The 72,089-nt window shown below is 34.9% G+C and overlaps 1 protein-coding gene across 2 annotated transcripts; it reads left to right on the top strand.

Moving 5' to 3' along the window:
- Nucleotides 1-22,626: 22,626 nt before the first annotated feature.
- Nucleotides 22,627-45,623, top strand: LOC131030040 (plant cysteine oxidase 4). 2 transcript variants are annotated; one of them, XM_057960730.2, is made up of 5 exons: nt 22,627-22,822; nt 44,424-44,623; nt 44,732-44,894; nt 45,016-45,207; nt 45,312-45,623. In XM_057960730.2, exons 1-5 carry the CDS (start codon nt 22,705-22,707, stop codon nt 45,407-45,409), a joined length of 771 nt encoding a protein of 256 aa, XP_057816713.2. In that variant the 5' UTR covers nt 22,627-22,704; the 3' UTR covers nt 45,410-45,623. The 2 variants fall into 2 exon arrangements, with proteins under 2 accessions (XP_057816713.2, XP_057816707.2); XM_057960724.2 differs by lacking the exon at nt 22,627-22,822 and adding an exon at nt 43,064-43,296.
- Nucleotides 45,624-72,089: the final 26,466 nt, after the last annotated feature.

Raw genomic sequence — 72,089 nt, 5'->3', positions numbered from 1 at the left:
TGTCCTGACTTCTTGCAATATCCACAAAAAAGATTATCCTTATATCATTTCCTCTTAGGTGAGAATGGTGTATCACCTTGTTGTGGAGAGGAATATTGTGCTCCATCTTGTTGTAGTTTTGACTTAGGTTGCTTTTGATTCTTGCATTTTCCTTGATTACTTTGATTCCCTTTATTAGCCACCAAAGCTTGCAACTTTGAAGATTTGAGAATCCCCATCGTGGTCAACTTAGATTGCTCAAGTATCAACATCTCCGTGAATGAATCAAATGAGGGAGAAGTGTATGAGGAACCTTGAGCTAACCTATGGGTGTGAAAGCTAGATACAAAGGCTGCATACTCTGAAGGAAGCTTGTCCAACAAGTTATAAACCAATTAAACATCCTTTTTGTCAATTCCACAATCCTTTAGCTTTGCTCTTAGCTCATTTTCTTTTGTGACATAATCTTGGATTGTATCAAAATCCTTGGGATCCAAAGTTGTGAGTTCACTATCAAGCTTGTAGCCCTTAATCTCATCAACTTGACCATACAATTTCTTAAAAATATCCCAAGCCTCTTTAATTGTTGTACACTTATCAATGTGAAAAATGAGGTCATCTGATACATACTTTCTAAGAGTTCCAAGTGCCATAGAATTCTTAGTAAACCATTCAATTTGAGCATTAGGATCAGCCTTAGGATCAGTTGGTGCTGTAATAGTTTCATTTACATAATGAAAGAGTCCTTTTTCCATTAGTTTACTCCATGCCTTAATCTTCCATGATGCATAATTATGAGGAGTTAAAAGTGGAAATTTAGGAGAACCCATAGCACCAAAATGAAAAAACACAAGATAGAGAGAGGCACAATCACACAAGACACCCCCCCCCCCTCAAAATGGTGATTTGACACTTTATACTTAGTGCATATATAATGGGCCACTTGCAAAACAAGGCAAAGTGGACTTCTGATTTCAATTTACAACTTCTCAAAATGAGATCTAAGAGACTTAAACAAATACTGCTAGTGATCTAAACTGAGATCCAAGCAAAATTCAAGTACCAAATATGCCAAAAATGGCCAAATACTGAAAGTACAATTTCTACTTAAAATCACTGCAAACAAATGGCAGATTATGAAAGTAGATGAAAAAATATGCACTTTCAAAAAAAATGGCACCTGAAAAGGAGTCCATATGAGCCCAAATGAAGCCTCCAAAGTTGTAAAAATCAGGATTTCATGATTTCTGAAAAACCTGTATCCAAAAATTAGAAAACTCCTATACCACTATACAGATCATGAAATTATACTCCAAAACAAAAAACATTGCTTGAAAAAATGAGTCCGGATGAGTGAGATATCGCTATTTGAAAATTGCTCGCAAAATTATAATTTCTGGAACATTTTCGCCGCAGCGTCAAACTTCAAATGCCTCTAGATTTGGCCTTTGAAGTCCAATTTGGATGAAACAAAAGGCAAAACTAACTTTCTTGGACCTCCTCAATCCAATGGTGACCTCATATTTGACCCATCAAGCTTCAATAATAACCTACAATAGAAAGCTCCAAAATGCAAACCCCAAATAACATCAAATTTCTCTCAATTAGCAAACCAATGACACTCTAATGGCTCTGATACCATGTGAGACATGGACTAGTTCTGATACCATGTGAGATTTTTCTAAGATCAAGAGGTAATGGAAAGCACAAATAAGAGAGACAAAATATATGATAGGAATAAACTATATTCTATCAAGATGAAAATACTGATCAACTGGATCATCAATCAATACATACAATGAATATGAGCTTGCTTATATAGGCAAGGCTATATGGATATGGGAGCACACAAACATGACATGTGGCTCAATAAGAAACAAGGGTAGGTAGGAAATAGGTGTGGGTAGGTAGGAGAAACAATATAATAGTCCACATGAGGTGGATCACCCATTGAATGTGGAGTGTAACAACAAGATCAACACCATAAAAGGTGGAAATTCTCCTACACACACTATCCCAATGTGGCACAAACACCCAAGTGTCTCATACCCAAACTACTATGAAATGCATGTACCTAAGTAAACTTAAGTAAGGTGTAATAATATCCAAGATGAATAATTATTTACACCAACAAAACTCCCTGTTCATCACAAAGTGCCTCGATCTATCCTATCCTAGGGCCTTTGCTTGAGTATATCCTCTTGAGTAGTTTCTTGATTGGCAACATATGTTCTATCATAGAATTGTCAATCCTAGCCCTATTTGTTATCCTAGTCTTCCCTAGAGGTCGTGCTTGAGTGTATCCTTTCAGCAGCTTATCCTATCGACAACGTATGTTTATCAGAGAACTGCCGATTTGACCTTGAAGACATAAATGTGCATTCATGACACAAACGCGCTTGCATACTTCACAAACATGCCTGCTCTGAATAGACACGCCCGAATCATACAGACATACCTCTGCTCTGCACAAATGCACTTGTCCTACATAAATGTGCCTGCACTTCGTAGGTGTGCTCACATTGAACACAGACACTATTGAAACCATAGACGGGCCTGACACCAACACAAACGTGCCTAGCCTACCCAAACGTGCTTGGCACCAATGTAGACACACCTTCCTATCTTTTGGCTCGGTTGACATTTTTTTGCAACCTACCTAATATGCATTTATTTCCCTACCTAAGATGCATTTATGACAACAATTAATGCAACAAAGTACAAGGAGGTTTTGTGGTACTTACTGGCTCTCCTGCATCTGCTGACCTCTGATATCGGCGAATGCGATCGAGTCTATGAACCAATGTCATCACTACTGACTGCTCTCTTCTCTCTCTGCACTCTGATCTCTTAGATGTGTGGATGACAATGAGGATGTTTTCCCTCATGGTCTATCTTATAGACTACCCTAGCCCTCGTCTCCCGAGTTAGTCTCCTTTATCCCGTGACTTTGTCACTTTATCCTATTTGGTCAGTCCTTTCTAGCCTTTCTTTCTCATTGAGAGATTGTTTGCGATCTTTTCAAACATTTTCATCCAATCTCTCGAGGGGGCATATAATTCCCATCTTGGGGCAACTTTGTATTAGTTCATCTTATCTTCTTTGAAACAATACGACAAGCTACATTGTCTCAAAGAGGGGCAAAATGTAGACACCTAAAAGTGTCCCATCTAATTAAATAAATATTTTTATTTATTTAATTATTTTATCCTAAGTCTTCTATTAATTAAATAAATCTTATTTATTTAATTAATTCATTTATTCTCTTCTGGCCTTATTTCTCATTTAAATAAATACTTTTATTTATTTAAATTATCCTTTTCCTAAATTAAATAAATATTTTATTTATTTAATTAATCCTATTTCTTCTATTAATTAAATAAACCTTTATTTATTTAATTAATTCATTAGCCTTTTCTACCTATGATACATGTCATTCATCTCTTAATTCCTACACTACCTACCCTTTTATTATTTTCTTATTTCTTCTACCTACCCTCTAATCCTAGTCGACCATCTATCTTTTACACCTCTCAATCTTATCCTCCATTTCTTACAGTGTCTTCTATATAAGAAGATGCTTCTTTAATTATCAATCCCTCCTAAGCATCAGACTCCCAAGCATTCTAGCATTCAAATTTTCATATGCGATCAAACTTACTTGCAACCATATTTCCGTTCTTTTTTGAGCTCTTGTGCACACATAAAATCTGAGAGAAAATATATCAAGCAAGATCAATGGAGATAGGAAGAATGAAGATTCAAACCCTACTAGGCATGTGATGGTATAATCTTTGTGATTTCATTGATTTTCATTATCTTAGGTAATTTTCATATGTTATGGTGAATCTTTGTTGTTTTTGGGCTAGGGTTTCGTGGTTGAATATATTTAGTCTTTCAATATTGTTTTTTCATTATCCACTTTCACCATAAACAAATGCCATAATTTCATTTTCATCTTTGTACAACCAACTAAGAATGTCCTTGTCTTCAGTTTTCTTTGAAAGTGTTCTAGCTCTAACAAATGCTCCATCAAATATTTCAACTAAAATCTGTGGGATCTGTGGTTGAGCATTTGTAGGTTTTCCATATGATTTAGGTGAAATTGGTAAAGAGTACTTCCCCATTCCTTCATCATTTAATTTGATCTTTTTCTCAAATTTTTCCCATAATTTTTCTTGAGTTTCCTTTGTGGGATAGACTGCTTCTCTATTATGTGGAACTCTTGCATCTTGTGTTGGTTTTAAGATTATTTCAATATTGGTTGGAGTTTGCTGCTATAGTAATTTCTTGTACATTATGAGGAAACTTAACACATTGATGGTGTGTAGAAGGAACTACTTGCATGCCATGAATCCATGATTTCCCAGAACTTGGCACAATGTATCTCTTTTTACTAGTCTTATTTTGTTTGGCAACACCACCGTCCCTTTAGAATAACGCTCTTCTTCATCATAAGCCTTGATGGTTATTTTCTTCTTTGGATTCACTACATTCTTTGAATATCCCAAAGCCTTTATTAAACTTAATGCACAAATGTTCAAGCCAGCTTCACCATCTATGAGTACGCATTTGACACGGGTTGTATGAATGGTGACTTTGATATGTAGGGGAGCATTGTGAGGGTGTTGTAAGGATGCATCATCATTTTCAGAAAAAAAGGATAAGCAATGAGGGGCTATGAGGTGTCCCACCATGTTTTGGAATTGATCTACATCCAAGTCTTTTGAGACCATTGTTTCTACTAGAGCTCTTTCCAATATTTCCTTATGCACGGGTGAAACTTTTAGGAGCTCCAAAATTGACATTTGGGTGGGTATCTTTTGTAATTGTTCCACTAAGTTGTATTGTCTCAAAGTGGATGTTGATTCATTTGTTATACCCAGAAATGTAACCTTTGTTTTGCTTCTAGTGATAGCGTTGACCGGTTCTGAAGGTGTTTTGTCTTTGACAACAATGACATTTACCAAATCATCATATGTGTAAGTATAGTTTACCTTGGATTTTCCCTTGTCATCCTTTGAGTTGGATTGTTCACCTTTTTCATAATTTGGGAGTGGATTTTTGAATGCTAGATGCAATTCATTCATTTTATGAACATCAACTATGACAGTTCCATTATCAATTAAGTCTTGAACAAGGTGCTTCAATCTCTGACAATCATTGGTTTGGTGTCCTTTGTTTCGATGATAGTTACAAAAATGATTGTCAATCCACCAATTCGGTTTAACATGAGGCTCATAATTTATTGCTTCTGGTAAGGTAATCAATTTATTCACAAGAAGAGTCTTCAAAGCTGATTCCAATGGCTCCCCAATGTTTGTCTATTTCCTGCGGGGATTAGAGAAGAAAGACTTGGGTTTTATGTTCTCTTGATTGTTGTTGTTTGGTATTTGACTTGATAAGTTAAAGATTGGTTGTTCTATGGTAGCATTGTTATCATCATTTCCTCCATTGGTAACGTTTCTATTCTTTGACCAAAATTTAGGTTTGTCGTTATTGTTACCATTGTTGTTGTTGTTGTGATTGTTATTGTAGGAACTATTGTAGAGTTTTAACTCTCCTATCTTTACCATTGCATCCTCTATATTTAGACCATTCTCAATCATTTTAACAAAAGTAGGAGGACATTACAATTTGAGATGATAACTCATTTTACTGGTAAGGTTGTCAATGAATATGTCCATTTTCTCTTGATCTGGTACATCTCTTGGATATCTATTAAATAGTCTTCTCCATCATTGTAAAAAGACCATGAAAGGTTCACCATTCCTTTGTTTGATATTACATAGGTCTAGCATTGTTTTCATTTCTTATGTTGTAGGAATATTGTGAGATTATCTTGAGAACCATTCCATTCATTGTCCACTTAAACTTCTAGGAAATATACGCATCAGGTAAGTTTCATTGTGTACAAACTCCATACTCATAGTGCATAATTCCCTAATGTGATCTTCAAGATCAGATTTCTCATCATATATATCGTATTTAGGGATTTCACAATGTTGTGGGAATGGTATCATGTTTGAGTTCTTGTCAAAAGGATATGGACATATATCCTCCAATGAATATTTCTTGGAAAATGTTCCATTCTTCATATCCTGTATTTGTTGTTGCAAAGTTTGCATTTGTTGAATGAGAGTTAATAGAGGATTATCAACACAAGTTGTCCTTCATCCTCATAAGTTCTTCTATCACTTCATTCTCTTCTTGTTTCATCTTGGTTTCTTGTATCATCATGGTCTCTTCTTGTTCCATCTCCTCTTGTTTCCTCATGATTTACTCAATTTACATCATAATCATTGGGATCATTAGTGTTTTGATTATGACTTGTTCCCGCATATTGTTTCAAACTTTCTACACTAAAATCTTGTGCCAATTTTTCTCTTGAATTTTCCAACATTAGAATTTACTTTTTCTTTTGTTGTTCCAATAATTTTTCCATTAGTTTGCCAAATCTAGAATCTTGTTCAAGGCCTCCAATGGTGCTATTGATCGCTTCTTCATCAACATATGTGTACCCAAATGCTTGAAATATTGAATCGTCGTCTTCCATTTGTTTTTGTCTTCTCAATTGCTTGTGTTGAGCTCTAGTCCAAACTGGCATGTGATTGACTTGGAAACTTCCAAAGTTTTGATTTTCTAAATGCAACTCAATAGGTGATCACTGGTTTAGGAAGATAAGCCAAGTTGATTTTACCACCCCTATTAGTGTGTTGTGATAAGGCATCTTGTTGTTGAAAATCACGTGCTTGTAAAGTTTCTTTGTCAAACTCTGTTCCATAACCATGTAAATAGTTACAAAAATGGTGTAGGAATGTTCTATGTTTTAGCAAAATTTTGCGATTGATGTATAAGAATCTCCTCTTCTTCAAGATAGCCTTCCAACTTGGTTTTCTCTTCTTGAGGTGATATCTAAAAGTCATATAAGCATCTAATTATTTTCAAGTTGTTTGATTCCAAAGTGAGTGCAATCTTGATTTTAATAAAACCCAGGTTCAAATAGGAACGATATATATAAGATAATGAGCAAAGGTTGATATGATCTAGTTTTGTGATTAAAGGATTTGATGTATCTTGATAAGAAATTGATAGTGATGTTGATTTTGAACTTGAGATGGTTGAATAAATAACTTGTTGGATGTTTATTCTTATAAAAACCTTTGGAAATAGCCTATTTGATTGATAAACTAATTGCTTGACTAGTTTGAAGATCTATGACAGGTGAAGACGAACCTCCTCGAAAAATGGTACTAAAACTGATGTTGAAATTTTGGTTTGATATGTGGAAATTCTCACTGTTGCATATGTGGGAAAACAAATGCGCTAAACTGTTGAACAAAAGTGTTGTCCTGCGTAACTAATGCATTGTTCTGTTGAATGAAAGTGCTATTCTGTGCTGCAAAAGCATGAACCTAGGGTGTAAATGTGTTGTTTCAGTTGCCAAAGCGTTGTCTCTTTTAACAAATGTGTGATCCTGGAGTTTAAAAGAAATGTACTATTGATTAAAAGAGTTTTCTTAAGGTGTAAAAGCATTGTTCTACATTGTAAAAGGATGATTTCCATTGCGTTGAATGAATTTCTCAGTTTTCCAGCAAGTTGTCGGATTTTTTTTTAACTCATTTCAGGATGATGATTTTTTAAGTTTTTGACCATTTTGAGAACATTTTGCAGACACAAAAGACACAATGTTTGGAAAATAAAAGGGCACAAGAAAGCACAAGTCCTATGGTAAGCCAAGACAACAATTGTTGAATCTCACATGGGGTTTCCCCCGAGGCTATGCTATTCAAAGTGGATATCTAGATGTTTGACCCCATTGGATCCACCTTCAAAACTCACTTCTTCGGGGCAACCAAGCACTAGTTTCCATGAACTTCCTATGGCAAACTACATATCTCTACTAAGAATCGTATGTGTGTGAGCCGCTTCAGAGGTCCGACCTCCTACACCAACAATTAGAAGGATTTTGGTAACTAGATAAGATGGTTTTTAGTAAGGGCTTCTAGTAATGTGGCCATACATGTGACACTTTACACTCTGTAAATATAGAAGGTTCCCAGCCTATACAGGTTGCTCTCTATAGGGTTTATGGGGAAACATAGTTTTGGTATGAACTAATCAATGCATGTTGTCTATGACTTTCATCATAGACCCGATTTATTTAGAGTAGATTAGAAGGAATCAGTATTAGCTCGTTTCCACTTGGGTGGTTCCCTTCTCATCAGCCCCCTCAAGGTAGTTGGGGAAGGCAAGCCTTCTAAAGGTAAAACATAAAATAATAGCAGGTCTAGCTTTCTGATCACCATATTAGGGTGAGAGTATACTCACCTACTACATTTAAACAAGCAGAGTAGACTGGTTTGTTTTAGCCTTTAGATTTACCTATGTGCAACTACCTTACTAAAAACACATGATGCAAGTTGCATGCTATTCATTAACCCCTTAATTAAGCTAGGTGAAAGATATATGATTTTTTACTTCCCAAAAGGCTCTTAGTTAAAATAAGTGAGAAAATCCATTAAAGTTGCTCAAAATAAAACCTGCATGCACACAAGTCAGTAATTTACAAAAATTAGTCTTGGACAGTTGAACCTGCAAAGATTTGTTAGCTGACAAATTATTAAATTTCAAATTTTTGTAGGCAGAGGGTATGAAAATGCTAAAACAACAAAAAGGCTAACCCGCAGAACAAAAGCATTAGTCTCTACAATGAAAGTGCTAAACTACGTAATGAATGCATGATTTCTGTAACAAAAGCGCTAACCTAAGCAATGAAAACACTAACCTATTGAACAAAAGTGCTAACCTGAGTGATGAAAATGCTAACCTATTGAACAAAAGCGCTAACATGAGTGTCAAAAGCGCTAACCTAGGATGTAAAAGCACTAGATTATTTCACACATGCATGAAATAGGTTTACAAAAGCATTAATTCATACTGTTCTAGCGAGAATTAGACAAGATATTAGAAAAATGATGTGCGAGGCCTGGGCCCCAAGGTGGGCACAAAAATATATCAACTTAAGTTTCACCTCAAAGAAATTACCTGAAAACTCATTAGTCCATCATGCAAATATAACTCAATCTAAAACCAATGAAACAACATGAAATAAACTTAAATAAAAGATTATACCTTCATGATTTATATCTCATTGTGTCCTAACCCCATTGTTCTTGGTTGCAGATGATTTTGTTCTTAGACAAGCACTGGTAGCTTCCAAGAGGGCAAGTGTGGAATAGACTGATAGATGATATGATATGCAAAAGCTATTGTATGAAAATGATTTATGCTAAATTTCTCAAAAACTTTAAAAATGCTTAAACAAATGAACTCACGGATGCAAAGATTAATAATCCTAGTTGACTATAAGATTAGCTATTAGATTCAAAAATGGTTTAGGAGATCTCTATTTATAGATTTTTGAGTGCATAAGCTTAGGTGGCAAAGATCAACGATCTTGATTAAATCTTGTAATCTGGATGGCTATGAGCAAGAGGTTGAGATGTGAGAGATAAAGGTGGAAGATGTTCCTCCTATGCCTACAGGATGGAGGAAAAGGTGGAAGGAGAACCTAAGTGTTAGAAGACTCACCTTGAATAAGGAAAAGACTTGAGAGAATATAGGATAGCTAGAGAAGATTTAGGGATAAGAGGACAAGTGGATTCAACTCCCTCCAAAGATGTAGGAAGGTTGGAGGAAATATAGGGAGGTTGAGAAATGTGTGTACATACACATTATTTGAAAAGTGATTTGGAAGTTGAAGATAATTATGTACTAATATTTAAAAACATTAATATCTTTAGCCACATGATTGATGAGTTGGCAAAGAAGAAGATGATGTGGAGATGAGATGAGTTGGAAAAGGGAGATTAAATAATTAAGAAATTATTTAATAATGGAACTATAGGATAGTAGATAGGAGATAACTAAATATTAGATATTTAATTAATTGGTTTAGAAGAAAAGAAGAAAAATGAATTAGTTAATTAAATATTTCAATTAAATTAATTAATAGAATAATATCAAATGAATTAAATAAATTAATCTTTTCAAGTTAACTATTTAATTGCTCATAGCCAATTTCATGTGTATACAACTAACATTTTTACAATGCTTGTCCCAAGTGTAAGTCCAACATTGGATTGGCATCATCTGATTGTCTTGGTCTCTCATGGTTACTTTGAGGGCTTTTCCCCACTCATCTCTTCCTTCAAACAACAATAAGTGACATAATTAACAATACCATTTGAAGTTAGTGATCTTTTCATTCCTTTTGATTTCTGTCACCTAGTTGTGCATATGATTTGACATATAGGTGACAAAGTCAATTCAACGTTTATCGTCAGGCTCTAAATGTCCATAGCAATATACATGAGATCAACTAGGATGTTATCCTTCAAATATTGTTCTAGAACCTAGTACAATGGGTATTGGGTTTTGATGAAATAGTCCTCAAATGAAATGGATGCAAAGGGCTTGTTGTCATTTCGAGGAATGGGGATGACCTTGTTATTGTACCTCTAGAGCCTATGCTTGGGCTCAACTGCATATCTAAGGGTACTTTGTTGCTTGTATTATTCATTCTTAAAGTACTCAAAATTGAATTCCTTATTAGCTACTCTATTCAACATGAAGGCATCTACAATTTTCAATCTGATTATTGAAATGAGTTCCTTCCCATTCCTAATTCCAACCATCCTAACATTGGGATCATAAGTCTTTGAAATTTCTCTAATTAAATCTAAATCCACAATTTTTTTGGGGACAATAAATTTTCCTGGGTCATATGTCCATACATTGCACATCGACATGGCCCTTGTTTTCCTTCTATACCTGTGCAAAAAACAATTCCCAACTAATACAAGAGATATTTGCATCCCTACATTCTACACACTTTTCTTCAAATATGCCTACATGTGGGTCTACCCCTGGTGTATGTACTATCCTTGTTGATGGTTAGGAAGAAGGTCAAGTAGGTCTTGGTAGAGAGGGAATTTTGCATTGGAAGACATTGCTTGGTTAGTCTAACTCATATTAGAAATTCTAGGGTTTATATTGATTAGGGTTATATTATTTCTCTCAAAATTCAACATTTACAACACCTCTAAATTCAACTTTGACAATCTTAAAATGATAGGAGACTAAAATTCTGATCAACTCTAGTTCATCATAAATAAAAACATTTTTCTCTGAGAATGCCTCAATTCTTCACATAATGCATAAGTGAGGAACCAAACATTTAAGAATTGCATTTATTGATGAAATTGGTTTGATGAGTGTAATGGAATCTATCATTTTTATCCCACTCACACAATCAATTAACCAGTGAATAACCATTCCTTTTGACAATATGAATATTAGGCACTGATCTTGATGTTCATTGATATATTCAACAAACATGATTAGTTTGACAATTACTGACTATTAGTCCATTTTTGAACTTGGCCAAATTTAAACTTAAAAATCCTAGTTCATAGTCAGCCTTTTTCAAATTTTTAACTTCCAAACTTATGAAAATGACCAACTTTCAGACTTCCAAAATTTCCTGACTTTACGACTTCCAAAATTTCCCAACTTTTAGACTTCCAAAATTTTCTGACTTTCAACTTCTAAAATTTTCTCTATGATATGTTATTTTGATATTTTCTCTATGGAGCGATATGGTTGGCAGGGTTAATTTACAAAGGAAGCACCTCAAGTTTGTGAGCTGGTAAAAAATGGCTAATAAACCCATGTTTTATTTTAAATGTCATAATTTCTCACAAACTTTCATGGACCTAGGATGCCCAGTTAACCCACAATGAATTTACTCTAAAGTAGAGCTGCGAGAGAAATTAATTTTTTTTTCTCAATTTCTCTATAGTTTATATACTACAATTTATTAAAATGTTTTAAATCATTTTAAGAGCAACAATTTCATGTGAATGTGAAAGGGTTATTTCATTCTTTAAAAAGAAGCGATTACAAAAATTGAAAAGGCTGATTGAAGAGTCTTTAAATATGTAATTAACAAATTATAGAAGAGAGGAGAAAAATGAGGGAAAGGCAGCATAGTTTTCTTTTGAGCATAGTTTTATTGTAGAGGGGTGTAGAGTCTGTGAACTCACATTTTGACATTGAAGGAATAAAGAGGATATTTTCGAGTCTTTGAATTTATTAATGTTTTCTTTAAATTGCAATGTACTATGTGAAGCAAGGGAAATTATTTGCAAGGTTAGGATGTTAGTTCAGATCCAAATAAATATAAAACACTCAATGAAATGCATGAAAAACAACCTCTTTATACCTTTGCAAGAGAGCTCTCTTGTTCCTTGGATTGGACCTTCGATGAAGTGAAGAATGCGCCCCTTCTTCACTTGAGTGGAGTGGTCCTTGATGGATGTGTGGAATGCTCTCTAAGTGCTCAACAAGATAGGTTGGATTTGATAGGATTTTGATAGGATTTTGGGATGAATTTGGATTGGAAGATTGAAGGAGGAAGAGAGAGGAGAAATGGACAACATGAGGATGCTATGAGAAGAAGTGGATCCTTTGAGAGGAAATGATCATCCAACTTATAGATTTGGAGAAGGCTAATGAAGGGCCAAGATTGATTTTAACTGGAAGGCATGGATCAATAAACAGGAATATATAATTCCTTGAGAAGAGGGGGTAAAAGGAATTTGAATTTCAAATATGAGGAATTAAAAATTCCAAAATCAGGATGGATTGAGAGATTCAAAGAAATTTGAATTTCTTTGAGAGACTCAATATTGATGTGACATGAGTGGGAATTAAAAATTGAGAGATAATGATAAGAATGATTATGAGAGTTTGTAGAAGGATTAATTAGGTTGAGTGGGATTAGGAAAAAATGATTTGTAGGAATCACATGACTAGGTTAATTAGTTAAAATTAATTAACTGAGTGGGTTTAGAGGAAATAATTATTGGAGGAACTTTAGAAGAATTATGGATATTTAATTAATCTATTTGATAAATTAATTATTGGACTATAGTGAAAAGATTAATTAAATTGGATTTAATTAATTCTAAGAGGAATAAGGATAACACAATTAAATTAATTAATTATGTTGATAGGCTTAGGTTGATTAAATATTAATTTTAGAGTGTCTACATTTTGCCCCTCTTTGATATAGCATCGTGAAATGATATTATATCAAAGAAGAATAAAACATAGTGGAAGAAAAGGATAAGGACTAGTAGCATGATGCCCTAGTCATAAGATGAGGAAGAATGACAAAGAGGAAGGATGATGAGGAAGTAGTTGTATGCCCCCTCGAGAGGACATGCGGGTTATAAGAACACGGGTGTGCTCTTGAAATGACTTAGAAGAGTAGGTGATGAGAGGATGAAGATAATGAAAGAGGGAATGAGGATGGGTTGGAGTGTTGTGAATGAAATGAGATAAATAAATGATAAATGGATTAGATTTCTTGTTGAGAAAGTAGAGAGAGAAAACCTAGATTTTATATTGCCATGGATAGTATACACCACTGATTATAAGAATCAAGATGATATGAAGATTCGAGGCGTGGACTGATGCTCAAGCAAACATGAATGCCTTGCACACAATCATGCAAGTGTTGATAAACACTAATGCAGGGTTGCCAGTTCATACAAGGAAGACCTTCAAACATACCATGCCATGAAAACTATGCCCCATTATACCCAAGCTAAGACATACCAAGATATAGGATGATCAAGGTAGTCCTGAACGAGTATAGTCCTAGGACACAAGATGAAAATAAAAGTGAAAAGCTCAACCATGTAAACAACATGCACATGACCAAATGACATCTCTTTCCAAGAGTAGGATATGGATTACACATCCAAATTAGGGAAGGATGCATCCCGATGGGTAGGTGATAGATTTGGATAAACTACTAGACATGGGAAGGATTCATCGCAATGGGCAAGTGATGGATTGATTGATGGATGACAAAAGATAATTTGGATGTACGAGGTCTACAAATGAGAGGATTTCCACTTGGATTTGATTAGCAAAGTATGGACGGGTGCTTGGATTAGGCACAAGTCAATGTGAGCTCTAGTAGATGAGAAAAGCTTAGTTTGATGGATTGGATAGGATGGAAGAGGGATAAATGATTAGATAAGATTAATAAGATTGAGTAGGATTGGATTAGGGATGGGATTAATGATTGAATTGGAAGCGATGGAGAATATGATTGGATGAGATAGGATTGGATAGGATGGGGTGGATTAGTGGATAGGATTTGATGGAGTGGAACTAATGACAAGGGAGAACCAAAGATTAGTAAGAGAATGGATGGATGAATGAACATATATATTGTTTGTATAGATGGATCGAGTGGATGGATATGGATAGGATATGGAGGAATAAAGGATGTAGGGTAAGATGATGGAGACCCAAGGACTATGCTGCAAAGGAGTGCAATGCCCCACAATAGATGTAGTGAAATTAAGGATGTAAGGATGGTGGATCATGATGGATGAGATGGGAGGATAATGTGTAATGGATATGGATGGTAGAGGGTTTAAATATTTTTTTTTACAACGCATGCGTGCATATACATTATTTTGCCTCTATATGATCCAGACCAAAGATAAGAATGGATGATTTATTTTTTATAGGATGAGGGATATGAGATGGAGGATATGGATAGGATAGTAAAGATCAAAGATAGGAAAGGAGGATGGACTTAGATAAGATGCAGATGGATGGGCCGATTGCATGGATGAAGCTTTCCCCCAAGTGTAGAGTGCAAGAGGATGAGGGAATTACACATGACACTTGTTTGCCAAGTTTTCATCATGGTACTTACCCAAGGCGCCACAAGACGTGGGTTTTACCATTGGATGAAATGATTTTTCTTTACTTTGTTTTTTGTATTTTTCTTGATTTTTTTTTTAATTTATTTAATTTATTTAATTTTTAATTTTTAGAATAGTTTGGATGGATAAGGATGGGGATGAGTGGATATGGAAGATAGTGAATGCGTGAAGGAGGAAGGGAGGACTCAAGCATCTAGATCCATGGATAGTATCCCCTAGTAATGCTTTGAACTGGAGGTATGCTCATAGATGTTGATAACAATGAAATGGATAGGGGATGGAAGATAAGGATTTGCAAAGGATTGGACTAATGGAATGGGATTGTGAAAAATGGATGGTGGATAATGGATGGGGTTTTGAAGAATTTGTGGAAGATCGACATTGGCACACACCTTGAAGGGTGGTGGAGTAGTGGCAAAGAGTGTTTTGAATTAGATAGAGGATAAAGTGTGGATTTTGGAAAATGTAACCCAAAATAGAAGAGGGGGATGGTGGATTTTGGGACATAAGGACCCAAAATTAATTTTGAAGATGGAGGATTGGAGGACTTATGAATGGATATTTTGGATTAGCAAGTTTGGATGCCAATTCTGATTTTACTTTGAGATGCATTGCTTCTTTAAGTAATTTGGGAATCCACATAGTTTTTTATTTTTTCTTTTGGGGCCTTTGTGGCCTTTTTGATTTTTCTTTCTTTCAGATCATATTTTTCTTTTGAGCATGTCATTTTGAGGGGACATGTTGATCCTTTGATTTTGGCAGATTTTGAGCTTTAGGATTTTTAGATTAGGCATCCAAATTTCTTCCAATAGCAATGGGACAGGTGTATGAGGATGAATGGCTTAAGGATTTTATGGATGTTGTGATGATGGAAGGAGAGTGCTGGGAGGCATTCAATGATGTGTGCCTTTGTTGATATTGCTTAGGGATTATTTGAGGTGATAGGGTGGTGGATGGAGGGATGTAAGGACCCAAAATGGATGGAAGGAATGGAGGATTTAGATTTAGAATATAGGGTCCCAAAATGGATGTGGATGATGGGGGATAATGAGATTTTGATTTGCATGAAGGAAATTTGGATTTAAGAGGAATAAAGGATGTACCAACATCTTGAGCATTAGCTTGAGGACCCTTACTATTTAGGAAACAATATGCGAGTCCATTTTGAGAGGGATGAGATGTGGAAGGAAGATTAGGATATTTAGAGGGATTGGAATCATGACATGGAGATGAAGGGATACTTTAGTCTTGACTAGGGAGGGTATCATGAGATGGAGTGGGAGGGGTGATTGGATCATGATATGGAAGAGGATCATATGATGGTGGGAGAGGATTAGATGTAGGGATCATATGATCATGAGAGGAAGTGGAAGGGATGATATCATCAGATGGAGTGGAGGGAGATGCACCATGAGATGGAGAGGATTCTATGATAGCATGCTTTGGAACAAGATTTTGACATGTTTGGAGTTGTGGGGATTGTGTGATGGAGGAGGATATGGAAGCTTCGTTGTGAGTGGATGGAGGAATGGGGGTATTATGAAGTGTGGGGTATTGGGATTTTTTTTGAGGTGGAGGTGATTGGGGTGGATAGAGGACTTGAGGAGACTTGGCAACTTTGTTTTGAGGTGGGGATTTTGTCTCCTTTGCTAGCATGTCTTGGATAAGATTATGGATGATGGACTTAGAGGATGTGGATAATATAGATATTGGAGGATTAGGATTAGATGGAGGATTGGGATTGGATGGACGATTAGGATAGGATGCAAGATTAGGATAATGGATTGGGGAATTAGGATTAATGATTGGAGGACTATGGAGTAAAGGATTTGGATGGGGAAGATAGGTAATGAATGTATTGTAAAAGGACGGGGATTGAGATATGGATGGGAGGGGAGATGAAGGTATATATACAGATGAGGGATAATATGAAGATACGACTAGGGAGTAAGATGGATATCCCTTGTGAAAGGTAGAGGAAGGATAAGAGATATGATACAGATTAGGATTGGGCGTAATGCGTTTAGATGAGATGGATGAAGGCATGATAGGTGGATGAGAAATTATGGGATTGACTTGGTAGGTAGGTTGAGGTGGTTTGTGAACTTCCATGAGCATTTTATCATACCAAGCTTTAAAATTATGGGTAGCCATGTTGAGAATGAGGGATTAGATTGGAGTTGGACAAATGTGTTTTGGAGGAGAGAGATGATGAAGCTGATGTTAAAGAAGATGAGGATTAGGACTTGGCTTGGAATGATGATGGAATAGATTTGATTGGACTAGTCCTTGGATTAGGACTTAATTTGATTGGATTGGTACTTGGATTAGGACTTGATTGGATTGGATTGGTACTTGGATTAGGACTTGATTGGATTGGATTGGTACTTGGACTAGGACTTGATTCGGTTGGATTAGGACCTAGATGGGAATTGATGATGAATTGGATTTGATTGGATTAAAGGATTGGATGATTGCTTGATGGAGGATTGGATAACTGGATTAGAAAGATGGATGGATTTGATTGATTGGAATTTTCGAGATTTGATTGGATTAGAGGAAGAATGAATATTGGTTGAGGAAGGATGATTGTTTGAATGGATGAAAGTGGATTGGGGATTGGAGAATTATTTGGATAGATAGAAATGGATTAAAGATTGGATGATGACAAGATGGAATTTTTGAAAGAGGGGGGATTGATTGGTTGGAGGAATGATGGACTTGGAAAGAGATATCAAGTAATGAATACATGTTGACCACTGACACACAAAAAGAACCCAAACACAATGTGCTACCCTAGGAAGTTGGATGAGGAGGAAAACCTTTGCTTGCTGACTTGGGTATACACCCAATAGCTAATCAGAATACGGTTGTTGGGTCTCATGCAATGGATTCCCAACGTCGTATTAGCCAACTCCAAATGCTAATGGGGGCACGATATGGTAAGTCTCTTGGGGGAGTTACTATCTCCCTTGCACAAAGATTATCCACCTTTCGAAGGTGAACCGGGTGGCTTCTATTCCTAGGGTTTTTAGTGTGGATTTTTGTTCGAAGACTACTCCTTGTATTCATGCAAGCACGATTAAGGCCTATAGCCCTATAAAGTACCAAGCAAGATGTAGTCACACAAACATGATTGAGACCTCTGGGGGCCCTGCAAAGTGCTCAATATGAGAGTGAACTCTTAAATAGCTTCATCCTCCAAAAATTTTGTCTCAAGAGGCCTATTTATTATAGTGAGTCGGAATTCCCAGGTCCGACCATACTCACTTGGATCGTTCTCCTCTCACCAATGCCTAAGAAAATTGGGAGGGCGGGCTCGCTAAGTGTAAAATGTGCATGCAAACAAGAAAAGGTTCGAGGGTCGGGATTTCTGAATGTTTATGCAGACAAGAGCATACTCTCCTACCTCTACACTTTCCTCAAACACAAAAGGCAAGAGTTCTCTTACCCCTAATTAGATCTAGGTACCTTGAATAAGAAGATTAAGAAAAACACAATGTTTAGTTGAATTTTTCTTAAGCAACCTGCACAAAATCAAATTAGTAATTTTATTTATGTCTTTGGCCGCTCAGGCAAGACTTGCAAAACTCAAAAATCTGATTAACAAACAAAAATCTACAGAAATATTTCTTGCATTGTTCTGCAGTCACCCGCACTGAAGCGCCTACGTAGGCATTGAAACACCTGCGTACGCGCTAAAGGGGGTCTGAAGAGAGAAAAGCGGATAAATGTAGAGAAATGCTAAAAATTAAAAAAAAGAAAAATATACCTGAGGTGGACACGTTGTTTTGATGGTGGTCGTGCTAAAGCGCGTGTGCTCACATTGAAGCAAGTTTGTGAAACACAAAATTGAAAATTTAAAAATTCAAAAACGGGCGGGATCTGCCAGAGCGCCCATGCTATTCGCCAGAGCACTTGTGCTAAAGTGACAATTCTGAAATAAAAGGATAGCTAGATGCAAAAATTAAATATTTTTTTTGATTTTTTAAGTTTCTAGCCTTTTTAGTGTGTTTTTCAAGTATTAATCCTAGAATAGAAACAAGAGACAGAAAAGGGGAAGAGAAGAGAAGAAATAGGATGAAGCTAGAAGTGGATGCACCGATCCCGCGAGATGGTCGTGCTGTTGTACAAACCTGTAAAAGGGCGGGTCATAAAATTTCAAACTTCTATCCCATGTGCCAGAGCACATGCGAACGCGCCAAGTAGGTAGCGCTCATGGTGATCCCGTGGCGGTCGCGTTGTTCTGTAGTCACTCGTGTTGTTCCGACACCTATGAGCAAAAACTCACGAAAAACTTGCAAAAAGGATTAAATTCAGGGATGGGGGTCCCATCGAGCGTGCCAGAATAAATCAAGGGATATTATTTGCAAGGTTAGGATGTTCGTTCAGATGCATATAAACATAAAAAACTCAATGAAATGCATGAAAAACAACCTCTTTATACCTTTACAAGAGAGCTCTCTTGTTCCTCGAATTGGACCTTCGGTGAAGTAAAGATTGCGCCCCTTCCTCACTTGAGTGGAGTGGTCCTTGATGGATGTGTGGAATGCCCTCCAAGTGCTCAACAAGATAGGTTGGATTTGATAGGATTTTGATAGGATTTTGGAATGAATTTGAATTGGAAGATTGAAGGAGGAAGAGAGAGGAGAAATGGACAGCATGAGGATGCTATGAGAAGAAGTGGATCCTTTGAGAGGAAATGATCATCCAACTTATAGATTTGGAGAAGGCCAATGAAGGGCCAAAATTGATTTCCTTATGGAGGGTTGAGATTGATTTGAATTGGAAGGCATGGATCAAGGATGCCTTGGGAAAATAAATAGGAATATAAAAATCCTTGAGAAGAGGGGGGAAAAGGAATTTGAATTTCAAATATGAGAAATTAAAAATTCCAAAATAAGGATGCATTGAGGGATTCAAAGAAATTTGAATTTCTTTGAGAGACTCAATGTTGATGTGACATGAGTGGGAATTAAAAATTGAGGGATAATGATAAGCATGGTTATGAGAGTTTCTAGAAGGATTAATTTGGTTGAGTGGGATTAGGAAAAAGTGATTTATAGGAATCACATGACTAGGTTATTTAATTAAAATTAATTAACTGTGTGGGTTTAGAGGAAATAATTATTGGAGGAACTTTAGAAGAATTAAGGGAATAATTAATAAACTAATTATTGGGCTATAGTGACAAGATTAATTAAATTGGATTTAATTAATTCTAAGAGGAATAAGGATAACACAATTAAATTAATCAATTATGTTGACAGGCTTAAGTTGATTAAATATTAATTTTAAGTGTCTACACTGTGCTTCTTTGTAATTAATTTCAGTGTCATTTTGTTATATGAGACTGTGTATGTATTTAATTCTGAAGCTTTGAATTTAGATTAAATCATCCGTTGAAAAGGGTCTGCTGTTATTTTTTTCCCTAGATATCATTTTCGAGTGTGGGATAAATAAACTTTGTGTTGTTTGTCTACATTCACTTCATTCTAAAATCAATCCTTCGCATCTACTTTCATGGTTATGGGTAGGTGTTAGTTAGTTTTCCTTTTCTACTTTTTGGTGAAAAGCATACCCTATGTTTTCATTCATTGCATATCATTCGAAGGTAGCTGCGCCTTGTAAAATAAGCAGTGAGCACTTGCAAATACCATTGCAAGTGACTCAATCATTGGTGAGATTGTCATTAACATGGGCAAAAGAGTATAAAATTGAAGTGAAAAGTCTGTTAACCAACACTTGCGAAATTTTAAAAATGGCCAAATGAATAAGGGTGATGTCGAAAGCTTAAACCAATCATGAAAATCCCTAAGACTTTTTGGTACCTACCATCATCCATTTGCAGGGATGCATGGACTATCAAATTTAATCGACTTATTAATTTACACTGCTAAAATTCCTTTTAATAGTTTAAAAGAGATCATGGGCCCTACCACTACGTGTCGCCTCCTATTATTTCGTAAAGGAAACCAATCCCATCAGCTTGGTCCTATAAGGTTGTATATCCATTAGATATAGAATCATTAATGTAATCCATTAAAATCTTCATCTGTTAATAAATCTAGGCAAGTCTATAGGGTCAAACACCACATGTCTTCCTCTTATGATTATGTTGGATAGACCTAAACCCACCATATCTAGCTTGTTAGTTTATTACGTGAATACGAGAATACATGTATGAGTATGAGAATATGAGTACGAGGAAAAGACTACGAGAATATTCCTTTAGGGTTAGGGTTATTCTTTGTTAGCCAACTTTGTATGTTGCCCTAAAATTACATGTTATAAGCGGCTGGAATGCATAAGGCATTGTAATGGTGTGGTACTGATTTACTAGATAATAAGAAAAGATTGGACATATGTGTTCTGTGGATGTAGCCCATCTTGGGTGAACCACGTTAAATCTCTATGTTATTTGTGTTATGCAATTTTCTTCATCTTTGGTGTTTGTATCTACATAAAATTGTTAATTTGCATTTGCTCCGGATCTGCCTAAACCCCTAACAAAGAATGTCAAGGAAAGGAATTTGGTTACTTAATTCAAGCTCCCTAGTAAAGGATATACAAGGAGCTATAGTATTGAGTTGAGCATGGAATTCCTCTAACTTGTCAAGCCCATGCGGCCAACAGATGTTGGTATCATCCACATATTGCTTCCACCATTTTAGTTGGAGCGGGAAAGAGTGAAGGGCAATCTCTTCAAAGTTCTTCATGTGTAAGTTGGCAATGATAGGAGAAAGGGGGGAACCCATAGCTATGCCATCAACTTGTTCATAGATGACACCTTGGAATAGCATAACTCAACCAAGGCGGGCACCTCATCACTAGATTTGCATCTAACTATCTCTATAGAATTGGGAATAGGAACCTTGGTGAAGAGGGAGATGAATCGAAACTCACTGGGAGGTCGCCGCTCTCCAAATTTTTGTCCTTGATGAATTGAACAAAATGGGAGGAATCCTTAATGTAGGAGTTATAATTAAATAAATATATTTTATAGACTAATCAATTTTTTGATGAATAAGTATATAAATATAAAATTATCAAAATTTAAAACAATTATTAATTTCTACAATGTATAAATATATAATATTTACTATATTTTCAAAATAAATATAATTTACATATAAAATAAAATAATTCATTAAATAAGCTAGAGGCTGATTTGATTGACCAGAGCCTTCTGTAATAAGCACAAGATCACGAGATCCAGTCTCCTCCAATCCACGAAATACTGAAGAACGCACCACATCACCATATCTTTGAACCAGTTTAGTGGGTGTGATATTTTAGAGATTGTCCTCTGAAAAAAGGAAACCACATGTTGTTTTGTGATTGGACAGGACTTTTCATCATTCATAAATCTTGATTCGGTCGTGGAAGCACATGCCCTTTTCTGAAAATAATATGTTGGATTTCATGGACTTCTCTGTCATCTGCTGATTTAATATTGAAGAATCCACGAAATAGATTCATTCCAAACAACCTAGCAAGAATCGACAGGCTCCCCAGAACGAGTTATACCATGACTTTTTTGGCAGGAGTAAGATGATGCCAAATTTTCAACTATCGATAAATTCCTTTGAAAAACTGTGCCCACTTTTGTCGGATTTTCCAAATATTTCCCGAATCAAATGGTGGTGATGAGGATTAGCATTAAACAATAGGCAAATACTTTGAAGTTTCACAGGCCCAAGTCAAATCCTTAAACAATCAGCTGAAAGCACACGGTAAAATTATCAGCCCCTGGTTTTTGTTGGTCTTGTTCACATCAACGTCAAAGAGGGAGAAAAGGAAATGGGTTTTTATCTCCTCCCACAAATCTGCTCCTCTGCAACCATTCAGTTTGGCCCATTTCTTCTGTACATAGATAAATAAGACAGTCATATATATAGTTAGTATGATAGCGATGAGTTCGAGCGCTGTGCAGAATCTATACCAACTTTGCGAGGAGATCTTCACGCCTCCAGGGATTGTGCCTCCGCCACCAGCTGTTAACAGATTGACTTCTTTTCTAGGTATTCTCTTCCATCAATCTTTCTTTTTCCTTTTCTTTTTGAAGCCCAGGAAGCATTTTGTAACTTGTAGTGTGTTTTTTAAGAACTTGTGTTCAATCCAAGAAAACGGCAATCATTGTTTTGGCAAAGAACCAAATGGGTACCTGGATTTTAGACATTAAAGAAGCTTATAGAAGCACCTGTGATTATACATACCATACTGCAGAATTTAGTGTTGTCTGCCATAACCAGTGGTTTTATCATATTTACAAACCAAATTACCACGTACCCAAATCAAAGAGATTTGTGTTAAACATTGTGGATAGAAACGGGCCAACGTGGTTTGGTCTGTGGCAAAGCATTTGTGGAAACGTTTTGAATTTAAAGCCTGATTCATATCCACCTCTTCCAAGATCAGAAATGTTACTAGAACTGGTAAAACTGACACACCTGTATCATGAGTGCAGAAAAATTTCCAACTTTGACATTGTATCAGACCCTTCTGTTATTCAATTCTCCAACTTTGGTCAATTCTCCAAATTAATCACAAAACTTACCATAATCTACCAAAATTCTTCATGGGTTTACACATTTCAGACGTAAAGAATTGTGTCCATAAACACATATTCTTTAGTCTACTTTGAATACACTAACATTTGGCCAGTTTTAAACTATACATAAGTAACGTGTTAAGTCTAGAGAATGTCAGTCAATCTTAAGTTTAGAAATCAAAGTTTAGTGTGTGAGATTTAAACCATCCTGACCAGATAATTCATAAACACATATTCTTTAATCTGTTATGTATATACTAATGATTCATATAAAATCACACAAATAAATGACATCATATAGTTTTAAATGAGTTGCTTAAACAAATCAAACTTAAAATGTGCTGCCATGCTAGAGTAGGAGATGATGATTTAGTTAGTTAGATGTTATCGAAAATCTTAGTCTGGATAAGATATGCAGAAGAATTGGGTGAAGTAGTTTTGTTGTAATTAGAATACCACAGTATAAATGTGTTGACAGACTCGACACAATTTTGAGTGGTACAAAAATAATACGAGCCGTGGATGTTGAGCAAACAACTCTTACGTGGGACCCAACAGGAGGAGAAGACAGCACAGACGTTCTTGAACAGTAGCATCTTCTACTAGAACAACATGGATTCCACCTGTCACATATTTTCAAGTTCATGAATCTCCCTCTTTCTCGATAGGCATATATTGCCTGCCAACTTCAGCTGTAATTCCACTACATGATCATGCACACATGACAGTGTTCAGCAAGATTATATACGGTTCCATGCATATCAAAGCTTATGATTGGCTTGCTTACCCACTAGACTGTAAGCTAACTTGTTCACCACTCAATCTCTTTTCTGTGCATAATTTTTTTTACTAAAGCATTCCAATCAGATGATAGGTATTGCAGAAGTGTAGGTAGGGTTAATTGTGGTATTGGCACACCACTGTTCATTGGCGCCCTTTTCTGCAATTAAAATATTGATTACATGGGTTCCTTACCTACTCTGTTGGAACCTTTTGGCTTTTGTGAACCATATTGCACCTTCATGGAGTTTGCAAACTCACAAACTCTCCAACACTAATGAGCCTGTTGGCCTTTCAACGGGTTTGTGAACATGCGAAATTATGGACATTATAAACTAGGTCTTTTTTTTAATGTTTTCTCTCCTTTCATTTGCCTCGAACCATATCACACTTTGGGGGATTTTATGAACACACAAATTCTTTGATATTCAGAACTTTATCATTTTATCCTTTGCCATTTGTTTCATTTTGTTATTCATTTGACAAATTTGAGAACGTATAAATTAGTTGGTTCTGGTTCAAGTTTGTATAGTCTTTAGGTTGGAATCTTTGGTTCTTTGTAGAACCATGTTGGATGTTTAATTGATTTTTTAACCATCAAAAGGTTTGATACTGATATTTTCTTTTTTACTTTTGGGCAACTTTTTTCTTTCTTGGAGTTTGGGTATTGAATGTATTAGGAAAGTAATGCCAAAAGAAGTAAGTTTAAACAAATAATTGCAAGTAGTTGACATAGTGTCAAGCTTCAAGGATTATTGTTCATGCTATTGGGATCAACGTTCAGGCTTGACTTATACTTGGTACTATTTTTGAGGGGTCTAGTCCCCAAACTTTGATGAAAAATACATAGCAGGAAATCATGTAGTGGGGTTTTGGAGGAATCAAGGAAAGTATACCAAGGTGGAAGGATGGATGAAAGTATGACTCCATGCAAATATGAAGGAATCAATGGGGTTTGGGAGTCGAGCATACCTTGGAACAAATATGCTAATGAAGGTAAGTCCAAAAATGCCGACAAAGGGACTTAGAAAAATTGCATTTGAAATAAGATTAAGGGATATGGGGAAGGGATGGAATTATGATCAAGTCTAAATAGACTTAGGAAATTTTTTGAGGGCAAGGGGTTAGAAGGTTGGGCTGATAAGAAATGAGTACCCGAGTTAAGGAGAGGTTACAAGTTTGACTCCAAAAGAATTATAGGAATTGTAAAATGATATTTAGGAGTCAAGGACGACATGTGAAGGGGTATTTTGGGAAGAGGAAATCCGATTGGCTAACAAGAATGAGTAGAAGGCATGGAGGAATGAGGAAGTTTGAAATTCTATTGTTGTAAAAGCTTATAAGGTACAATTTTTTAGAAAGTTCAAAGTTTTAGAGGAAGAATGGAGATGAGATGTGGGTAGAGGGATGCCCAAATCTCTGGCACTAGAAGATAGAAATTTTTAGAGTACAAAGGATAAATATTTTATGTATTAAAGAGAAACAATATGACTAGAAGACCAAATTTGAAAGCTTGATGAATAAAAGATTTGACTTCAATAGTAAGCTATCATGTGTTGGAGATCAAGAATGCAATATAAGTGGTTTGAATGGAGAACCAAGTGTGACACTCTGGTGATAGAAAATATTACAAGGCATTAACATGTTTTTGAGTTTAGATTATTAGCATGACAATTTTGATAGGTGCAATGGGTCGACAAAATCCACTCTTAGAAATTTATAAACCTTTAATACATATTGTTGGGACTATGTGGACGGGAATATTGTGATGATGAAGCCAAACAATCCAATAAGAAAAGGGGAAGAAAATATGGATGGGATGACATACTAGGATTAACAACCCTGAAAATATGAAACTTTGACAACTTATAGAGCTTCAAGGAAGTGACCCACACAATTCCACACTTGGATTTTTTTTCCTTTTTACCAACTTTGAAGCATAATGAGCACACAGGTATAGTGCAAGGTAGAATTTTAGAAAAAAAATTGATAAAGGAAAAATCCACCTATATTATCTTAGATTCGTTATGAGGGTAGGTTTACATAGGGTCACCATAAAATATGTGAAAACATTGATAAATCTAGGAAAAAAATTGGGTATTCGTAGTTGGATTCTAATATTTCTTTGGGTATGGTTGTAAGCTACTCTTAGGAATAGTGAGACCCCAAGTTGTCTCTGTAGACGTATAAAAATGACCATATTCCTAAATGAATATTTTATGTTCATTTCTCTATTTAATTAAATCCAATTTAATTAAATTATCCACATTCCTCTATTTAATTAAGTAAATTACTCGATTAAATTCACTATATCCATTTAATGAATAAATCATTTTATTCAATTAAATCCCCCCTATCCAATTTTAATTAAATTCAAATTTAATTAAATAGTTATCCTAAAATTGAATAAATCTAATTTATTTAATTTCCCCAAAATTGCAACCAAATTGAATTAAATTAACTTTATTTCAATTAAATCCTGTTATCCCTCCATCCACTTGCAAAATCCTACATCTCCCACTTGCCTTCCTAAACCCCTTTCTAAATCCCTTCTAGACTCTTCTAATCGCTTCTAATTAGCCTAACCCATCTTCTAAACTTTGTCACATCCCTAAGCAAGGGGAGGTCACTTCTCAAATCCTCAAAGTCTTTGATAACCATTAAAGGCTTCAAGCCTTCAACCACTTAATTCCTCAAAGTCTTTGATAACCATTAAAGGCTTCAAGCCTTCAACCACTTAATTCCCCAAAGTCTTCATAACCATTAATGGTTAACTCAAACCCTCTTACATGGTTAAAGAATTTCTTTTAACTCAACCTTCATCCAACCCAAGGGTCTCATCAAACATTTAATGCTTTGACCATGATTATCTCTTAATCATTTGCACAAAGGTTTATCCTTGGATTAACTCTTAATCCAGTGGGTAATCTTAATTTAGACTTGACCCTTACCTTCTAGATAACCCTAAGGTCTTCTCAGGCATTTAATGTCTCTTACCCCTTCTCTCAACCCAACCCTATGTTGACATTTGTCACCATTTCATTGGTGCAAATTGCAAACATGGATCCCCAACTTTCAAACTCAACCCTTGATCAACTCTTTCAATCCTGACCATCCATTGCCTTGTTTTTGCTATAAATAGAGCTCTCATTCCTCCATTTTGAATCATCCTCCAAATTTGTAGTATCACACTTATGCTCAAATACATTCAAGCTTTCATACCATTTTATGCTCATCATTTTAGCCTCTCTTTTAGATAGAAATTAATCTAAATATGCATGTTTAGAATACTTTCTTTATCATTTAGCTCAATCATAGACTAATATATCATGTTAGGATAGTGTTTATACTAACCTTGTCATCTTATAATCTAGTTTATTGCATTTCTAGAATCATGCATAGCTTAGGATGCATTTCATTCTAAAATCTATCAAAAGCATCCCTCATTCTTGCATTTGCCATCCCTAAACCATTTTGCTCAGTGATCTGAGAGCAAAAACATTGGTTTGAGGGACATTGTAAGATAGAGAACCATGGGACCAACCTTGGGAAGCTGAGTGATACTTCATTACTCCATAGCTTGCACCAAGAAGTCCTGTGGGTGTGTGAGCAAGGCTCCATAGAGCTCCGTTTTTCACATATTGAGTTCTATCGACCCGCTTTTCCCACATATAGTCTCTATTTAAGAAGACCAAATAGGACAAAAAATCAATAGGACTAAGTATAAATCGTCTTGACTAGAAAGAGCCAATATTGCATAAGGATAGTGCATCAGCACATAAACACTTCATCATGAATTATAAGCAAATCATGGTTGCACAAAGTAGATAAAAAAATATACATGTCATAATATATAGTTGTAATTTACCTCACTAATTTTTTTGTATCAACACATACACTGGAACATCTTCCACATGGATATCACCTTTTCTTCCCATGGTGCACATCCCCATTAATCATCATATGTTAATCTATTGATCACTGCAACAATTTTTTCTTTCCTATCTTCATTGTAATTTGTTCCATCTTAAAATATCACAACAACACATTGCCATGAGTTCATCAAGCTTGACACATACCTAATCTAGCTCATTAGGATCACATGTTAGCTCCAAGTGAGAAGAACATAATAAATATAAGAAATGAACATGTGTATGCAAAGGTCACATTGATTCTATGCATCTAATCCTCCTTCCTTAAATCTTATTTCTACTCGAGTTGATCCTCTTCAATCTCATCACACTCCAAGTCACTTTCAAAGAGAGGATTATATCTACACCAATAAAGATAAGAGAGGATTATATCTACATCAATAAATATTAGAAATTATGTTACTTAGTGGATTATATTTTTCACTATGTTTAATTCTGCTAAAAGTGCATCTACCTCCTTCTTACAAAAATATCTTCCTTACAATCATCATACTCAAAATAATTATAATAATTTGAACAATAGAAAGATAGAATTTCATTATCATTTACACCATTAAAAAGTAGCATCTCTAAACCACTCTAAGAAATCTTCAATGCAAAAAAATGTTCATCCGAGCTAATAAATATATATCTTTACCATAATTCACATTAGTATAATGTTTACATGCACAAGAAGTCTCCAAATAATATTTATGGGCTAGATTAGAACTAATAGAGATGTAATAAATTTATTGTCTTCACAATTGAGTAAGCAAGGGTGCTCATAATGTATGAAACTATATTCAGTTTCCTTGAACTATTTTTTTTTCATATTTGTCATCTCCCTCTTGATTTGTGGAATTTTCATCAAGTGGATCTTTTCATATTTCAAATTATTCATCACACCTTGTTTCTAGACCATCTTTCTTGTAACATTTTGTAACATCCATTCTAGTCACAAATTGATTAGCCACTTTATTTTTCTACTACAAAAATATGTATCTTCATTTTCTATTATATGGGCTTCATTAAATTCTTTTAATATATAAATTAGACCTAATTAATAAACTCGATAAAATAAATTGATGCATATTGTATCTTCAATTTTATGACATGTAGGGATCGTGAAAAGCATCCATAAATCTAGTGTAAAAATTAGAGGGTGATTCATCTTCATGCCTTTTAATAACAAATAATGTATTGAAAAAAGACACAAGATCAAATTCCCTCTCAACTTCAAACACTTTATCTACAACTCTTTATTGTGTAATGTACTCTTCATTAAATTCTAATTCTAAATCAAAATCCTCTATTTAAATTTATATTTTTTCATCATGGTCTTTTTAGAATCTTTCATGAATTGAAGACTTTCAAGGCGAATCAAGTGTAATAACATGTCTATAACTATTATAGAAGTTATCTTCATTGCCCATTTTAGATAATTTATTTACATGAGACATTTTATAGTTATAAACACTTACAAATACAACACTTTTCAATATTGAAAATATTATATTGTTCTCAATATTTCTTGCTATAACATATGCTTTCTAGAGTAATATAGGATTTTTATTTCTCAATAATAAAACCAATCTCTTCATCCAATGCACCTTTATATATATAACATTGAATCATTTCGGCTCACATTTTTTGGAATGTCTCTAGTAGCCTTCACAAATATCATGTTGGAAAAAAAGGACCATTTCCTCTTCACATTTTTTGATATGAACGAGTGAATCAATCAATGAGTACACATATATCCTGTCATCTTAGTGATCCTTGAATGTTACTTTGAACTCTTAGCATGACGAAATAGAAGATAATATCAAAGTAGAGAACTAATCCCTTGCATCTTTCTTCATGAAATCATCTTCATATTCAATTTCATAATCTCCCATTGTATAATTAAACTCCTATCAATTTCTGTTTTCCGATTTAGAGTTAATATGACTAAACTTTGGTAAGTGGTCTTTAATTCCATTAGGAATAAGATTTAGATAATTTGGGATATCACTAAAGTAAAGAATTTGTACTTCCAATTTTAGAAAGGTATTCTATGAGGGCATGACTTATTCTATTTTACACCATGCATTAAAATTATAATAAAAAAGAGGAAATATAGGGTAACATCCCATTAACTGATCCATCTCTAGAAAGAACCTAATCCATTTTTTAATATCTCCCACATTTTTTCAAACATTTTTTTGGAGCACACAACATAAAATATCATCCCTCAAAACTCCTAGGATTTCCTATTATCAAAATTCAAAATATGGGGTATTCACATGTACCTTCTCCTTTGATTACCAAACTTACAAGACCTTAGAAACTCCATACAATATTCCAAAAAAATACATCTATGTGCATAGACAATCATCTAATTAATAGATCCCTTCAAATCCAAGTTGGTAATTATATGGGATTACTAGCTCATTAATGACCTTCTAAACAATGTAAGAGGCTAGGTAGGGTTTTAATATGGTATTAGTGCACTAATATTCATTAGTTTCTTTTTTCTAGAATTTAAATATTCATTACATTTTCCTTTTACCTACTATGTTGGATCTGTTTGTTCCCAAATGGGTTTACACTACAAGATGCATAAACCAAGTTGATTCTTCAAATATCTATAGAGAAGCCAACTCCAACTATTAAAATCTTCAAGAACTTGGACTAACTGACAAGGATTCAAAAAAATCCTTCTACACTTTGGGCTTTGCAAAACCCAGGAGGGTGACCCCTTAGTGAATTTTATGATCTATGCACCATACTCAAAATTTCATGAAAACAAAGCAGATAATCTCATATACAAGCTCAACAACAGGGAGAATACTCAAGGATGGAAAATCCTTCAGTGATCCTCAACCTAATTGGAGCATGATATGGGTATAAACACACAATAATAGACATTAATTGAAAGGTATTATGAAAATTAATAATTTAATATCAAGGATAGATGAATGGAGCACAAAACTGACTGTAAAGACTAAGACAAGCTAATGACTTGTGGCTTATTCCATTGGGGAGTCAAATTCATGAAATATAAGGTGAATCACAATAAAAATAATATGATAGTATACTGATCTAAGAATATATTGCTTTACAATACATCTCAACTATAACCCCGACCCAAACTACTTATCAAAATCCCTGCACAAGCCCTACCACTTTGCAATTTTGTTTAAGCATTTAATTGATCCCTTGGATCAAAGCATAAACACAAATCACATGCATCATAACAATGCACTGAAAGAAATAAACCCTTGATTTATTTCATTCAAAAGATAGTAGAATCATACACTGGAGAGAAATAAGCCTGAATTCTATTTCATTTATTCAAATGCTATATCTGTCATAAAATAGTATACAATTCAGTCCTTCAAAACTTGTATAAAAATATGACATAAGAGTCATTCTATTTTTCTCTACAAAAGACTCTACACTTTTCTCATTTGCATCTAAAACCTACTAAAGGAACCAGAAAAAGGAACCCTAAAGGAACTAAGATCCGAACCCTGTCTCATGGCCTTGAAATCCCTTTTATAGAAACAAGGAAGCCAACAAGCTACAGGCTAGAGGAGACACCTGTCATTAAAAAATGACCAGTCACACCTTATTCTGTTACAAAATATTCTAACTGCATTTCATCCCTTTTCTATTATCGATGAAGATTTTATACAAGCCCACCTTGTCGTTGCTCATGATGTACTGGGTTCGCTCCCTGAGGAAACAACCGTTGCAAGAATTCAAAATTGCATGCCAGATGCTTCAATCACACCCAAAAACCTTAACTCTGCTACGAGAGCTTGAACAATCTCCATTGGTTTTCAAAATAGTCTCTGCTCATGCTTAAAATGCCTCTGGTAATTTGAAATAAGAAGATTTCTCTCTTTCATTATTCTTTTGTTAGAAAACCAGACCCCGTCCACCATTACCTGCTTGTGCGCGCAAAGAAACGACACCAATTCATTTTCAAATGAATTTTGAATCTCAACCATCGATCTTCCTCCATGTTGGTGCATCACACGATCCATACTAGTCAATTTGACATTGACCATCACATGTGGCAAGCAGGCTTGTGAAAGCTTGACTAAGCATCGCCAAGTCACCTTCCAACTCAACTCTATCAACGGCCCCACTGCCAACTCATCTCGATCCACCTGGGACACGTGGCATCATCTTGTGATGCCGTGGTCCTTATCCCCCTTGCATCTTCCTTTAAGGGGTTACAAGGGCCATTGGATCTGTTCACACTTTACCCGTTGTTACGATGACTGCCTTCTTAAGCTAATTAAACATCGAGCACCTTTTTGCAGAAATTAAAATATCTTCATCCATTCAAGCACGTGCAAATTGCAGGAACTATTAGTAGTCTAGACTTTACTTGCTGGGAACTGGTAACATCAAATGTTTGAAAGGTCAAACCGTCGACTCACCCTACTAGCTCAGGACATGTGGCATCATCTCATGATGTCGCGGTCCTTATCTTCCTTGCACCTTAGACCTCGGGGAAGTGCGGGCCATTAGATCTGTCCCACCTTTAGCCGCCGACCAAAATATTAAAACTTTAGACTTAGAAATAAATTTAATAGGCACTGGCTAAAATGTTAAACGAGACCCGCCTAGGATAATATAGGTAAGCATAACTTAGGGGATAAAATGGCCTCGCCAACGATGACATGAACCTTGGCTTAAGTGGAAAAGATAATGAAGGAATATAACAAGCTTAGGGTTTTTTTTTAACAAGACTTAATCGGAAATTCATAAACCCTAAACCCTAAAACCTAAACCTTGTGACATAGAACAAAGGGCAAAATTATTCTAGAATAACCAATATTTTGACTAAGGCATGAAGATTATTTGTGCAGTAATTTTTAGGACTATCAGTGGCTCTAGTTGGGGACATTCATTACTCAAGAATCAAGCGAGAATCCAGAATCTTAGGTGCAGCAGACCAAAAGGGAAGTTACCTGGATAGGGCAACTCGAACAGAAAGGAAATATACACTACTTATGTACAAGACCTAATCTAATGTTCATGGAAAATAGATACTTTAAGAAAAGTAGGGCTTCAATAATTGTCCATGAATAGGAAATTCAAGAAGAAAAAGATTACTACTCCATTGGGCATAGAGTCAAAAGGTTCACTCTACCCCATGCTACTTGTGTCTTGAAGGTCAAACCATATATGATGGCCCAAGGCCATCTGAAAAGGTCACATAATGCTTTCCTCTATCATAAACATGGGTTTCATTTGATTGCACTGAAACCAATCTGATAACATAGTTGGATTGCTATTGATCAAACATGCTGGCATTTTTCATCTAGCTACGCTGCTTAAAATTATCATTGCACTCACCGTTGAACCTCTGAAACTTATGCAATGTTTAAAAAATTAAAATACTATGTGACCAAAACAAGTCATGCTCATTGAAAAACACACTTCCATGTTGAACACAACATGCATCGTGGCTTGAATCATTGTCACACTCTGTGAAAACATCACTCAACAAAGAAAACAAAGACTCATGATCTGGCACACAACTGAGACTATAAGTTTCATTCAAATCATTAGTTTTCTCATCAAAAGAGGATCTCTCAAAAGAATCCACCCTCCCATTGTACACGATAAGAAAAGTTTTGTCTAGAGAAGGAAAAGGATCACAATTGATCCTCTCATGCAACTGTAAATCATCAAGCTTAAAAAAGATTTCAGCCTCTAGCTTTGAGTCCCATTTGATGTCATTCATATTAGCAACATGGGTGCATGCTGGAATATCACATCCTCCTAGCCTATCACCACTTTGATCATAGCCACCAAGAGCCACTTCCCCCTATTGTGCACAAGCACTCTCACAAAGAGTACCATCATTAGCATCCATACACATGTTGCTACAAGAAACAACTGAGTTTTTATTAGCATGTAGAACCTCATTATCAACACACATGTCAAAGTTGAAATTAAATAATCCCATGCATTCAAGCTCCTCATCCTCTTGCATATCAGATGGTTCAAATATGGGAAGAAGATTGACAGTAGATGCATTACTTAATGCTTCATAAGAGACAACCTCATTGTCACAAATCACATCAGTAGGGTGCAAAATGTCTTCATTTTTTACATGTGTATATCTCAGGTACTCTGCTGCTAGCAAGTCTGAGATTCCTTCACTACTGATAGAATACATGTCATCTTGCTCACTAACATGTCCCATACTACTATCCTCCTCAACTGAAAACCCATTGGATTCATGAGAGAATGTGTTTATTATGTTACGGGAGATTGCATCTCCAACAACCTTCTCAAAATTATAGTTACCATCGGCAAGAGAATACTGACCTTGTAGATGTCTATTTCCATATTCATTTAGGTTGTCATGGAATTCATTTTCAGGTTCATACTCTTCAACCATATGCTATTCACACACCTTATCTTCTTCATGTTGATCATGTGACTGATCTTCAACAACATAGGGAGCATCATTATTAGCTTGTGCAATGTCATCACACTCTCGCTCAACCTTGTCATTATCAACATGCAAAATTTCACCATCTAGGTGCATCTTAGACCTGACATCTTCAAATATGTCAATCCATGCAACCATCTGATCCATATTAGCTGGTTTTGTTCTCCTTGGCGAATGAATAACATTAGGTTCATAGACTCGCAAAAATAAGTCTACCCACTCAGAATCTTGAAGCATAAAAAATCATAGGAAAACTTTGTAATGCCTTCAAAAATCTACACAAAAACGCATAAGGGTGCTCACCCACATGTGTTTTTATGTCCAACTGAGCACTAACATACATGTCATTGGGTTCTCAACATAGGAGCTTTGTTCTCGCGCTATTTGGGGCTAATAAACTTGCTCATATTGCTGAAAAGTATAAGTTGAGACAATAGGGACACATATGCTTCGAGATGCACATTCAACACTTGACACATGATGTTGCTCTTGTGCACATACTATATCCTCACATGCTGGAAAAATCTGAGGACTAGGAGGCTGCTCATGACTGACTATATCATAACTGTCTCTCCAAAAACAACCTCCTAAAGCAATCCCATGAAGACACACTTTGTGCTGCTAAACATTCATACTAGTCCTTTGCACTATCTTTCAATGATCTCACAAAGAACTTCATGACTATAAAGGTGATAGTCTTCAACAAAATCACTAAATAACTGGACATGGTGGAGTGCTGACTCAGATTCTTGTGTATGAAACAAAGGCACTTGATCCTTAAACTCAATGGGGAAAGGATGTGGGTACCCTTCAATGTTGCTCAAATTTAAAGGTTTGTACTATTTAGGGATAAATACCCTTCTTGGCTAAGCTTCCTTGAGTTGCTAATCACTCATTATACCAGGGACAACATTATGACCATACATCTTGCTTGCCTTTACAAGCTTCTCATTCAAACTTCACAATTACACATCTGTTGATTCTCTTTTTCAAAAAAGTCATAAGTAAAGAAGAACATACATAAGACTGAAATATCAGACATAAGACTTTTGAATGAACCTATTACAAAGATTGCATACTTCTCCTAATATAAGCATATAACTAAAAAATGAAATTAAGAAGTATGCAAATTTGAAAACTCACACTTTCCCTTTTACTTAGTGCTGCAACACTCAATAGGGAAACATTTTATACAAATGACTCATGAAAATACATTTGACTCATGAAAGTCAAAATACCTGGAAATGTTGTAGTGACTGCAAATCAACTTTCTAGTTGGAAATATTGGTAGATCTGGAGCTACCTTCACATATTCATTAGGTTCTTTGGTAGAGTCGCCACCTCTTTGCAGTTGACAAAATATTGAATAGCTAGAATTTTTTCACAGGTCAAATTTGTTCAAAAACCAACACTGCAAAACTTCCTTATTATCATATGGAATTCATATGGATTCCATCCTCAACTTGTCAGGGTACTTCATCATAAGAGCTCAAATCTGCTTCATCTCTACTGCAAATTCTTCGGTTCTTTCTCAATTCTTCTTCAAATAATGCACACTGGTGCAAAGATCTTAGAGTCGCCACTCACAACTTGTGAGGTATTATGTAGTAATCATAAAAAATTGACAAATCTAGACAGAACTTACATTGAAAGATGAATTACAACAGATTCTTCGGCTACATTTATGAGAATTGACTCAACTGACAAGGGATGGACTTAACAAGCTCATGACTCTATAAGGAAAAATCATCTCTAGGATGATACCTCAGTAAACTTTTACTGGAGGTCTTTGATAAATTTTTCACTAACTTCTCCCCAATAGAGTCACCATTTTGTTGTTTCCCAAATGGGTTTACATTGCAAGAGACATAAACCAATTTGATTCTTCAAATATCTATGGAGAAGCCAACTCCAACTATTAAAATTCTCAAGAACTTGGACCAACTGACAAGGATTCAGACAAATCCTTCTACACTTTGAGCTCTGCGAAACCCGGGAGGGTCATCCCTTAGTGAATTTTATGATCTTTGCACCATACTCAAAAGTTCACTAAAACAAAGCAAATAATATCATATACAGGCTCAACAACAGGGAGAATGCTCAAGGATGGCAAATCCTTTAGTGATCCTCAACCTAATTGGAGCATGTGATGGGTAGAACACATAATAATAGACATAAATTGAAAGGTATTATGATAATCAACAATTTAATAGCAAGGAAAAATGAATGGAGCACAAAAATGATTGTAAAGACTAAGACAAGCTAATGACTAGTGTCTTTTTCCATTGGGGAGTCAAATTCATGAAATATAAGGTGAATCACAACAGAAATATCTGATAGCATACTGATCTAAGAATATATTGTCTTACAATACATCTCAACTATAACCCAAACCCGAACTACTTATCAAAATCCCTGCACAAGCCTTACCACTCTGCAATTTCGTTCAAGCATTTAATTGACCCCTTGTATCAAAGCATAAACACAAATCACATACATCATAACAATGCAATGAAAGAAATAAACCCTTGATTTATTTCATTCACAATATAGTAGAATCATATACTAGAGAGAAATAAGCCTGAATTCTATTTCATTTATTCAAATGCTATATCTACCATAAAACCGTATACAATTCAGTCCTTCAAAACCTGCATAAAATATGACATAAGATTCATTCTATTATGCTTTGTAAAAGACTCTACAGTTTTCTCATTTGCATCTAAAACTTGCTAAACGAACCAAAAATGGAACCCTAAAGGAACCAAGATCCAAACTTTGTCTCATGGCCTTGAAATCCCTTTTATAAAACCAAGGGAGCCAACAAGCTACGAGCCAAAGGAGACACTTGTCATTCAAAAATGACCAATCACACTTGATTCTGTTACAAAATATTATAACCGCATTTCATCCCTCTTTGTTGTTGTCGATGAAGATTTGATACAAGTCCACCTTGCCATTGCTCATGACATACCGGGTTTGGTCCTCGAGGAAACAACTGCTGCAAGAATACAAAATTGCTTGCTAGATGCTTCAATTGCACCAGAAAACCCTAACTCTATTGTGAGACATTGAACAATCTCCGTTGGTTTTCACAACAATGTCTGCTCATGCTCAAAATGCCTCTGGTATGAAATAAGAAGATTTCTCTCTTTTGTTATTCTTATGTTAACAAACCAGACCCCATCCACCATTACCTACTCACACATACAAAGAAAGGATGCCAATTCATTTTGAAATGAATTTTGAATCTCAATCATTGATCTTCCTCCATGTTGGTGCATTGCACGATCCATACTGGTCAATCTGACATTGACCATCACATGTGGCAAACGGGCCCGTGAAAGCCTGATTAAGCATCACCAAGTCACCTTCCAACTCAACTCTGTCAACGGCCCCACTATCGGCTCATCTCTGTCCACTTGGGACATGTGGTATCATGTTGTGATGCCGCAATCTTTATCCCCCTTGCATCTTCCTTCTTGGGGTTACGAGGGTCATTGGATCTATTCGCACTTTACCCACTGTTACTGTGATCACCTTCTTAAGCTAGTTAAACATCGAGAACATTTTTGCAGAAATTAAAACATCTTCATCCATTCAAGCACGTACAGATCGTAGGAACTATTAGTAGTCTGGACTTTACTTGCTGGGAACCGATAACATCAAATATTTGAAAGTTCAAACCGCTAGCTCACCTTGCCCACTAAGGACACGTGCCATCATCTCGTGATTTCACGGTCCTTATCTTCCTTGCACCTTCGACCATGGGGAAGCGTGGGTCGTCAGATCTGCCCTACCTTTATCCGCTGATCAAAATATTAAAACTTTAGACTTAGGAAAAAATTTAATAGGCACTGGCTAAAATGTTAAATGGGACCTGCCTAGGATAACATAGGTAAGCATAACTTAGGGGATAAAATGGCCCCACCGATGATGACATGACCCTTGGCTTAAGTGGAAAAAGGTAATGAAGGAATATAACAAGCTTAGGTTTTTTTTTAACAAGACTTAATCAGAAATTCATAAACCCTAAACCTTGTGACACAGAACATAGGGCAAAATTAATCCAGAATGACCAATATTTTGATTAACGCATGAAGATTTTTTGTGCAGTAATTTTTAGGACTATCAATATCCATTTTCCTTTTGTGAACTATATCACACCTTTGGAGAGTTCACAAACTCATGAACACTCTGACACGATAAACCTTGTCAACCTTTCATTTGGTTTTAGAACCCATGAGCCTACCAATAGTTAGAGTTGGTACTTTTTTAATCTATCTTTTCTCTCCTTCCCTTTGACTTTCTCACTTTGTGTGATCTGGTGAATCATGTCACACTTCAAGGACTTCATAAACTTGTGCACTTTTGACATCCAAAACTTAGCCACTTCTTCTAAAATGTAGTCAATTTCTTCTTCATCTTTTGTTTCATTTTTTTGGTGATTCAACAAGTTTGAGAATATGTGAACTAGTTGACACACATTCATATAGTCTTTAGGTTGGAGCTTTTGGTTTTCGTGGAACCATTTCAAAGGTTCAAGAGGTACCACGTAGTGATGGAAAAGTGTGTGTATGGGTGAATTTGTGTTTGTGTGTAGATTATGTGTGACACTAAGTGTAAATACTTGACACTCTATGGGTGGAATAGGATTATAATATTAAAAAATTTGGTAGAATAGACAACTATTAGTTTTAAAAAATAAGTCCAAAGAGACTTATACATGATTTATCTACCCAATACATTGATGGTACAAAAAATTGACACCATTTAATGCTACTTTATAAAATACAGATACTTGGCATCATAAATAGTGAGGTTAAGGTCTGTTGGCCATTTGGATGAATTGATTATGTGTTGTATTGATGTTTTGTCATTGATGTCAACACTAGTTGTTTGGATGCTTTACCGACACACTTTTGGTCCCGATAGTTTGAGTAGTTTTTGGTTGGTTTGGATCCGACATGATCCGGTAGGCTCCAATATGGTTTGGTTATGGAATTGGATTATTCATGATACTCATGTTCATATTCAGTCAGTTGATTTTGGTCTGGTGATCAGATGCTATCCTATTTGCTTGGAAGCTTGGCTTTTGGTACCGGCGAGGGTTTCACTGGTAGAGCTTTTGATGAATATTTTTGATGATATGCACAAGTGGTGCTGGTGCAGCTTCTGGTGGAGTTTCAGGATGCTGATGGTGATCATGTTAAGGACTTGGCGGATGGAGATCATTGCTTTAGCGTGTGGACCTATATTGGGTCCCAGTTGATCTAGGTGATGGACCAATTTAATGTAACGTATGGATTGGACCTCTCGATGTGTTTCGGGATGTCTTATGTGTTGGATATTATTTGTTTGGTCTAAGGTTGACATGTTTTGTAATTATGTAATTGATTTATTGTCTGGTGGCCGACTTGATTGTTTATGGTCGAGGGTTTATATATATATATATATATATGATGTAAGATCTCATTGTAGATCATCAAGGTATGGGATATGGATATGTAATGTGTGAATAATGTAATATCATTTAGGCAGATGATTTGGTCGATCATTGGAGATCAAATTTGGTTTATGTAAGAGGATTTAGTCTTTTGGTATTGAGCTTAACTAGAACTGTACTTAGGCATAGGAGATACTATCTTTGTAGTTCAAACACTTCTCTGGATTGTAGTATGGATTTCTATGTAGTCAGTGAGGCTCCTTTTGTGATGAGAAGTGTGCTCTAGCCATTGGCCTTCTTGCAAGTGTAGGCCCCTCAATTATAATTCATATACTTACTGCAGAAGTATTATCTAGCTATGGGTAGGCTTCCCACCATGGTTTTTCCCTTTATCGGGTTTTCCACGTATAAATCTTGGTTTCATGTGGATGGTATTTATTCTGTGATTTTTATTCATGCTTAATTGGTTTAACTGCTATTTTGGTATTTGGTTTAAGCATTCCAGTATTAATGTTTTGGGTTTCAGTATTAAAGTTTTAATTGCTTAAGGTTCCGGTAATCTATGAGAAGTGATTCACCCCCCCACCCCCCCTCTCAGTTGTCTTCCGATTATTTGAACTGTTTAACAAAGGTCATGTCCCAATCAAATTTAGTTTCTCATGGATATTGACCAAACACTATAAAATTAATTTATTGAGTGCAAAGAACCACAACCAACCAAATTTGATGAAATAGATAGATACTTCTCAATTCATTATAACAAATAAAAAATCCACCCCCCCTCCAAAAATAATAATTTATAATTATGTTGAGATACATTTTACAATCATAGTGGGGTCAATTTTTTGGGAAAATGGTGTCTCAACCTTGCATTTACATTAGGTTACTATTTATAGTAAGTTTTCATTTAAGCATGAAATGTTGTGAAATTATCCTAGAAGCTTTTGGTTGGTTAGATAAGCATGCTGGTAAAGTTTTTTCACAAGATCACACCTAGTTTTGAAGATATTAAAGTTTCGATTTTGGAGGGGTGCGATTAAAGGTTTAAACTTAATTTTGGGGACTTTAGACCCTCCTAAATTCCCTAAAAGTGGTCATAAATAGCATAGCTATTTACAAGGAAATAAAGCACTTCGCGAGCTTTTCGAAGCTTCAAACAGTTTGTCAATCGGACACGGTCACAAGTTATGGCCTCCAGAAGTTTGTACTCCTGGAATAGGAAATATAATTTGTATCACATACATAAAAGACATGTGTTGATGTGTATTTTAACACTTCATAGGGCATCTAGAAGGGAGATAAGGTCGGCTACACCTTATTGGGTGGTTTTAGCCCATGGTTTTGTAATACCATTTGACAGTTTCTTGTATTGTATCTCCTATATATGAGGTGCGTGAGATAGTGATTGCGTGTAAGAGTGGTATGGCTATTGAGTTACCTTTGAATCTCTGATTAGTGGTTCTCCTACACAAAGTTTTCTCTGCAAGTATATTGTAATCTGTTTTTTATTGTTGAATAATATGTTGGCTGGCTTTTGGAGTGTGGGGTTTTTCTCCCGAAAGGGTTTTCCCATGTAAAACATTGTGTTATGGTTTGAATGTTATTATGTCTATTTATGTTTTCTGTAACTGTTGTGACAATCTATAAAAGTTTTTTCATTACCCTCCTCTCAATGTTAGTGTAGGAAGTTGTTTCGCTACTTAACTTCCTTACACAATTCTCATGTATATAAATCCCGAAACACAACTAAACATTTGATACTTTGTTGGGTGCAAAAATTTGATATCATAAAGACAATTTGTTAAATCCAAATACTTGACATCATAAGTAATGAGTTTAGGATGAAGTCCCAACCAAATTTAGGTGAATGGATATTTACAAAGTACTAAAAAATTAATTTATTGATTATGAAGAGCCATTACCCAACCAAACTTGATAGATTATATACACTTCTTAATTCTTTACAAAAAAATAAAATTAAAATCACCTATCCCCACAAAATAATTTTTATAATGATGTTGAGAGACATTCTACAATCACATAGTAGAACCCAATCTCATATCATGATCATAAATATATATAGATCCCAAAATATATCTAACATAACTAATATAATTAAATATAGAAATAAAACATGTAAATATAAAACAAAACAACATACATTTTTATTTGTCTTTTTCAATAATAAAATAAAGATATATAATAAATTAATCAAATTTAATTTATTAGAAAAGTTATTATGTATACGTTGATATAAAAATATTATAAAAATTAAAAGATATGTTAATGGGTTCTTAGTGTATTGGTGAAGTTGAAAGGTTCTTAATGAGCTCACCAAGGATCACTCTGAATAAAATTTTTCCATATAACAAACATATATTAATTTCCAAGAACAAATTGTTAAATAAACAACATATAATTCTATAATATGTAAATATATAAAATTTTAAAACATGCATTAATGGAGTCTTAATGTATTGATGAAGTTGAAAGGTTCTCACTGAGCTCACCAAAGATCACTCATAATTTGTGAATAAAAATCCTCCATACTGAAAAATTAATTTATAAAAACACATTATCAAAAGACAACACATAATTATATCTCACTATTTTGTAATAAATTTATTTGAAATTTATACCTATACTAATTAAATTAAATTGACAATTGTTCCAACACTTGTCTTTACATTTGAGTCAGTTCTGTGGGTTTGAAAAAGGTAAACCACAAGTTGTTTTGTGATTGGGGTGTGGAAACACAATGCCTATTTGGGAAATAATATGTTGCTTCTCATGGAGTTGTGTGTCATCTGCTGATTTAATCAATGGAGATTCATTCCAAACATACCACGACTTTTCTTGATGCCAAATTTTCAACCAAAGATAATTATTGAATGCCTTTGAAACACTGTGCCCACTTTTGTCGGATCTTCCAGATATATCTCGATTCAAATGGTGGTGATGAGGATTAGCATTAAATAATGAGCAAATACTTCGAAGTTTCACAGACTCAAGTCAAGTCCGTTAAACAATCTGCTCAAAGCCCACGGTAAATTATCAGCCCCTGGTTTCTGTTGGTCTTGTCCACATCAACATCAAAGAAGGAGCAAAACAAATGGCTTTTTATCTCCTCCCACAAATCTGCTCCTCTGCAACCATTGAATTTGGCCCATTTCTTCTGTACATAGATAGATACTCATTTTCATATGTATATTATATAGTTAGTATTATAGCGATGAGTTTAAGCGCTGTGCAGAATCTATACAACCTCTGCAAGGAGATCTTCTCGCCTCCAGGGATTGTGCCTCTTCCACCGGCTGTTAACAGACTGACTTCTTTTCTAGGTATTCTCTTCCATCAATATGTTTTTCTTCTTTTCCTTTTGAAAGCCCAAGAAGCATTTTGTAACTTGTAGAGAGTTTTTTAAGAGCTTCTTTTCAATCTAAGAAAATGGGAATCAGTGTTTTTTGCAAAGAACGAAATGGGTTCTTAGATTTTAGACATTAAAGCACTGGTGAACGTGCCATACCATAGTAGAGATTTTAGTGTTGTCTGTCATAACCAGTGGTTTTATCAGATTCATAGACCAGATTACTACGTACCCAAATCAAAGAGATTTGTGTAAAACATTGTGGTGTAGAAATGGGCCAACGTGGTTTGCTCTTGTGGCAAAGCAGTCATGGAAACGTTTTGAATTTGAAGCCTGATTCATATCCACCTGTTTCAAGATCAGAAACTGTTTAGTAGAACTGGTAAAAGTGACAGACCTGGATCACGGGTGCAGCAAAGTTTCCAACTTCGACAAATTCTCTAACTTCTGTCACGTGTCAAAAATTCTGCCAAATTAATCACAAAACCAACTGCCGTCTCCCAAAATCTCGATGAATTTATGTATCTCATACGTAAAGCATTGTCTCTGATCTAAAGTAGCCATAAATAGAGATTCTTTTAAAGATATCAGATTTTCACAGTTTTCAGATTGAAAGTTTTTAGGGTAGATTGTACATGAGTTTTTTTGGTATCAACATTTCGAATCACTTTCGTCCATCATTAGATTTTTTCACAGTTTTCAGATTGGAAGTTTCTAGGGTAGATTATACGTGAGTTTTTTTGGTATCAACATTTCGAATCACTCTTGCCCATCATTATAATGGTAGAGAATTAAAGAAAGCTTACAGATTCTTGTGAATTTATATTTCTATACAATCAGATAATTGATTTATGTCTTTCTATATAATCAATTTGATGTAAACAACACTATACATAAATCTTCTAAATCAAACTTTATGGATTATAATTGTACCTCATTCATCAAAATGCCTATAGAGATATACTAGGCTAAGACTAGATGATTTAGTTAGAAGTTATCTAAATCTCAGGCTAATTGGGTGAAGTAGTTTTGTTGTAATTAGAATACAACAGTAGAAATGTGTTGATAAACTTGACACAATTGTGGGTGGTACTGGTACAGAGACAATTAGAGCCGTGGATGTTGGGCTACAAGAGAGAAGGATAATGGAGATAGAGCAGCACAGCAGCTTGCCTTACATGGCCGGACCCAACAGGAGGAGAAGACAGCACAGACGTTCTCGAACAGTAGCTTCTTCTACTAGAACAACATGGACTCCACCTGTCACATACATTCAAGTTCATGAATCTCCATCATTCTCGGTAAATAATCAAAACTAATATCAAAACATGTACAAACAAGTGAGTAAAAATGGCAACATGGGGAATTTGAGAGATGTAATCTTATTCTGTTGACTATACTGCCTGCAGATAGGCATATTTTGCCTGCCAACTTCATCTGTAATTCCACTACATGATCATGCAAACATGACAGTGTTCAGCAAGATTTTGTACGGCTCCATGCATATCAATTCTTATGATTGGCTTGATCCTCAGCCCACAGTTTCCTTCCAACATCCTTACCCACTAGACTGTAAGCTAACTTGTGCATCACTCAATCTCTTTTCTGTGCATAATTTTTTTTGACTAAAGCATTCCAATCATCAGATGAATGGTATTCTCCTGAAACCAACATGGGTTTTAAAACTTTGCAGTGAGGTTGGCAGCTCTAAAGGTGGATGGTGATTTCGCAGCCCCCTGTGAGGTATCAGTATTGTACCCAACAAGTGGAGGCAACATTCATTCATTCACAGCACTAACTTCTTGTGCCGTGCTGGATATACTTTCTCCTCCTTATTCAGGGAACCCCTCTTACTTTCGAGAATGCCCATATCCAGGCCTTCCTGGTGAGCATATTTCCACCATTCTTTTCTCTTTCTGCAGATATTACAATAGAAAACTTTCAGTTCTGGGGAAGCCATGATTGTCATTTTGGGTTGATACTTGACAGGCAATGAAGATGGCGTGTGGTTAGAAGAGATTGAAAAACCAGACAACTTTTTCATGAGACAATATCCCTACACAGGTCCAGTCATTGATGTTACTTGACATTTCAATCTGTTTAAATTTCTCATCTTTTGTAGATTCTGACTACACCACAGTATAAAAGCAACTGGGTTAAAATGTTTGAGCTTGATACACTTAAGGCCATTCTCATAATCCGTTCAAAATAGGATCTGCTCAAGTTTTTTCGGATCTATGAGTGTGGCCATGTTAAAATTTCAATAAAAAGAGATTCACGTGTGTTTTTTTCTCTTCAAAAGTTTGAGTATTTTCCAATCCTTTTTGCTTTTTACATAAATATAATGATTCATCTACATGAACATATTTGCTGAATTTTCCATTCAAATGAGATGAAAACAAAGAGAAGATGGGCTTCTAATAAAAACAATGTGCTAAAAGTCAAGGAACGCGTTAAGCTCTATATCATAAAAAAAAATGAGCAACAAATTCTTATTTTTTGGTATTACAGTGCCAAAGGTTGTATTAATTATTGGAAAACAAAGATTGATTATTGTTTAATAATTTGTCAGTACTTGAAATTGGGAGCTTTTAATAGATTTTTTCTAGATCAAAATAGTTTTAAATGAGTAAAATATATGAACAAATATGTTCTGCATGATAGTTATGTCTTTATGTAATAGATGATTAGGGAGTGTGATTAAATACAACATAAATTTCAATATATCATATATTTGTTTTCATGAGACAACAACTAAATGGATGTTCCTTATAACAAATAAGCTTATTAGCTACCCATTAACAAATGAAGAACATTTAGCACAAATGCCTTCTTGAAAGCATACAAACCCATATTTGCTCAAGTGTTTGGTGAAGACATTTACAAGTTGCCCATTGGTTGATGTATAAACTATATCAATTTTCTTATCAAGGACATGCTCATTTATGAATTGATGAGATACTTTAGTGTGCTTTGTGTGAGCATGGAACATTTGATTCTTGGAGAACTTCAACAAACTTTTATTATCACAATACATAATCATGAGATTAGATTGTGCATGGTGAAATCCTTAAGAAGTAGCGTAAACCATATTGCTTCACATGTAGCTACAACTACCTTGTACTCAACCTTAGAGGATGGAAATGCAACATTAAATTACTTCTTACAACTCCATGAACCAATGAAAAATTCAAGATTAAAGTAGTAAAAATTTGTGTTCCTTTAAGATATCTCAGAACTCATTTTGTAAATCACCAATGACTTTGTTTTGGATAAGTCATTAATCAAGACAAGATTATCACTACATGTGATATGTTTGGATGAGTAATAATCAATTAAATTAATTTTTGTATCAAACTCATATCATTTGTTTCATTGACTTATTTTACCAAAGCTGGGTCTTTAATAAAATTAGTTCCTATCTCCATAGCATTGGTGAATCTTTGTAGTCCCACATTTTAAATTGTGTGAGAATTTCTTATATATATTTCATTTGAGAAAAGAACACTTTTATAAGTGTTTTCTACACTTCGATTCCAAGAAAGAAAAAAACTAATCCAAGATCAAATATCTCAAAATTGGTCTTCATATCTTCTTTCACTTCATCTATAAGTGATTGATCATTCTTAGCAATGAGCAAACCAATGACATGGAATATAATAAGCATTAACTTGTGATCCAAAACTTTAATGTATAGATTTTGGATTAGCATCAAAATTTTGAAAACCCCTATGAAGAAAGTACTCATCTCTTTACAAATAGTAGGCTTGTAGGATTTGTTCTGAACCATACAATAAATTTTGTAAGAAACATACCATATGTTCCTTATTTATCCTTTTTCAAAAAATCCAAGAGTTTGTCTCACATATACCTACCTTATCAAGTCTCTATGTAGGAATGCAATTTTGATATCCATTTGGTGGATTTTCCTATTGTGTTGGGAAGAAAGTGCTATCAATGTTCTAATTATGATCACCTCTGCAACTAGAGAAAAGGTTTCCTTTTAATCAATAGCTTCAATTTACTTATAACCTTTAGCTACGTATCTTTCCTTGTGTTTTCCAACTAATCCTTTATATTTAAACTTGATTTTGAGAATCCATTTACAATAAATGGGCTGTTTACCAATAAGTAAAGGTACCAACTCCAATGTATGGTTTTAATGAATTGATTATGGAGTGGACAATGAGATTGAATTTGGGTAGTTAATTCATCCTATTTATTCTAGACTGACTTGATAATACTTTCTTGTTTTATCTCTATCTTTTTGGATAATAATGATGATTTATCAAGTTCACCTTTCTCTTCTTTCAAATCAATATGGTGAGCAATTGGAAGGTGAAACTCTTCCTAAAAAATGACATCTCTAGGTATGTGAAGTTTGTTTTCCTTGGCATCATATAATTAATAGGATTTACTAGCATCATCATATCCAACAAGGATGCAGTTTTTGTACTCTTATCATCAAATTTTCTTCTCTTTTCTTTTGAAACATTTTTATAAATAACGTTCCCAAAAAATATCAACTGCCTAATCATCAATTTCTTTCTTGACCATGCTTCTTTTGGAAAGATGATTTTTGAACTTTTAGTCAAACTTAAATTAATCATATAAGTTGGTTTATGAATTTCTTCTCCTCATAATTTATTTTTAATATCACAAACCTTGATCATTGATTTAGCTTTATATAGAAGTATCTTATTCATTCTTTCAACTACTCTATTTTTTTGGACCATATGGAACTAAGAGTTGCCTCTTGATTCTCTTTTGCTTACAAAAGAAAAAAATTATCCAAGGTATATTCCCACCCATTATTTGGTCATAGAATTTCAATTTTTTAAAATCATCCCTTCTCAACTTGGTGTATAAATTCCTTGAAAATATCAAATGATCCAAACTCATTCTTTAGAAAGTAGATTCGTACCTTTCAAGTAAACTCAAATTATATAAATATCATGAAATATCAAATTTTAAATGGAAATTATCTTCATGAATCCACAAAATATCAACATTAAATAACTCCAACTTTTTTTAAGTTGTTCATTTTTTCCCAAAATTAAAAATTTATCTATGTTATTTCCACATAGCATAGGTTTCAAAACACATGTATCTGTAGTGATGTGTAGAAGACCATATATGATATCTTGATTAAACATTTCTTTCAATTTATTGGGGTTGATATCTCTAAGACTTCATGCAAAAATTGATTTCTTGAAACTGGTCCTCAAATAAAAGTTCTCCTTTCATATATCTATCACATACTAATTTTAATTTATTATCAAACACCTTAAAAGATCCTTGTTCAAAAATAACCTTCATTTTTTTGGCAGTGATTTGGTTGACTAAACTAAAAAAATTCTTTAGTCTTGGAACAAGTAAGCCATTATCAATACATGTTTTATCTTGTCTTGGAAAATTGAGAGGAGATATGCCAACTACCCCAGTCATCTACCAATATAATAGTTTCTCTTTATTTTTTTGTTACATTCTCAAGTTGTCAATATTACTAGTCGTGTCATGAGTAGCACTTAAATTGATTATCTAAAAATTAGATTATTTGACATATTTGGAAGTATATACTGAAAATAGTCAATCTATTCAAACTATCCTTTCAATGTTGTTTACTACTGACTATTTCAAATTGAAGTAGTATAATGAATCTTTACTTAAATGTGTGGTTAGCATATTTCTTACTTACTTCCAAAATAGTGTGTAAATGACATTCTTCTTTAATATTTTTTCAATCTATTTCTTCTTATCTCCTACACCAAATTCTCTCATTGTGGTATCATCTTGGTTTTGCATCCTCTATATCATGTATTTTATAATCTATTTGAGTTATTATCTTGAATTTGTTAAAAATAATTTATATTTAGTTGTGGGGATGTCATCTATAATGTTTTAGAGACACACTCTATTGTATAAACTATCTCCACCTATTACTTGTTTATTCTTATTATATTGTAGATTGTAAAGTAACCCCTATTAGGAATCTCTTTAGAGGTGAAATTTACACCAAATTTATAATTGGAAGTTGCAAGGTTATAGGAGGTGGGAGTGGCCGTAATTACATTTTCTTTCCTAGGAATTATTTGTTTTGCTTCATCATATGAAAGGATGAAGATTGTGTGGCAGTAGTTATTGTCGAACTCCTTGATTTCTTTTTCTTTTTTTTGTGTTTATTTTTCTATTACTTTAATCCAATTCCTTTTGTAATTTATTGTTAGGATAGGCGACATTAGCCTTGCATTCCTATGTCATTCTCATGTGTCTCTACATTCCTTAAAAATTGTTCTATTGGATATGAGATTCAAAATATGTAATATATACTTCCTATAATAAATTATAATTACATTCCAAATAGGTGGACACATGTTGATGATGGTTACAAAGCATAATGGGGGAATATCCTTCCTAGGCGTCTACTTTGTAGTCGATGATGTCATCAAGGAGTTATCGAACACTTAGGATGTTACAGTTTTTATTTTCTATGGGCTAGGAGCCCATGTGAAGATCATGTGAAAATAAATTACCTTATTATTATGGTTGTTGACTGTCCACATTGGAGGGTGTATGGTTTTGGAGGTGGCTTTTTTCTCTTATTTTAGAAAACTAGTGTTTTTCTCACACCAACACTATTATAAATTGGCGCCTTTAGTTAGAAGATAAAAAATGAGTTTTTGTAAGTTAGAGAAGTAATAAAGTGTTGTTCGATTATTAAAGACATATAAGGAGTGATGGAAGTGAATTTATTGTAATATCATTTATTTGAAGATAATATATTCTTGGTCTCTCTTCTTGTTAGAGCTTTCTCCAAGGGTTTCTCTACAAAAATCATGTGTTGTGAGATGTTCTTCTTTTTTTATTTATTTGCACATCATTCATTTTTGTTGTTATCTTATGGTGAAATAATATTCATTTATTTGATGTTTTATGATTATCTAAGATAGGTTTATAAGGAATGTTAAAGTGGTTGATTTTCACATAACAAAGAAGATGAATATTAGTATTGTTTTCCATTTAAGAAAACATAATTTCTTGATTTTCATACAATCATACATTTACATATTATAATAGGCTGAGGCTTGAATCTCATTAATATTATTATTAGATTAGAGATTAATTAATTTCTAAGTATTATCTTCTATTTAATTTTATAGTATTTCTTTTAGCTTCTATTCTTATTACCTATCTTCCTTTTATTTCTTGAACTTTTTAACCTTTTCCTTCTATAATTTTACTTCTTTTTCATTTTCTATGAGAGTGATGTATACCTTTTTGGTTGTCTCTATTTTTTCTTATTTTTGTTTTTGTATATCTCCTTTCTCTTGAGATAAGAGTATGTCTATCATATGATTTGATCTTAACTTTTCTTGTTATATTTGTTTTAGTTTTACATTTTGTTCTAATTATAATGTTTTTTCCATTATATGTAAGGTTTGGTTCCTTATATGTTTTTAAAAAAATTGGTTGCCTATTTCCTTTTTTGTCTCAAAACTATTACCAAGTTTTTTTTAAGTTTTCAATTGTTTCCATAAATGTTTATGGTGAAGCTATAATGAAATCTATCATCAATTTTATAATTATATCTTTTATTTTTGAATTTAGTATAGTATAGACCTATGTAGTGGTGAGGAGGGTGCCTATTTTGAATAATGACTTGAATAGTATTTTGCACCCAATAATTTTTTCCTTTTTGTAAAGTGGATAACTGAACCCTAGTGACTCCCCACCTAGGAGAGAGAAAGGAAGTCACTAGGATTATTTTCACTTGGGAGAACTTTACATTAAAAATAGGGGCTTGAATCCACTAGATACAAATCCAAGGGAAACAAGGATGTGAAATCCAAGTGGATTGCAAGGGTTGAAGTGTGATTTTCTCTCTTTTGTGAATAGGAAAGTTGAATTGTTGACTATGTGGAACAAAAAGAGAAATTGAGTGAAATAAGGAGCTACCAATTCGGGATCACATTGTAACTTTGGATCTGAGCTAATTAGACTGATATGGATCTGTCCTACAAATTTGGAGAAAAGTCGTCGGGACCGTGGTGACAGTGTACATGGTCCTCCATAAAATCCGCGAAACAAAAAGGGTTCTTCCATCTCTGTAAATGAAGCCCAAACCTGCAATTACAGCTGCACAATTACAACCTACACATATAAAAGAGGGGAAGAAGGGTTGTAGATAGGGGTTTGCCTTAGTCAAACCTTAGTTGAGGAATCAACCTTGAAAGAAAGTAATTGAAAATGCTTGAATGTAAACAATGGAAATGTATACCTTGTAGATCTATAATTTGTTGAAGATGATTGCTTTACTTCTTGAGTGTAATCACAAGTGTTTCATGAAATGGCATGTAACATGACAAAACCTTAACACACACACACATGGTTGCAAATGAATATTGTAATGTTGCTCCAATGGATGAATGAAGATGAAACATGAAGAAAGAAGACTTGATGAATGCTTGAAGAATTGAATTCTTGATGATGATAATGAAGACCTTCTACTTGAATTCCATGTCCCCTCAAATGAGAAGACCAATTCCCTTTTTATACATGCCTCAGAAGATTAATTCATCTCACCAAAGGCTGACATCAGGGAGATTTGGGATCTCAAAGTGCAGATAGGGTCGGAGACCTATCTTGGGGCCACCCTAAGAGGGTAGGATAGGGGAACCACACCCCTATCCTAGGAGGGACATGGGTGCCACACCCTTGTCCTACCCTATCTTGGGGTCCTGAGATGATCCTAAGGCTCTCTTAGAGCTCAAACAGGAAGGGGTCAATGGGTGAAAATGCAGAAAGAGGTCTTGGTCAGAAAGAAGGGTGTCATCGCCAAGGTGAGGACTTCAAATGTGGTTAAAATTGCTAGGGTTATAATTTTATGACACTATATTTAGCCCCCACTTTAGTGGGAGTATGACTTACGCCAACATTGTTGGTAAAGTAGAAGAAAGAAAGAGATGAAGATGAGAGATGCAGAGCAATACCACAAGAAGTCTAAGATGTCATTAATCTCGAGGAACCAAGCCCCCAATCTTAGCATCTTTAACTCACTCAAACATATGCAAGAGAACACAAAACAAAAAAGGAACAAGACAAATAAGAACAAGACCAAGCACAAAAGACACACAACGAAGACAAGACACAAGACCACAAACCAACTAGCCGAAGAGACCTTAATATCCAAATGTCTCAACAACTAATTGAAACACAAGGACAAATGCCACCACATAAACACAAGAAATCACATAAAAGAGAAAATATGACATCATCCATGAACCATCAATAGAAAAACTATGGGTTCATGAGAGGAAGGAGAGAGAAGGAATGAATACACACTTTGGTGATCGATGAGAAGAAAGGAAAACAAGAGAGAAACCATGACATCTCACCCCTAAAACTAGGTGATCCATGGAGAGAAGGACATGGAAATATAGTCCCTAGAGTTTGTCTAGGTGATCCATGTAAGGGAGGAGAGTGGGAACACCGTTAGTTCCACTCAACCCCAAGTGTGTGTATGTGCAAGTGAGGTTTTAAGTGCCTCATAGGAGTGTATGCCTGAGTATGCTACAACCTATACAGAATGTATAGTACAAGTGTCAAGAAAGGCATGATATCTTGCTCTAAGAGTTTGTGCTCTGGTTCTAAGAATAATCACCCTGCATAGGAGAAAAGTGGTGTCATCTTTCTCTAAGAGTCTATGCTCTAGTTCCGAGAATGAACCACTATACAATAAAAGAATAAGTGAAGACATCTCACTCTAAGAGTCTATGCTCTGGATACGAGAATGACTCACTATACAAGAGAACAGTTATGACATCTTTCTCTAAGAGGCTTCCCTTTGGTTCCAAGAAAAGTGATGACACCTTTCTCTAAGAAGTTGCCCTCTCGTTCCAAAAATGTTCCACTGTACAATGCATGAGAGAAGTATGGTACAAAGGAGTAGTGTGGGTGCGCCCCCCTTAAGATGTCAACATAGGTTGATGTTGAAATCTTAAGGAAAATAGAAAAAGGATATCTACCTTCTGTTGGAAAGCAATAACACTAAGAGGGAGGGGGGGTGAATGAATGTTATACTGGAATAGTAGATTTTAGCCTTAACAAAGCATTCATACACCAACCAGTATAAACAAAATTGAAATAAGTAATGCAACCAATAAGCTAAACACATAAATTAGAAACATAACACACATAATGCAACCATGGTGGGATTTGTGACCCACAATATCAATTCACTGGCCATATGAAGAGATATTATAGTATATGATGGGCCTACACTTGCAGGAAGGCTTACAACCTAGAGCACACTGCTCATCACAATAGGAGCCTCACTAACTGCATAACAATCCAAACAACAATCCAAAGAAGTATAAATTGCTTAATATAGCATCTCCTATGCTAGAATATAGTTCCATTTTAAGCTCTATTTGTTCCGGTTAAAACCCTAAACCTCAGTACCGAAATAACCCTTACAATGAATTCCTCACATACATAGTCTCTCTGATATATTTTGCATTACATTACATCCATATATCCATTCCACATGTCTATCCTTTTTTCAAAATGATCTAATCAATCTCCCCTATATATCCTATACAAATTTATGCCTTATGTCAGCTTACAATATCATATTTACATGTCAGTCATATAACATAAATGTATAAGCATTAAAACAATTTGCTGATGCTGGATCCAAGATGTGTTGGCTTCCAATCCCGATGACCTTTTCTATACCAAGTCGGCCTGCATTACTGATGATCAAAGAAATCTTCTATCCTATCGGTGCTGGTGTAGAGTCTGTGAAGTGCCTGTCGATATACCATATGAAGCCATAACCCAAAATCATGTTGCCATCAATGACAACATAATGAAACTAACCAATAGAGGATCAATTGCCAACAATCTCCCCCTTTGGTATTGATGGTAACACTCATGTGAAAAATGGTCATGGTTTCAAGTGTCCGTTTCATCCTGCCTTGCTCCCCTTGAGCTGAATATGCAAAATGCTCCAATACTCCAAAATTCCAAAAACTCTGAAACTCCCCCTAATGTATGAAACCCTTCATTTTTTTCACATTTATACTACTCCCCCTTTGACATCAATGCCCAAAAATTGTAAAAAAATTGTCAAAGAATAATAACTATACACTGAATACCTCCAAAAATGTCTTACCGGAGCTTGACCAATTTCAAGATTTCCGGGTAGGCTTTCTCTAATAACTCCACATAAGTATCCTAGTTAGTTTTGAATGTGTCAGAGATAGATACAAGTCCACTAAGTAAATATGCAAGTGATTCCTTCTTAGTGACTTTTGTCGGTGTGGTCTTACCAAGCATATCCATGCATTCCTTCTTATGTACACCAAGTGAATCCAATCTTGGACTCACCAAACCTCTGAGACTTTTGGCTCTCTGAATGATCTTATCTCTTTCCTTTTCAAGAGCAGAAATTTGGTTCTCCAAAGTGAAAATTTGTCCATCAATAGATGCTGTTAGTGAAATTAGTCCATCAAAAGAGTTAGCAATACTAGAAATTTTGTCTTGTATCTCTTTTATCTTTTCATCTACTTTTGTTGTAAGAATTTCAATATTGCAACATACCCTGTATATGTTAGTACCTTGTTTCAAAGAATTTTCTATCAGAATTAGTTTCTCCTCAATATTTTTCTTCTCTCTCGCAATGATCTGATCAAAAGTGGCTCTCTTAGCCAAAGTGAATTTTTCAAGTGCTTGTCTATTCGAGATCTATTGTAATGATTGAAAATCTTTAGAGATGTGCTCTGTTATAGCCTTAAGTTTTCCAGAAGGGATCGCTTCATTCTTAATATTACATTCCAAGACCAATCTGTGCAAAACAATTATGGATTGATCTATAATCTCTTTATCTGTGGTCCCTTCCTTCATTAGTTCTCTGGGACTCATCTCTGTGATGTTTTCCTTTTCAACTAGAGAAGTGTCAATTGTCAATAATGATGTGCCAGCAACTGGTTCCCTACCAGATTCCCCTGTTTTCTCTAGTGATTTAACTTTTATTGCCTCCTCACTTGCATCGGTGGCTTCGCCACTTGGTGCAGTCTATGCAATTGTCGGATCCTCTCTAGGAGAAGTATCCACAACCTTTACATTAGTATCCAGAGGAAAAGTGTCCTCAATGTTAGTATCCTGTACAATGTTCTCAACATTAACCAGTGTTACAGTATTTGTTTGTACATTTGTGTTAACCGGTGGCTCAATTTCCACTATCTTGATATTCTTCAAAATTGAGGGTGGAGTACCCATAGTCCCTTTACCTTTCCCTTCAACCGGTGTATCTACAGTATCAGTCTTTGTCTCCGGTGAAGTGAAGAATCCTCTATCCTCTCCCAAAAAATTTATCCAAGCCTTCTGTTATCTCATTCATCCTTCCTAACATCAAGATAGTTATTCTATGTTTACTATTGAATACCTTCTTATCTGTAGCCTCAATTGTCTTTTCCATCTCATTTGGAGTTATAGCAACACATATAGCTAAAATATCTTGCATCTTAATGTGTTTGTCTTCTTGCGTTGTAGATAACCTTCTAGCATCTAACATGTTGTATAGCTCTATCGGTATTCGATTTTCTATTTCAATTAATGCTTTCTTATAGATATCTAAATATAGAATAATTTCTTCCTCTACCTCTCTCAGTTTATCATCTTCAAATGTATCATAATAAGACAACATTTTTCAGCTTCCCATCCTGAGTTATTTCATCAACAATTTCAGCACGAGTCTTAGGCAGAATAATTGTTACATTACCAGTCTCTAGTGCCAAATCAATGTCACTCTTCTTGATCCTTCTGGCAGTACCAGATGCTACTAATGGTGTGGCCTTGGGTGCCTACTTTTGTTTTGGTAATTTGATGGTAACCTTCCTAACTGGTTGTTTCTTTGCTTCCACCTTAGGTTCTTCCAGTTTCTTCCTCACAACCCTTTTGACAGCTAATGGTGTGTCATCTTGAGGCTCAGAATCTACAGTCATAGGTTCAATGTGAACCACCAGATCCTTCCTCTTTCTCCCTTTCTCCGGGACAACATCAATGAGTGCCTTAATGTCCTTAGAAACTTCCTGTACAAACTTGCTTGCCTTACCTTCTTGTTTTTCCCTCTTCTTTCGGTTGAACTCAGTTTCAACCTCAAGAGTCTTTTGTTGTGCTATTCCACAAGGTTTTTCTATTTCATTTATATCTGCATCCATCAAGTAGAATTTTTGCATATGAATCAAGAATTAATGCATCCACCTCATAGCCCATTTCAACTATCCAAATCTTCCAGGGCTTGACTGCCTCCATGAGGGTCTCATCTTTCTTGACCATGAAATATATGTCGGTAGAGTATTTCTCTACTATATGCTTAGGTACTCTTATTCTAGACCTCATATATTTCTGAAAAGCCTTGAAGTAACCCCATACCTTATCATCTCTAAGACTTCCCAATGCAGCAATTGATTGTTTTATTTGTCTTCCTACCGGGATGTCAAAAGCCCATTGCTTCCTTCTAGAACTAGGAGTATCATTCAAAAAGTATAACATTAAGCAGACCAATAGATTTCCATACCAGAAAGTGCCCTTCTTCTCACCTTTAATCTTCTCTAAATTGATCGATAACTCTTCAAGCATCTAGTCACAAAGATATCACTTGATATTTTCTCTCATCATCCTATATGCAGCCAAAATACATGAACTTAAAAATGAATTCAGTCGGTTAAATTGAGTTACCTTGTAGCTTGTGATCATGCTACCAAACTTGATGTCAGTGTCGGTGATGGTGCTTACCTTCATCGATCTCTTGTCTAATGTGGTATCAATGATCTTCCTTACGAAGTCATTTGATACTTTCTTATCCGGATGTGGCCCTATCGATGACAAGCTAGTAATTGCCCGGATGGCTTCCTTAGTGATTTTGTAGGGTCAGTCGAGCCATATGAATTCCCCATGTACTCTCCTTAGTACATATCTGACTATCTCATCTCGAACTCCAGAATATCCAGAATATCAGTGAACCCTAGATCTTCGATGAGTTGATATGTCGGTCTGATCTTACTAGATTCTCCCATGAGTTCATTCATATACATCCCTTTGATCTCTGAAGTGCCTAAGTCCTCTATATGACAATGAATATAGGCCCTAACATCTTCCACATATACCACTCCCTCTAGAATGCAAGAAAACACTCCAACCGAATCTTCCTTGGTAGCCACATGTGGATACCATTTGAAAATTGGCCTCGGGTAGTCCTTAACTTCTACTACAGTTGGATTTACAACAAAAATAGGAGGAGAAGATGATCTTGATTCCATGATTCAAGAAAAATACCTATAGACACCTAAAAATGTCTCATTGATCATGTACTAATTATTCCTTTAATTAATTAAATAATTTTTATTATTTAATTAATTTAATTAATCTATTTCTTCTAAATTCATATTTCCTCATCATCTTATTAATTATTCTATTTTCCTATTCTATCATCATTTAATCATTTTAATCATTTTCTAAATATTAATTAAATATTTAATTATGATTAATTCCCCAATTTAAATAATCTTTATTATTTAAATAAACTAATTATTCTATTTCTTATTCTTTCATCATTTAATCATTTTCTAAATATTAATTATTTAATTAATTATGGTTAATTCCCTAATTTAAATAATCTTTATTATTTAAATTAATTAATTCTTAATTTCTATTTCCTATTCTATCATCATTTAATCATTTTAATAATTTTCTAAATATTAATTAAATATTTATTATTTAATTAATTATGATTAATTCCCCAATTTAAATAATATTTATTATTTAAATAAACTAATTATTCTAATTCTTATTCTTTCATCATTTAATCATTTTAATCATTTTAATCATTTTCTAAATATTAATTAAATATTTATTATTTAATTAATTATGGTTAATTCCCTAATTTAAATAATCTTTATTATTTAAATAAATTAATTCAAAATTTCTATTTCCTATTCTATCATCATTTAATCATTTTCTAAATATTAATTAAATATTTATTATTTAATTAATTATGATTAATTCCCCAATTTAAATAATCTTTATTATTTAAATAAATTACTAATTCTCAATTTCTATCTCTAATCATCTAATCATTCAACCCTCTTCTAAATATTAATTAAATATTAATTATTTAATTAATTGTGATTTATTTCCCTTAATTTAAATAATCTTTATTATTTGATTAAATTCAATTTCTAAATAATTAAATAGTTTCTTTAAATTATTTAATTAGCTAATTAATTATGTTTAATTCCCCAATTTAAATAATCTTTATTATTTAAATAAATTAATTATTTTCAATTTCTATCTCTAATCATCTAATCATTCAACTCTTTTCTAAATATTAATTAAATATTTATTATTTAATTAATTGTGATTTAATTCCTTTAATTTAAATAATCTTTATTATTTAATTAAAGTTCATTTCTAACATAATTAAATAGTTTCTTTAAATTATTTAATTAACTAATTGATTCTTCTAGTTCCCCAAATTCTAATTTCATTTAATTTCATATTCTTCTAATTTCTTCCAAATTCAAATTACATGTGCATGATTTCAAAAACCAAATTGAAAATCAAAGTCAAGTTCTAAATATATTCAAATGCTAAATTGAATTAATAAATTCAATTATTTGAATAATATCTCATGCAAAGATTAAATTAATAGTCTAAATCTAAATGCAAGCACATGCTAAATTAAATAATTCAATCAATTAATTAATTAAATCATTTATCTCTTCAACTTCTATTTCCTTCTTTCAGTTAGCTTTTTCTAAATTAAGCTCTCTGTGTCATCTTCTTTATTTCCACCAATCATTCTTTTTCTTCCTTCAGTCAACTTTTTCTCAATCAGTTGACTCAATTAATCTATTCAATCTATTGAGTTTCACTCCTACAATCAACAGTTTAACTATCAACTTGCATTTGAGCTCACCTCAGTTCACACCTCTTGATCAATATGTTCCACCTTTCAATCAATCTTCTCCAATTATCTATAAATTGAGCATCCAATCTCCTCAATCAAAAAATAGTTACTCTGAATCACGAACTTTGAATCTTTGTCACTTGCAGGTTACCTGAGAGCCATCATACCACAAAGAGGAGAAGAGCACTGGAAGCAATATGCAATCTTGGGATAGGAAGCTTTAATTGATTTCATTCTTAATTCTTATTTCTTGATATTGTATCTTTTCATTGTCTAGTTTGTTAGATTTCTTGATTAGATATGGATTCGTGATTTCCCTTGTGCTTCTAATTGATAGCTTTGTTTATTTGAAGATGAATTCTAGCATGTGTTACATTTTGGTGAACCCGACGTGAACTAACAACAATTTAACCTTTTTCTGTGTTCTGTGTGATTTGTGCAGATTGTGCGGATTTTTTATTTTTTTTGCATGTTGCACGAATTTTGATAAAAGATTTTCCGTCACGCAATTGAGCTTACATTGTCATGCAATCACATAGATAGAATTATGCATTCGACCCTTCAGGGTCACGCATTTGTCCAGACACGGTCACGCAATCGCCCTATCTGGATCACGCAATCGCCCTTTCTGGGTCATGCATCCACAGGGTTAATTGTTGTTTTATTTTTCTTCTATCTGTTATTAATTTTGTATAATTCTATCCTAAATTTGGTTAATCCGGGATCAAAATTTCTTTTTACTTCAGGATTTGATTAACAAAGTTTATGGCAAGAAAAGTTCAATTCAAAATTTTAGGTGCGATAAGGACGAAACAACAAACGAGGGAAGCTAAACGATATCAAAAATTTCTCCAAGCAGAAAAATTGATACAGGATTCAGAAGAACAACTGGCCTTAGACAGATATAATAGCCTAGTTCTTTCTTATACAGTTAAATATGATCTAATCAATATTGAATGGATGATGAGGGATTTGGCTAGGGCTTCACAATTGGTTTCACAGGTTCTTGATCGGGTTTAGTTTTCTTGTATTTTTCTAACTTTTTTTTTGTCTGCATTCTGTCACACAATCAACCTTTTAGTGCTATGCAATCGAGCAAATAAAGTCACGCATTCACTCTGTCAGATTTACACATTCGCTTTGTCAGATTCATGCATTCGCTCAGTAAGTATCACGCAATCGCTCAAGTAGTATTGCGCAATCACCTCTGTCAAGTTCTCAGTTTCTGTTTTCTGTTGGTTTATTCTGCTACTAATCTTCTATTTATAGCCTATGGCGGATTCATAGAGAGGATTAGATTAGTAATTTTGCATGCACATCTCACAATAGTTAAAATGGACATGCATGGATAATCTCACACTTCAATTTTTAGTGCTTAAATTCAACAACAGTTAAAAAGGACATGCATGGATAATCTCACACTTCAATTTTTAGTGCTTAAAATCAACAACAGTTAAAAAGGAATGCATGGATAATCTCACACTTCGTTGTTGGTGTTTAAAATGAACATGGGCTAAAATTGACATGCGTGTATCTCACACTTGGTTTTTGGTGCTTAAAAATCAATAAATGGTTAAAATTGACATGTATGCCTTCATTCTTGGATTTGGTGTTTAAAATTGACATGCACATGTAGATCTAACACCTAAATTTGGGATATAAAATGAATGTGAATCAGGCTGCATTAGATTAAATCATTTTTCATTTTCTTAAGGGAAAAGAAATTTTCTTTGTGTCTGGGGTGGACCTATAGTTGCACTAACTGAATTTTTACTCGCCATCGGGCTTTTTGGGAGAAAGAAGGAAGGTGACAATGACATCCAAATTTTCTTTTCATTCTATGTAGTGAGGGGTATCTTTGACTGGGGATTTCATCACCCACAGAGGTACTTCTAATTGAGATGCATTGGGGATATCATCTCTCTCAGCATACTCTCGAGCAGGTTTTTCGAGCCGCTATATAAATATATTGGTCAGGCGGCTAGAGTGTTGAGTGAATTCGACGCATGTGGGGGCCTTCCCTGCACTGATAAGCTCAACTAAAGCCTTAAGTGGCTTGCTTTGAGAATCCATCGTTGGATCGGGACCCCTCGAAACCTAATACTACGAACCAATTTAGTTGCCAAAAATCCTACATTCAGTGGTTCCAGGAGTGCGGATCGTACCCCATAGATACCCCTCATGTACCTTACATTATGAGACAGAAATCCCTTGGTGATAAGATCTTTGGATCTTTGGGGTAAGAGAGACTGGCATGCCCGAGAAGTGTGTGCCATGGAGTGGAGCCAGTGCTGCCAGACTCTCTATCTATCCATCTTGTTTCAGTATTTTACTGCGGGGGCCTCATTGAATGGTGTCCAATATCTAGCCTAAGATTGTATTCCGTTCTTTTTTATGTATCGTTGTGATAGACCAGTATTGAGTCAGTCCCTTGGGCTATTTTAGGCCCTATCCCACGTATCTCCGAATTTTCTGAGATTGTTTGAAAATTGAGTCAGTCAGCTATACATACCTACTGGCAATTGTTCTCAGATTTGGAAAACTACATAACATTGTCCTACACATGAAGTTATAGAAAATAAAGTCCATTTTGAAACCGATTCTCAAAAAGTCCTTACATACTTGTGACCCTAGGCAGTCTTTTACATAGTCTTTTGCATAGTCCCACTTATGTCCTCATTATCATCCTACGCCTTTCGCATAGTCCCACTTACATCCTCATTATTGTCCTACGTCTTTCACATAGTCCCACTTACATCCTCATTATCGTCCTACGTCTTTTGCATAGTCCTAATCACATCCTCATTATCGTCCTACATCTTTTGCATAGTCCCAATCACATCCTCATTATCATCCTAAATCTTTTGCATTATCATCCATATTAGTTACATAGTCCTACATTATCATATACGTCTTCATCTATACCTCATATACGTCTGTCTTAGTTCATCATCATTTTCATAATCATCCTAGAAAATCATACCCCAAACGTCCAAAACACAATCAGAGGATCAGTCAAACTCAACCTCAACTCAAACAAGTTGGTCAAGTTCAATCAAACATTGTCACATTCAGAGAAATGGAGAAAATATCTTACATGTTGTGATCCTAGGTCCAAACCAAACAAGCAAACATCATGGATTGGAATTATACATTTTGTATAGAAGGTGGAGGATTCATCCCTTCCATTCCTATTCCATCACCATCCATAGAAATATTAGCTCAACAAATCAAAACTTTGCAACAACAAGTGACAGACATGGCTAGTCCTGACCACCATAGGGGCTGGTTAGAAAATATGATGAGAAAAGTGATGGCCATGAAGGGATCAGTATCAGACCAACCTTCTTCTTCTTGTGAGACCATTCAAACATGCCAACCTTCATTCTTCAACAAAATTGTTCCTACCTCAGTTCAACCAACATTAGAGTCATGTAAACCTTCTTTTTCTTTCAACCCACTACATCAATCATACCAATCACATCAACCCAACATTCAAAGAACCTCGTTCAACCAAAATCAAATCCCATTCAACCAAATTTTAAATCAAAATTCATATCAACCCAACATTCAAACCTCGTTCAACCAAAATCAAACCCATTTCAACCAAACTCCAAATCAAAATTCACACCAACCCAACATTCAAACCTCTTTCAAGAAAAATCAAACCCCTTTCAACCAAAGTCCAAATCAAAATTCATTTAACCAAAATCAAACAACTTTCACCCCAAATCAAACATCTTTCACCCAAAATCAAATCCCTTTCAACCAAAGCCCAAATCAACCATATCTATCCACCATTTCATTATCCCCTGAAGTCACAAAAAATCATTCCATGCCATCTCTATCTAATAACACAACCTCCCAAGGGCTATACATCGTACAAAACCAATCTAATCCAAGTCATGATTCAAAGAATCTCATTCGAAATCCTTCTTCATCAGGCCAAAATATTGAAACATTCCAACGATCTCCCATTCATTTCCAAAATCCTTCCCCATGTCAAGAGGATGATCCAAAATTAGAAGAAATGAGTCCTGAAACAAATAAAGATCAAGAACAGCCACTTCCATCCTACCCAATTTTTGATCAAGATCCCACCAACCAAGAATCTTATGATGATCTGCTCACTCTTTTCTATTCCATTCATAATCAAACCCTTCCATCTCAAGAACAAAGTGTCATTTCAAGTCCCATCCAACATCCACCTCCTAAGCAAGATCAAGACATTCCTTCCATCCTCCCTAATAATCCCTTTACAAACCAAGATCAAAGCATACCTTTACCTTCATGTCTTAAACAAGATCCCATTATTTCTCCAAATATTGATCAAAGTCCCTCCATCCCTTCATCTCCATGTCATAATCCTCCATGTTGTTCACAAAATTCCCTCTCAAACAAACTTGTCATTTTTCCTAGTTTCTCTCATGATTCCCCTACACAAGTTGTTCATGAACCCTTTATCAATGAAATCACCAATCCAGGTTATACTACACAGAGTATCTTGTCAACAATTGTATATGTGCTATCATCAAATGTCAAGGTCATGACAAAAAGGAGCATAAAACCAACTAATGAGATCGATGTTCGGTTGACTTCATCATCCTCTTCAAGTGCATCAATAAAAATAGGCATAACACCTGCTCATGTCAAAAATTCAAAACTAGAATCAATTTGCCTCATACACACACACTTGATAGACTGGGGGCAAGAGAACCTACCACGATTGGATTTCTTTGAAAATGATAAGGCTATACCTAAATTCATGGGTTCCAGAGCTAGATTTCCTTACGATGATCCACAAAATTAAAAAAATAAGAAAATCAACATTCGAGATGCTGAACATGTACACCCAGCTGAGTCCTTATATCCTATTGGAAAAGACATCTTTATCCAACTTTTCAAACAAAGACCAATGAACTACCTACACGATATTATACCTAAGGGCTGGGTTAGTTTAGGTTTTAATTCCCGCATTGCATATCATATCATTTAAAACATTGCATAACATGTAGTTTTCTTTTTAGACACATTGCATTCTTAAAGTTCTGCATTCTTATATGGAAGCATCAAATAAAACAAGGCAATTGTTCGATTTTATCATTCGTTGGCATCTAAAAAAAACAAGCATCATTGCCTTTCTTAGATATTTGGACATGAAGTTTTTGGGGTTCTAAAGTCATTCATTCTAAACATTACCCCGTGATGACGTTTTACTTATGGTTGGGTAGTGGTTTCACTATTTGAGACTTGTTAACCTACAATCTATCAATTGCTATACCTCAAACACAATAAATCTATAATTCATTCTAGACATCTGGTTGATCAGATGACTAGTGAAAAATCTGAAATTCTACTTCAGTGCCGCTGTAATTGTCACACCCAAGTAGGTTTCATTACTTACAAGTCAAAGAAAGAAAATATAAATAAAAAGAGCTATCCCAAATATCCATCTCAAGGCAAAAATAGAAATGATATATAACTGAAATATCATGTATACAAATGTGATAAAAAAAGCTTGACTATGGGAACATGCAAGTAACTCCATCAGGGCTATGAAATGCCTACTGGCAATGGAGCAATATTTCAGAAATTACAGTCTATAACCTCGTGGGAGCTCTCAAGGCTTGCTGGCAACGAGGCTCTATTCGGGATGCTTTTGAAGTTAGAAAAATCATGTAGCTAGTCGTATAGGATGCTAAGGATCTTTAGTGAACAAAAGAGTAGGAATTAACTCATTTGCGCACACATGGGTAAAAGAAGATCAAAGTTTCAAGAACCAATGGGGAAGTTTTCCGCGTCTCCATTTGTAAATCCTAGTCACTAAGTGTGTTGAGATGAATGTTCTGAAGAGCCTTAGAAATCGATTGACCGCTTATCTATGAAATGTTTTGCACCTCCATTTCAATTGGTGTATTCAAATGCAAAAACAAACACAGTCAACCTTGTTCGAATAAGAAATGCATCTTCATCCTGCAAATTGCATTCACATAGGTCATGTCAAAAATTTATTTGTCTCCACATACATTCTGCCAATCATCATGTCATACAGGTCTGCACACTGGGGGCATAACTGAAAAAATCCTAAAAATCACATAAAGTCCTGAAAAAATCCTAAAAAATCGTAGAAAGTCTTGAAAAAATCCAAAAACATGAAAAAACTCAAAATCCAAAAAAAAACATTTAAAAACTCAAAATTCCAAAACAATTGAAAAACTCAAAAATCTAAAAACATTGAAAAACTCAAAACCCAAAAACATTGAAAATCATGAAATACCAAAAACATCTGTATAAAGTCCTAAAAAAATCATCCAAAAATAGTCAAATATGATCTTGAAAAAATCAACAAAAACATTCAAATATCGATCTACATAATCCAAAAACATCGAAAAAGCTCTTGGAAAAGAACTAAAAATTGAAAATCAATCAATTAGAAAAACTTGCAATAAAATGTCTTGTGAGAAACAAATACCCTAGCAGATATCCAACAAACACTTCACATGAAGTTAACAAAGGATACGACTATCCAATCAAACATCTGCAATCAACTGATCAAACTGTCTTATCAATCGTATCATATCCATATTAACATGATCATTATCTTGTCTTAAACAGAAGAGGATACACTCGAAATTAGACAGGTCGGTCTTAAATGGGGTCTGCAACTTTCTGAGATCAGACATTATCAACCATCACATCAAACAACTGAGAATGAAGGCACAAGGTTAGTATAGTTGCTGAATTTTGTCTGGGTCAGTCTTTATCTTTTTATCATTTGGTGACAGATTATGTTCCTATGCTACTCAAGGATGTCCACAAGTGACTAGAGGAGCCATGATGGGCATTATCTTTTTCTTTGTTTGCTGCTTGTCTGCTATGTGTTTGTTTCTTCAATGAGATATCTTACATCTTGGTTCCTTATACCCTGATGTGCTAAGCTTCATTGTTCAATAATAAGGCTCAGTGATGAATATATATTGACACAATAAAATATGTGACACAGGTTCGTGATTCATTCAATTTCATTCTCATTTCATCCCATTTGCTTATTGCTAGTTTGCTGATTCTTTTTTCATTGTCTCTTTCTAAATCATATAAATCATCTTCAGTTGCTTCTAATTCTCATCTAAAATTATTCTCTTTCATTCTAAGGTTCATTCTCTCATATTTTATCTCAATATCATCTTCACATCACCTATCTCTATCTCTAATCAACTAACCATTCTTCTATCTTTAATCTCACATTCTTCTTTTTTTTTGAGAGATCATTCATGTCTTTAATGCACAAACAATCTCTCGAGGGGGCATTACACCCTAAGTGTCATCAGGGCATACTAGGGCAATTTTTTGTTTTCTTTGAAACAATGTCATTTCAACATTGTCTCAAAGAGGGGCAAATGTAGACACCTAAAAATGTCGCATTGATCATGTACTAATTATTCCTCTAATTGATTAAATAATCTTTATTATTTAAATAAATTACTAATTCTCAATTTCTATCTCTAATCATCTAATCATTCAACCCTCTTCTAAATATTAATTAAATATTTATTATTTAATTAATTGTGATTTATTTCACTTAATTTAAATAATCTTTATTATTTAATTAAATTCAATTTCTAAATAATTAAATAGTTTCTTTAAATTATTTAATTAGCTAATTAATTATGTTTAATTCCCCAATTTAAATAATCTTTATCATTTAAATAAATTAATTATTCTCAATTTCTATCTCTAATCATCTAATCATTCAACTCTTTTCTAAATATTAATTAAATATTTATTATTTAATTAATTGTGATTTAATTCCTTTAATTTAAATAATCTTTATTATTTAATTAAAGTTCATTTCTAACATAATTAAATAGTTTCTTTAAATTATTTAATTAACTAATTGATTCTTCTAGTTCCCCAAATTCTAATTTCATTTAATTTCATATTCTTCTAATTTCTTCCAAATTCAAAGTACCTATGCATGATTTCAAAAACCAAATTGAAAATCAAAGTCAAGTTCTAAATATATTCAAATGCTAAATTGAATTAATAAATTCAATTATTTGAATAATATCTCATGCAAAGATTAAATTAATAGTCTAAATCTAAATGCAAGCACATGCTAAATTAATTAATTCAATCAATTAATTAATTAAATCATTTATCTCTTCAACTTCTATTTCCTTCTTTCAGTTAGCTTTTTCTAAATTAAACTCTCTGTGTCATCTTCTTTATTTCCACCAATCATTCTTTTTCTTCCTTCAGTCAACTTTTTCTCAATCAGTTGACTCAATTAATCTATTCAATCTATTGAGTTTCACTCCTACAATCAAAAGTTCAACTATCAACTTGCATTTGAGCTCACCTCAATTCACACCTCTTGATCAATCTGTTCCACCTTTCAATCAATCTTCTCCAATTATCTATAAATTGAGCATCCAATCTCCTCAATCAAAAAACAATTACTTTGAATCACGAACTTTGAATCTGTGTCACTTGTAGGTTAGCAATGCAATATCTGAGAGCCATCATACCATGAAGAGGAGAAGAGAAATGGAAGCAATATGCAATCTTGGGATAGGGAGCTTTAATTTAATCTCCCTCCATGGTAACCAAATGATAGGCACCATTGCCTATGACCCTTGTTATAATGAAAGGACCTAGCCAATTAGGTTTGAATTTCCCTGGCCTTTCTCATTCTACTAAGTTCCTTTGATTCTCTTTAAGTACTAGATCTCCCACTTGAAAGGTTCGTGGGTGGACCCTTTTATTGTAACTTCATCTCAGTTTGTTTTGATATTGTAGATAGGAATTTGGAAATCATCAAAGCAAATAGGAAATTAGTCTAGCTCAATCACGAAAGCTAAAATGCAATGACAAATCCTAATTACATTCAATAGAGATGCATAAAAAAACATTCAATTCAAATGCAAACCATCGCAAATGTGAATATCTCCTCCAGATATCTCCATTGTCCTTCTTTCTCCTTCATATTACTTTGTTTTGTGGATCTCACCTTCAAGTGCATAAGTATAATATGAAAGCAAGATTGACAAGACGAGACGATAGCATAAGGGTACTAGAAGCATGATTGATTCAGCCTTTTGATTGAAGAAATTCATCCAATTTATAGATAAATTGGAGAAAAGACAAGATTAGCATGAAATTGATATTAGAGGCAATTGATTTCAAAATGGCAAAATTGAGTTGAAGGAAGAAGGTTATGACACCTTCTATGTCATGAAATATGGCATATTGCCAATGCAAAGGTTAGAGGGCTAAAAGCCTATGACATCTTGCTATGCCAATAGTATGACGCATGAGAAATTCATGCTTCCACCGAAGCACAAAAATAGGGAGAGACTAGAGAGAAATTAATTAGGTGGAAATTGAAATTAGGAAATTAGAAAATTAGGTTAGAAATGATGACTTGGAAACTAGGAAATTGATGAAAATTAGGTAAATTAATTAATAATTTTTCATTCATTAATTAATTTACAAAAATTAGGAGGAATTAATTAGCCAATTAAATAAATATTTAATTGTGACAAGAAGACTTAGGATAAATAAATAAATTATTAATCCTAGAGGGAAAATGACAAACAAGATTAAATGAATAAATCATAAAACCTTGGAAGATGAATCAGAAATGCAAGGACAACAATTAGGTCTTGACAAAAGATAATTGATGTCGATTCAATCATGATTTTAATTGGCAGAGGATCAATGCTGATAAATGATTTGATTGATAAATGCGCCAATTGATGAGGAACAATGACTAATTGATCCAAATTGATATGATTGAGAAGGACGACGATCGATGACAAATCGATCACAAAATGACAAGATTGAAAATGACAACGATCGATGACAAATCGATCGCAAAATTGACAAGGTTGACAAGGATCAATGGCGAATTGATCGCAAGATGACAAAATTGACAAGAGGACAAAACCCTAATTCTATCATTGATTAGGATTGACGATGTCCAGAATGAAATCGAATTGACAATATCAAAATATGCCAAATGAGCACGCACATTGTTGCGACAGGATAAGATCGACCAAAATCATGACTAAAGATTATTATCGACAAGACCAAATTTGAAAGTGAGATAAATGAAGAATGTAGAAGAAGGACTCAATGCTCACAAATGATAAAGACCAAGTGCGCGACATAGAAGAAATGTTAATGCAACACAAAAACCCTAAAATAAGGCAATGCGCAAATGTTAAAGTATGACTCCGCAAGCGTTGACCATTTTTAGACGTCTACATTTTGCCCCTCTTTGAGACAATGAGATTTTAAGCATTGTTTCAAAGAACAATAATGAAAATGCCCCAGACACTGACAATGACATATGCATGCCCCCTCGAGGAATTGGCCGGAAACATCCAGAAAAGAGGCCAATTGCTCGATAAGAATGATAGAAAATGATAGGAGCAAACAGACTAAAAATCGGGGATCGGATACACAAAGGACAAGAAGTTGAAGGTGCAAAAGACCGTGACCAGCATAAAAGGGAGAGGGTGCATGTCCATCTAAGCACCGACAAAGATCTATAAATGAGACAAAGAGAGTGAAAAGAGCTCATTTGCACTAGCCAAAGTGGAGGATTTGTTGCTATGGAAAAGGACACTTGTAGAGAGATGGTGAACATTCCAATGGCAGATCACCTCAGGTAATATGTACACACCTACAGATGACCGGATGACATGGGAGCAATGGTATGTATCTCAAAAACCCATATTGTCAATTTCATGAATTTGACTTGCTTACAGGACATTGCGGGGCCCACAGGGAATGAAAAGAATGACTTTTGTGCCTATGTGGGTGCATCTTGTGCTTGTGTGGGATGTCTTGCACTTGTGTAGGGTACACAAGTGCAAGTTGGTGCTACACAGGCGCAGAACAGGGTACACAGGCACAGTTGTGCATTGGGAACCCTAATTTGACCAAAAATAGCATGCGCAGGATCCTAAAAAAGGGGATAAGGGTAGGATAGGTCAAAATAGATAAAGAACACCCTGATTTGTGGATGAAATGAGGAAATACAACCTGTAGGAGAAAACCCTAAAACTAACAAAGTGTGCCCCAATTGTGATGCAGAGTCGACAGTATCCACTGATTATGCGGGAGAACCGACTTGACTGCTTCATGTTATGACATAGACTCAAGAGCACAGACAGAGATACATTAGTAGGACTTGGATTATACTATATCACATTCATTCCCAAGATTATGGCATACATAGGACTACTCACCGCATTGGCAAAGCGATGGCATTCAGAGACCTCCTCATTCCATCTGGCAACTGGAGAGGCAACTGTGACACTAGAGGATGTATGGCGTATCCTCTGCATTCCGATTCATGGGGAGATGATAGAGTATGACCTAGTGATAGGGAGAGATGCTTTGTGCAAATTATTTGAGTGCGACATAGATGATTTGGATATCGTAGAGAGGGAGATTGGCTGGGAGACCATGGCATCAGAGTATGATCAACGATATGTGGTGATAGCCGTGGTTATAGCATGCCTATTAGCAGGAGATAGATGAGGACATGGATTCCCTATTGGATGGGGAAAAGTACTAGAGCGGATGGCGATAGAGGGGATGGTGTACGCATGGGGACCATGTGTTCTTGCTATGCTATATTTTCAATTGCATTAGATAGCATACTAGGGAGTGCAGACTTTGAACTGTGGAGTCACACTGTTACAGGTATGGGCATTTGAGCACATAGCCATATGTCAACCAATTGCAGAGAGACAGGTATTACCACACCAACCATATGTGTACTTCTATGGGGGAGCACTGAGACAGGGTCCTTTCAGATACATATTGTATTGGCGACATGAGCTAGACAGATTGAGAGAGTTCACATGGAGGCCATATCTTGATTGCCCTGGATGGTCAGATGATAGTGATGAGCTACTGTATTGCAAACAGGAGAGATACCTGATTGGGTGACTAGTGAATCACTAGAGAGTGATTGAGATGTACCTGCTAGAGAGAGTCAGATGATAGTTTGGAGAGAGACAGGATGTACCGAGAGGGACTGCACACTTTTCTCGATCTCACAGAGAGACGAGTCAGTGGGGGAGGATGATTCAGCCACACATAGCATATGCTAACTTCACACAGCTATAGAAGAGATAGTGGGATTGGAGGTCAGATGTGGTGGACGTTGAGATGACAAAGGAGTATGAGCAATGGTTTGTATGGCGATGGCCAGTGCCATTGATAGATCCTGATTTTCTAGACCTAGGAGACAGGAGGACTTCCCACTCGCTGGAGAGGATGGAGATGATGAGGATAGAGATGAAGATGAGGAGGATGAGGGTGGTGATGAGGATGAGGGGGATGATGAGGATGAGGGGGATGATGAGGACAAAGAGGATGAGGATGAAGATTATGAGCCAGATTCAGCCGATCAGGAATCATTGCAGGATATACCCATAGAGCCGGAGACAGCTAGCATAGAGGAGATGGAGATATGTAGGGCCATCATAGCAAGTCATCATGATCACATCATGACATTAGAGAGATAGAATGCTATCTTGAGGACAGAGCAGGATTAGTTTAGAGTGAAGATAGCCAGACTTGCAGTGACTCGAGATACAACAATAGCCCAGGCATAGCAAGCAGAGCAAAGAGTGACTGAGTTTATTGGGTTGATTAGGGATGCCAGTGCACGGGAGATGGCATAGATGTTGGTAGAGACCAGAGAGGAGATATGCCATTAGAGGACACTATATGAGAGTGCAGTTCCACCAGAGCAGAGAGTAGCATCATAT

Source organism: Cryptomeria japonica, chromosome 10 (genome assembly GCF_030272615.1).
Source record: "Cryptomeria japonica chromosome 10, Sugi_1.0, whole genome shotgun sequence".
Taxonomy (NCBI): Eukaryota; Viridiplantae; Streptophyta; class Pinopsida; order Cupressales; family Cupressaceae; genus Cryptomeria; species Cryptomeria japonica.
This window is presented reverse-complemented; position numbering and strand designations above follow the sequence as displayed.

Bases quoted from the DNA above. Each gene is read 5' to 3' on its own strand.
- LOC131030040 (XM_057960724.2), top strand. From the start codon at position 43,068: ATGGCTTTTTATCTCCTCCCACAAATCTGCTCCTCTGCAACCATTGAA. The intron at 44,895-45,015 runs GTAAGCTAACTT...AAAACTTTGCAG, and splicing joins ACATCCTTACCCACTAGACT to TGAGGTTGGCAGCTCTAAAG. The intron at 45,208-45,311 runs GTGAGCATATTT...GATACTTGACAG, and splicing joins CCCATATCCAGGCCTTCCTG to GCAATGAAGATGGCGTGTGG.